Consider the following 72089-nt stretch of genomic DNA (forward strand, 5'->3'; position numbering starts at 1 on the left):
GTAGTTCCAAGTAGAGCGGCACAGAGTTGAGTGGAAAACAGTGCAGTGTTGCAGAGTAGAGTGGAGTGGCATAGAGTGCAGTTCTGTAGAGTGAATTGGCACAGAGTACAGTGTGAAGTAAGCTCCTTCACTTTGTAAATCCTTACACAAATAATCCAGTAGGACGAAGAAGTTCTTGATAAGACTTTATTATACATGCAGAAGGAACTCCAGCCACAGCTTCACTAAAGGCAACCTCTTTGGTAACTGCCCCTTCAGACTTCCATGCTTCAGCTAATAACACTCTAATGGAACAAGACAAGCAGGAAAAAGGGAAAACTAATGAAGGACATAGTAGAATATATACATACCACAACATTACTCCAAGGTGGTTAAGACTAGGGTAACTTAGAGAGAAGTGGGATAGATTGTTTCAAAGTAAAATGAAGTGGCCTAGAGTGAAGTAGTGCAGGGCAGAGTGCAGTTGCGTTGAGTGGGATAGAGTGTAATGGCGTAAAGTGGTGTAGAGTGCAGTGGTGCAGAGTAAATTAGATTGGCATACAGAGGATTGGTGTAGAGTACAGTTGCATAGCCAGTGTTACAGAGTAAAATGCATTTCTGTTGAGTTTATTGGCATACAGTGTCACACTCTACTATAGAGTGCCACACTCTACTCTGTGCCACTGCACTGTGCGCCACTTTACTCTGCGCCAATCCACTCTACACCACTCTACTGTACACCACTCTGTTCTAAGCCACTCCATTCTGTACCACTCTACACTGCACCACTCCACTCTGACCCACTCCACTCTGCGCCACTCCACTGTGCCACTCCACTTAGCACCATTCCACTCTGCACCACTCTACGCCACTCCACTGTACACCATTCTGTTCTACGCCGCTGCACTCTACACCACTGCACTCTGCCCCACTCTACTCTGTGCCACTCCACTCTGTGCCACTCCATTCTGCCCCACTGTATGCCACTCTATTGTACACCACTCTGTTCTGAGCCACTCTGCTTTATGCCACTGCACTCTGCGCCACTCTACTCTGGGCCACTCTACTCAGTGCCACTCCTCTCTGCACCACTCTACATCATTCTGCTGTACACCACTCTGTTCTGCGCCACTCTACTCTACGCCACTGCACTCTGGGCCACTCTACGTCATTCTACTGTACACCACTCTGTTCTGCGCCACTCTACTCTGCGCCACTGCACTCTGCGCCACTCTACTCTGGGCCACTCTACTCTGGGCCCTTCTACTCTGCGCCACTCTACTTTGTGCCACTCCTCTCTGCACCACTCCATGTCATTCTACTGTACAGCACTCTGTTCTAGGCCACTCTAGGCTACGCCACTGCATTCTGCGCCACTCTACTCTGGGCCACTCTACTCTGGGCCATTCTACTCTGCACCACTCCATTCTGCACCACTCAAAGCCACTCTACTGTATGCAAATCTGTTCTACGCCACTGCACTTTATGCCAGTGCTTAATTTGTAAACAAAAACGTGCTGGTGCTCAAAGCTCTCCTCTGAAACACACGGCTGCTGCAGTTAATTGTGCAAGCACAGAATGCTTGGGCAGCGTAATCCTGAACCGATCTCGGCCTCTTTAAACCATTTACAGACACTTCCGGTCACTTCAGATCAGGCTTGCAGCTTTCTTCCCATGTGAGGCTCTTTAATTTTTTTTTCTTCCTCTGCTTTCCCGTATATGTCTTTTGCTTGCAGTAAATGCTTGAGGCCGAAAACTTAGTGTCGACCCTCAAAAATAAGTGCTGGTATGCCGCAACGGAAACAAAAAGCACAAATTAAGCACTGTTCTACGCCACTCTACTCTGTGCCTCTCTACTCTGCAGCACTCAATGTCTATTTCGTAGGTTAAAAGCAGCCCCCATGCCTCCGTCCACAGGTGAGCAGCACTCATCGTGTTTCTGCATGTCTGTGTACAGGTGAATGTTGATTCACCTGTAACTGCTTGTGTAATATAGGTGAACATTAATCACGCAGCATTGCAAAGAAAATCTACCAAAGAGTGTTTTACCAAAGATAAGTAAAGGGTTTATACATGCCGTTAGAGTGTTTCTTCAGTGTCTAAGTGAAGCTCTGGCTTGTTTTCTTAAGAGGAGCTGTAGGTCAGCGTCAAGGTACATACTTTAGAACCAGGTGGCCAGAAGCTCACACTCCCCACTTCATCACAGTATGCAACCTGGACAATGCTCGCAGACCTCTGTGTAAACCATTGTTTCCGACCACCCTTCCAGGCGCCAATTATAGGCAGCGAGGGGGGCGTGGATGCCACCAACCGCATGACTATAGGATGCTATTCTTAGGGTCTGAATCTTTCTTGCTCGAAAGATTCCTTAGTTTTCCGGTACCTGTGAAAGGGAGGCGGTCCGCAGCTTTCCTCCCCCCTCTCTACCCCCACCCCCGGCGCGCGCGTCGATACTAACCCGCAGACATCCGATGGTTTCACCAACTTGTTGCCTGGAAAATCATGATGATTTTTATTTTCTTTATGTAGAAATTACTACTGGAGTTCCGTTGTTTCTACATGCTCAAATTAACAGCCATTGTTAATATCATGATACTCTGTCAGCCTCGGACGGATGAAAGTCTATACTGGTCCTGCGAACTGGTGTCCTGGGGATTTCCAGATACCCCACTGAGCCCTTGATACCAATACCCCGAGGCACGGGCTGAGAGTAAATATTTGGGGTTCTGTTCACAGTCACCGAGGGGCGCTGTGTAATGTAATCAACTCCAGGCTCGAATATAATCTGCCTTTCTTTTCACGCTGCTCTCTCGGGGTCTTCCCAATGCCCCTGGGCATGGGCAGGGACACTGTATAAAGGGGCTGAGCTGAGGATGGCGCTGGAGAGTGGCTCTAGAGATCTAACTTCTCATCCAGCATAAATCGACCTCTTCACACCCCGTCAAGTCCATTGCTGTCCCCGGACGCTGCCTGCACCATGCGCTCCCTGGCACTAGCGGTGCTGGCGCTCTGTGCTACAGGCTGGGCATTCCCAGCAAAGGTAGGTCTCACCGTGCCATCGCTACCCACTGTCTTGATTCTGTTGCAGCGCGGGACATGCATTGTCCTATTAATCAATGCGACGAGGCACTGTGAAAGCATGTGTGCCAAATATGCAATGGGCACCACGACTGCATGTGTGCCAATATATTCAATGGGGTGGCGTGACTCCACGTGTGCCATATATGCAGTGGGGCTGCATGTGTGCCAAATAGGTCATGGGTACCACGACTGCATGTGTGCCAATATATTCAATGGGGTGGCGTGACTCCACGTGTGCCATATATGCAGTGGGGCTATATGTGTGCCAATGTGTACAATGGGGCACCGCGACTACGTGTGTGCCAAATAGGCAATAGAGCATCGTGACTCCATGTGTGCCAATATATATAATGGAGCACCGCGACTGCGTGTGTGCCAATATATGCAATGGGGTGGCCTGATTCCGCGTGTGCCATATATGCAGTGGGACTGCATGTGTGCCAATGTATGCAATGGGGCACCATGACTGAATGTGTGCCAATCTGTGCAATAGGGCACCGTGACTGCAGCTGTGCCTTTCCGTGCAACGAGGTACCGTGGCTACATGAAAGTCAGCAGATCACCGAGGTATAGTGCCTAGACTGCACGCGATTCATCTGATGCAATAGGCACATTGACCATACCTGAGCCAGTATGTGCAGATAATGGCAGTGTTTTAAGGTGAACAGGTGTCTCGGCTTTTCACTAATTGTCCCGTCGGATTTTGGGGAAATTTAGCTAATATTCAGTTTTTTGACAGGGTCGACTGAAAACGACAGGAGGTGCCTTTTTATGTTTTCAAAAGCAGGGCAGTATCAACTGTTATACGAAAGCAAATTAATTACCAGACATAATACTGGCTTTCAAAAATCAATTGTATTTGTGTTCTTGGTGCCTCCTCTGCTCTGTCATTCTGTGCGCTCAGTTGAAGTAACACTGTAGTCCTTATACTTTTGTGAAATGTCCCGGTTTTTGGCTTTAAAATTATGGCCACCCTACAGCGATTGCACGTGCGTTATGTATAGTGTGTCGGCCTATGCAGAGGATAGAGTAATAATGATGTGATTCCTCCTGTGCGCGCGGACTCGTGCTTGTCTATGCAGAGGCAATCACGGACTATCAGTTCCTCATTCTATGCAGTGTGAGCTGTGATGGCACGAGCACCAGTGAGTGTGGGCGTGCCAGTCCTTGTGCAGGCTCAGCCGTTCATACACGGGCCACGAGTGCCATGTATGTGCTCTGAACAACAAAACAAGGGTCTTGCTTGAGCAATGACCAACCGATCCCAGGTGCACATCACGACCTCGGACCCGTGTGCAGAGGGGGCCTACATCCAGCCGCGGAGGTTCACCCAACACCACTGTGCATGCTGAGGGTTGTAAATCCCAGTGTATACCGGGGACATTGGAACTACAAGTCCCAGCTTGCTTAGCGCTAGTGGCATGAGGTCACCCTCAAGGCGTGGGGTCGGCCGTGGGGCGGTGTGACGTGAGGCCCGCACAGGTCGCCCTGGGATGGCATTGACTTGCACCTCTTCCTGTTCCCTAGAACAACGCTGTGTGTTATTTTATTTATTTATTTTTATTTAATGCGTTTTTATATAGCGCGGACTTTACCCGAAGGTGTCAGAGCGCTTCACAACAGGCAAAGTAAAGATACAAGAGGAGAAGAATTACAAGTGAGCCTGTTACAAAATCAAGCGTTACATTACAAGAGGCAATCGTGATAATTGTGCACGTATCAAGAGCAAAAAATAAACGAGGTAGCAAACGAGGAAAAAGTGACGTGTGCAGGTTACAAGAGCAAATAAAGTACGAATAGAGGTAAAAAAAAAGTTGCAATCAATGGTAGACACTCAAAACACTAAAACAATAGTTACGTTACATGAGGCAGTGGTGGCCGTTGTGCATGTATCAAAAGCAAACAAGATATAAGAGGTAGCAAATGATACGTTGAAAAGGAAAGGTGCCGTGTGCATGTTGCAAACGAGTACAAAATACAGGTAGAGGTAAAATACTGCACTAAATGGCAGACACTCAAAACACAAAAACACCCTGGGAAGGCACTTCTATAGGCATGGAGAACAGAATATCCTATAATGGAAGGACTTCCTTCTGAAAACAGAGGGCTTGAATTAACTTTGGAAGTGTCTTTGAAGGAGGAGAGCTTTGAGGTCGGTTTTGAAGGCCTGGGAAGAGGTGGTGTTAGCTCTGGAACACGCACTTTTAGAAATTCTCTTTTTCCTACTGATGAAAAGAGCATTTGGTTGAAGCATTAAAACTGCGGCGGGACCCGGCGCTGTTTTGTTGTCCCTGGTTGAAGTCCATAGCGTTGGGCAGGACGTTCTCATGTTACGTGTACAACACACATACACGTGTTCTCTTGTTACGTGCACTCCACACCCACAGCGTGTTCCCTCATGTCACCTGTACTCCACTCCCACAGCGTGTTCTCTCTTGTTACATGTAGTCCACTCCCACAGCGTGTTCTCTCTTGTTACGTGTAGTCCACACCCACAGCGTGTTCCCTCATGATACATGTAGTCCACTCTCACAGCGTGTTCTCTCTTGTTACATGTACACCCCACCTACGCGTGTTTTCTTGTTTCGTGTACTCCACACCCACAGCGTGTTCTCTCATGCTACGTGTACTCCACACCCAGAGCGTGTTTCCTCATGTCACGTGTACTCCATTCCCACAGCGTGTTCTCTCTTGTTACGTGTACTCCACTCCCACAGCGTGTTCTCATGTTAAGTGTAATCCACACCTACGCGTGTTCTCTTGTTACATGTACTGCACACCCACAGCGTGTTTTCTCATTTTACGTGTACTCCCCACCTACAGCTTGTTCTCTCTTGTTACGTGTACACCACACCTACACGTGTTTTCTTGTTAAATGTACTCCACACCTACAGTATGTTCTCTTGTTACATGTACTCCCCACCTGCAGCATTTTCTCTAGTTAAGTGTACTCCCCACCTACAGCATGTTCTCATGTTACGTGTACTCCACACCTACACGTGTTCTCTTGTAACATGTCCTCCACACCCACAGCATGTTCTCTCATGTTACGTGTACTCCATACCCACAGCGTGTTCTGTCTTATGTGTACACCCCACCTACGCGTGTATTCTTGTTTCGTGTACTCCACACCCACAGCGTGTTCTGTCATGGTACGTGTACTCCACACCCACAGCGTCTTCACTCTTGTTATGTGTAAACCCCACCTACGCATGTTTTCTTGTTTCGTGTACTCCATGCCCACCGTGTGTTCTCTGATGTTACGTGTACTCCACACCCACAGCGTGTTCTCTCTTGTTACATGTACTCCACACCCACAGCGTGTTCTCTCTTGTTACGTGTACTCACTCCCACAGCGTGATCTCTCTTGTTACGTGTACTCCACACCCACAGCGTGTTCCCTCATGTCACGTGTACTCCACTCCCACAGCGTGTTCTCTCTTGTTACGTGTACTCCACACCCACAGCGTGATCTTTCTTGTTACGTGTACACCACACCTACACGTGTTCTCTTGTTAAGTGTACTCCACTCCCACAGCGTGTACTCATGTTAAGTGTACTCCACTCCCACACCGTGTCCTCTCTTGTTACATGTACACCCCACCTACGATTGTTTTCTTGTTTCGTGTACTCCACACCCACAGCGTGTTCTCTCATGTTATGTGTACTCCACACCGACAGCGTCTTCCCTCATGATACGTGTACTTCACACCCACAGCGTGTTCCCTCATGTCACATGTACTCCACTCCCACAGCGTGTTCTCTCTTGTTATGTGTACTCCACACCCACAGCGTGTTCTCTCTTGTTATGTGTACACCACACCTACGCGTGTTCTCTTGTTAAGTGTACTCCACTCCCACAGCGTGTTCTCATGTTAAGTGTACTCCACCCTACGCGTGTTCTCTTGTTATGTGTACTGCACACCCACAGCGTATTCTCTCATGTTACGTGTACTCCCCACCTACAGCTTGTTCTCTCTTTTTAAGTGTACACCACACCTACGTGTGTTTTCTTGTTAAGTGTACTCCACACCTACAGTATGTTCTCTTGTTATGTGTACTCCACACCTACATCGTTTTCTCATGTTACATGTACTCCCCACCTACAGCATGTTCTTTTGTTACGTGTCCTCCACACTCACAGCATGTTCTCTCATGTTACGTGTACTCCACACCTACAGCGTGTTCTCTTTTGTTACATGTACTCCACACCTACAGCATGTTCGTGTTAAGTGTGCTCTACTCCCACAGCATGTTCTCTTGTTAAGTGTACTCCACACCTTCAGCGTGTTCCCTCATGATGCATGTACTCCACACCCACAGTGTGATCCCTCATGTCACGTGTACTCCACTCCTACAGCGTGTTCTCTATTGTTAAGTGTACTCCACACCCACAGCGTGATCTCTCTTGTTATGTGTACACCACACTTACGCGTGTTCTCTTGTTAAGTGTATTCCACTCCCACAGCATGTTCTCATGTTAAGTGTACTCCACTCCCACAGCGTGTTCTCTCTTGTTACGTGTACACCCCACCTACACGTGTATTCTTGTTTCGTGTACTCCACACCCACAGCATGTTCTCTCTTGTTACGTGTACACCCCCCCTAAGCGTTTTTTCTTGTTTTGTGTACTCCACACCCACAGTGTGTTCTCTTATGTTACGTGTACTCCACACCCACAGCATGTTCTCTCTTGTTACGTGTACTCCACACCCACAGCGAGATCTCTCTTGTTACGTGTACTCCACTCCCACAGCGTGTCCCCTCATGATACATGTACTCCACTCCCACAGCGTGTTCCCTCATGATACATGTACTCCACTCCCACAGCGTGTTCCCTCATGTCACGTGTACTCCACTCCCACAGCGTGTTCTCTCTTGTTACGTGTACTCCACACCCACTGCGTGATCTCTCTTGTTACGTGTACACCACACCTACACATGTTCTCTTGTTAAGTGTACTCCACTCCCACAGGGTGTTATCTCTTGTTACGTGTACACCCCACCTACGCGTGTTTTCTTGTTTCGTGTACTCCACACCCACAGCGTGTTCTCTCATGTTACGTGTACTCCACACCGAAAGCATCTTCCCTCATGATACGTGTACTCCACACCCACAGCATGTTCCCTCATGTCACATGTACTCCACTCCCACAGCGTGTTCTCTCTTGTTACGTGTACACCACACCTATGCGTGTTCTCTTGTTAAGTGTACTCCACTCCCACAGCGTGTTCTCATGTTAAGTGTACTCCACACCTACGCGTGTTCTCTTGTTACGTGTACTGCGCACCCACAGCGTGTTCTCTCATGTTACGTGTACTCCCCACCTACAGCTTGTTCTTTCTTGTTACGTGTACACCACACCTACGCGTGTTTTCTTGTTATGTGTGCTCCACACCTACAGTATGTTCTCTTGTTATGTATACTCCACACCTACAGCGTTTTCTCATGTTACATGTACTCCCCACCTACAGCATGTTCTCTTGTTAAGTGTACTCCCCACCTACAGCATGTTCTCATGTTAAGTGTACTCCACACCTACAGCATGTTCTCTTGTTACATATACTCCACAGCATGTTCTCTTTTTACATGTACTTCACACCCAAAGCATGTTTTCTTGTTACATATACTCCCTGCCTACAGCATGTTCCCTTGCAGGATGTTATCTTGTTTCATCCCTACATACAGCATGTTCCCTTGTTACATGTACTCCACAGCAACATCTTCTCTTGTTACATGTACTCCACACCTACAGAATGCTCTCTTGTTACATAAACTCCCCCACCCACAGCATGTTATCTTGTTATATTTACTTCCCACGTACGGCATCTCCTCTTGTTACATGTATTCTGCCCCTACAGCATGTTCCATTGTTACATGTACACCCCACCCCAGGCATATTCCCTTACTCCACGTTCTTTTGTTACATGTACTCCACACCGACAGCAAGTTATCTAGCAGCATGTTCTTGTTACACATACCCCACCCTACAGCATTTTCTCTTCTTACATGTACTCCACACCCACATCATGTTCTATTGTTGCGTGAACTACCCACCTACAGCATTTCCTCTTGTTATGTGTACTTCTAATCTACAGCATGTTCTCTTGTTACGTTTACTCTCCACCCACAAATGCTCTCTTGTTACATGTATTCCCCACTCACAGCATGTTTGTTTGTTACATGTACTCTCCTCCCACTGCATGGCCATTTATTACAAGTAATCCATGCCCAAAGCATGTTTCCTTGTTACATGTACTCCCCACCGAAAGCATGGGTTTTTGTTACATGTACTCCCAACCCACAGCATGGTCTCTTGTTACATTTACTTCCCACCTACAGCATGTGTTCTTGTTACCTGCACTTCCCGGCCACAGAATTAGTTTTGCTGCATGCACTTCCCACTTTCCGCATGTTCTTGTTACATGCACTCCTTGTCCACAGCACTTAATAATGTTAGATGCACTCCCTGCCCACAGCATGTTCTCTTGTAACATGTACTCTACAGCATTCCCCCCAACCTCTTTATAAATGTACACTTTTTTAGGTTTCGCCTATACACCGCATGCTCTGGGTAACATATTATTTTACAATTCAGTGAGCTTACAACCCACCCACAACATACCATTGGTTGTATTCATTGTCAGTCTCATTTGCAGTCTTTCGATTGCTTAGCTCCTGTAGTCTTCCCTTCCTTTCTTGTGTTAGCTCTTGCCTGGAACATGGACCAAGTACATGTGTTCTTTCTCATCTGTGTTCTTCCTCATATTTATGCAACACACTATTCTTTATATTTCATAAAACTTTCAATATTATTCCTCAATGTGCAATGTGCTTTAATACTTTCAACAGAGGCATATAGCTTTTTATTAATGTTGCTTTCACACAATCTGATATCTCTGGTGCAGCTTTTGTTACACACACAACTGTACTACTCAACACTACCCACTCTACGCCACTCTACTCCACTCTAAACCACTCTAAACCACTACATTCTACTGTATACCACTCCACTCTACGGCACTCCACTCTATGCCACCCCATGCCATTGGACTCTTTGCCAGGCCAACGTACGCCACTCTACTCTCCTCTGCTGCATGCCACTCTACTCTATGCCACTATACTTTAAGCCACTATCTTCTATGCCACTCCACTCTACCTTATGCCACTTCACTCCATATAATGAACCTCTTCAAAATTCTATGCCACTCTTCTCTACGTCATGCCACTAACTTTAAGCAATGCTGAACAGCAGCCTGCTGCTGTACAATATGGCTAAAAGACATTGACAAAGCCAAAAGATCTCTCATAGGATAGACCTATTGGCTTTGCCAATGCACTGTACTATTGTTTTCAGCTGCGAAGGGTTGCACACCTTTGTTCAGCTCTAGGTGGGAAGGGGACATGCACAGTGTGTACTTTATTACACCCAACCCCTGCACAGCATCTGCATGCCATGCCCCATTAGTGCAGCGCCCACTGCGCACCTGTTCCAGGGCTTGGAGGGGAAGGAGAGCTCAGGTATATACCAAGTGGTGATGTTTGCTATATTTTATTCACAGAGTCATTATTTGGAAAGAACACGAAGACAGGAGAGGAAGCTGGAAGGTGAGCATCTCTTTACTGAGACACGTGCTTTCAAGGTTTAGTATATTATCTGAAGCAGATTTATTTTCATTGATGAATACATAGTAACTGCTTCTCATCGATGAATCAAAACTAATACATTAAGCCTTGCAACCTTCAGGATGAATCCACTTGGCTGTGTACACAAAGGGGTGGATTCACAAAGGCATGGACCAGCACCATGAAGTAATACTACAGGAGTACTCTTTTATGTACCATTACATGCCTATTTGAAATATCTACCTCCCTGTTAGGAAAATGGTAAAGTTGGCACAGTCCTTTCTATTTGTATTAACTGTAGTTGAATATTTCCATTTTATTCCCATTTTAGAGATTTTGGGACCAGTTCACAAAGGCATGTAAGAGTAGGTACAACAAGTTCCTCCTGGAATATTAGTTCAGAGAGTTATAAATGCCTTTATGAATCAGCCCTGAAAAGTACAACTGTAATAGGAGTTAACTTGCAAAGTCTAGAAGGGACACTGTCACCGCTCTAGAGGTCACTCTACCCTGGGATGAATGTAACTTTTAACCACCCCTTGCTCCATAGCCTGACAGAGAGAAAGTGGTCCCATGTTGCGTATGATACCCTCTGCCTAGGCTCTCTTTTTAGTCAATAGCATACTGCCTTCTGGGCCTTGCAGTTTTGCTTTTAATATTGCATTTACAACTTAACACATCCTAGGAAGCAAACTGTGGTTGCCTAAAAAGCCAGGTCTAGTTGAAAGTGTGTGTGTCCTATACTTGGGGTTTGTGCACATCCCCCGGTCAACCTTGCTATTTCTGCCTGACTCAGTAATAACTGACCGATCACATTAGTTTCATACCTTTCATTTAGTTGTTTGCTAACTTTGTTCTGAGTTGTAGAGCAGAGGTGTGTGTGACTGTGTTAGAAATGCAGTCAGTTTTCACTCTGTCCAAGCAGGGACCCTCATTCTAGTCAGGGTAAGGGAGATACACAGCACAGATAACCCCTGCTCACCACCTTGGTAGCTTGGCACAAGCAGTCAGGCTTATCTCAGAGGCAATGTGTAAAGTATTTGTGCAAACATGCAGAGTAACACAGTGAAAACACAATAAAATGACTCAACACCCATTTAGAGAAATAGCCAATATTTATCTGAATCAAACAAGACCAAAACAGCAAAAATACAACATACACAAGCAAAGTTATTAATTTTTAAAGATGAAACTTGGATACAGTGCTTAGAAACACAAATGTTTCAATTTAGAGTTATCGCGGAGTGGTGACAGAGTCGTTTGCAACAATCTGATGCCAGTGGCGCCGGTCACGGAGTCACATGGACCCCCAGGTACAGTACCTTTGGTAACAAAGAAACAAGCTGGTGCAGGGAGTCGGGGAGGAGAGGCGTCGCTGAATCTGGTGTGGTGTTGGTTCCTTACTACGGAGCAGGGGAGGTGAGGCCGCTTCGGTGCGAAGAGTCCTTATGCTCCAGCAGGGTCGATGTCTGGCGTGTCGAGACACAGTGGGGTGACTCCATGGGGTCGTGGTCATGCCACAGGGCTGCGGGCGCCGCAGCAGAGTTGGGTGTGACAGATGTCCGTGACATGCACTCGGGACACACAAAGTCACGGGACATCAGCGGGGATGCAGTGGCGTCAGGCCTGTGATGTCGGCAGGGTCGTTGCACTCCAGTGGGGACCACGGCTTCGGTTGTAGGCAGTGTTGTGAGCTCAAGCAGCTGCGTCGGTCCGGGCATCATCCGGAGCCAGTGCAACAGTTTTTTCTTGTTTTTCAACCAGCTTTTACTCCCAGGGGCCCAGAGAATGGAGTAGGCACCACCAGGCGAGTTAGGATCCATAGCAAGTAGACCCAACGGCTGGCAAGTGAAGTCTTGCAGTCCCGGAGGCTTTGTCATAGGAGGCAAGCTCAGTCCAAGCCATTGGAGACACTTCATCAGCAGGATTGCAGAAAGCAGAGTCCAGCCTTTCCCCTCCTAGGCAGAAGCAGCAGCAGCAGGCCTGCACAGCAAAGCAATAGGCAGAGTGACTAAAAGTCTAGGGTTTTGGGTCCACTACTTATACCCATTTCTGCCTTTGAAGTAGGCAAACTTCAAAGGAAATTCTCTGTTGTTTACAAGATCCTGCCTTGCCCAGGCCTGGCCCCAGACACACACCAGGGGGTTGAAGACTGCATTGTGGGAGGACAGGCACAGCTCTTTCAGGTGCAGTTGTAAGCTCCTCCTTTTCCATTCTAGCCCAGGAGACTTATCAGGAGGTGCAGGAGACTCCCAGCTCCCTTTGTGTCACTGTCCACTGGGAATTCACAAACAGCCCAACTGTCAGTCCGACCTAGACGTGGATTCCGCAAGCATGCAGAGCCACAGAATGGGTAAGCAAGAAAATGCTTTCTAAAAGTGGCATTTTCAAACTGATTATTTCAAAACCGACTTTACCAAGAGATGTATTTAAAAATTGTGAGTTCAGAGACACCAAACTCCATATCTCTATCTGCTCCCAATGGGAAACTGCACTTAAAAGATATTTAAAGGCAATCCCCATGTTAACCTATGAGAGAGATAGGCCTTGCAATAGCAAACCCCAAATTTGGCAGTATTTCACCATCAGGACATAGAAAACACATCCATATATGTCCTACCTTATAAATACACTGCATCCTGCCCATGGGGCCACCTTGGGCCTACCTGAGGGGTGACTTACATATAGTCAAAGGGAAGGTTTCGGCCTGGCAAGTGGGTACACTTGCCCGAACGAATTGACAGTGCAAGACTGCACACACAGACACTGCAGTGGCAGGTCTCAGACATGTTACAGGGCTAATCATGTGGGAGGCACAATCAGTGCTGCAGGACCACTAGTAGTATTTAATGTACAGGCCTTGGGCACCTATAGTGCACTTTACTAGGGACTTACCAGTAAATCAAATATAACAATCATGGGTAACCAATCACCAATACAATTTAGACAGAGAGCACTTGCACTTTAGCACTGGTTAGCAGTGGTAAAGTGTCCAGATTGTCGAAACCAGCCAAAATGAATTACAGCACAGGGTCCAAAAACAGGAGGTCAGAAGCAAAAAGTACAGGAAAACCATGTCAAGAGCTGCCAGGTCTAACAGACTATGACATACAAAGCTTTCTAGTTACCGAGGTTCATGCATTAGTCACTCATATGGTACAGGTTGTTTTTCTTAGCATGGTGGCATTTTTAGTCCTTTACCAGTCCTTATGAAAATAAGGCTTCAGTCCCCACTAGAATTCAGAGAAATTTCCTAACCTGCATGAACTCCTTATGCATCATGCATTGAACTGGGAAATTTGAGAGCTCTGGCACACTCCAGAGCTCTCGGGTTTTCCTGAAACTCTCTCTCTCACTCTCTCTCTCTCTCTCTCTCTCTATATATATATATATATATAAATATATATACATATATATATATATATATATATATATATATATATATATATATAATATACATACAAACGCACACACAAACACATACATATATATATCAAACTTTCTAAGGAACTGGAGAGATGTAAGCATTTGAACAAAACATACAATAAATTCTGTATGTGCCTGGTGATAAAATGTATTTTTTGAGTATTGTGACTGTACAACAAACCTGTCAATGTTTGATAGCACAACAATGTGTCTTCTCCCTTCATAGACACTGCAGCACTGGAGAGCGCCTTCAATCTGATGTATAGTGCAAATCAAAATGGTGAGTGATGCGACGGTCATCTTCCAGTACAAATTGTTTCTGATGCTGATATTCTTATGTCCTAATTTAAGAGCCTCACATGTACAGCAGGCAAAACAATACATTAATCTGTTGATGGATGTTGTGCGGCCCACGAACAGCACTTCCTGGGTAGGGCAAACAGAGGAAGTGATGTATGGAGGGTGGGCATTCTCAGGCTGAGCAGGAACCAAGTATGATGATGAGATGCAGGCCCTCCTCGTCTTGTATGTAACTGGGAGAGGGCCAATACAGACTACATTTAACTGAGCGTTTGTATAGCTGCTGCATAAGGGCAGAGGACAAACTGAATATATACAAATGTGAGTGATGAGAACAGAATCTTGTATAACACCTGGTTTGGCCAAGGACCTTGTGATTCTGTGCATTACACTGTCCTATTCAATGTGCACACAAGTGTTTCATGAACAGGGCTACTTGAATTATGCTATTCTGCGGTCTTGGCTTTTTCCACATAATTATGGATTTACCATGTTGGTCACACAATCCATCATCTGCTGAAATCTGCAAAAACCAAACAAATCAAGCAAAAACATGATTTCTAGCTCAAACAGATGAAACGTTACTAAAATATGGTGACACGGGTTCCGCACAGTAGAAGGCTCTTCTCAAAGTTTGACCGGTCATGTTTCAATTGCTTATTGCTGTATTTGGATGCTAAACTGGTACTAATAATGTGAAATATTTGCCCATACAGAGTTACCATGTGTAAAGCTGATAAAATAATAAAGTAATACTATCAAAACATGCGCCACATTGTGCGGAATAATTTGTATTTTCTAGCCCCTTAACTTAGTCAATCCTGCTGCATAATTTGTTTCTCTACTGCTACATAATTCCAGTGGCCTTGGTCATGAGACACCTTTCAGTAACCTCAGTATTCAGAGGCCCGCCTGACGGAACATTCAGATCCCACTAAGCCTGCCCTGCCGGAGGGGGTCACTGTGTGGTGCAAAAGTACCTAAAAAAGAAGCAGGCGAGACAGAACGGATGCCTAGAGGATGAGTGTGTCACTTGGGATTGTATCAGAGCTCCGATTAGTTAGTTAGTCAGGTCTCCTTGAAAGGACCGGAGGACCTCATTGGCCGTAGTCTGAACATGCGTTCCTGAGTCGTGGCCACTGCAAGTGCACATATTTGTTTTATCTGAGGACGCTTAGAGGTCAGCACACTCACTATGCATCTTTAGAGCTGGACAAAATAGTCCATGTTAAAAGACTTGGCTTTGGGAAAGACACCCCTAAGGGGTGGATCCAACTATAGCGGAATGTGGAAGTGGAGATGAGATGTGTTTCTCATTGAACCTCAACCCTGCTGGATCTGCAGTGGTTACACAATGCCATCTGTGTCCGCTGATAGACAACATTGGAACTCTGCGGGACCTCACTACAGTCTCCTCAGGTAGGTCACCACTCTGTGATTATAACTTTACTCTTTCTTACTTGCACTCTAAGTTTTACATTCAAAAGTGAGTGGAAGTGCTTCTTAAGCGCATGATCTACAGACCTGAAACTCATTCCATCCAGACCATAGATGTGCACCACGTATCTCATCACTTCAGTCCAGCTAGAATCTATTTTTCCATGTGTATCCCCTTTGTGATTATATTTAGTGTGTATCTAAAATTAATTTTTCTTGTAAGTAAATTTTTACCTAAAATGATTTAACAAAGGTAAGGAGATTACGGTTTCTAGATTTCAAGGTCATCACGCTAATGACCCCACCAAAAAGATGAAGTAGGTTCATAATTGTTGAAGATGAACACACTCAGTTTTCCCTGGCAATCACATTCACCAGCAGCAAATCCCCATTGTCTAATTACTTAAGTGAGGCCAATGAGAGCCCATCAAAGCCTAGTGATCTACTGTGCTTTAAGGCACGGTGCTGTGAAGGAAAAATGACTAAACTTTGGAAAAACAGGAAAGAGAATAATTCTAAGAAACTGGAAGTTGTCACAGATTCTAAAATAAATTGAAGTGTAGGTTAATGAAAAGCGTAATCATGAACTTATGAAAGAGATTATGTTCAAACTAAGGAACAGAGAGGATTCCTCCAAGGTTATTTTGATTTTCTTAAGTCATATGGTCAATACTACGCATAATTCAACTTTTGGTTCCTGGAGTTTTAGTCTATATCCTCTTTTGATTTACAGTAGAGAGATTAAGAGGATGGTGTAATTATTATACAGGGTATGTTGTATAGTCAATTTTCACCTGTTATGGTGAATATATTTCTTGAAATTGATTTATTAACTGTGATAGGGCTACAGTTGCCATGCTGGGATACGTTATTGTTCTTTATATATATTTCTTGAATTGTGGCTTAATAAACTGTGTTTTTTCCTCGTGATTATAAACATTGACAGTAATGTGCTCTTTTGAGACTACTTCAGCTGGTGCCATTGGGGATGCAGCATCTGCGGGTCATGTACTTCCTGCTCGGTGACCCTTCCACTTTGTTGGGAGGGTCAACTGCCAAACATGCCCACAGCCACATTCAGTGCCACTTGACTGTTTCTGCCAACAAGCCAGCCTCTCATCTCGTTTTGTCTTGTTTAAAGTAGGTCAACACGCCGGGAGCTACTTTAATATGAATCTTGATGTTGCAAGAAGAGAACAAAGGAGCGCAAGGGAATGCTCCAGTGGGATCTGTACGTGGCCCAAACATCAAGACGGCCACGTGTATGTTCCCTACATGAAGACTGATGTCTACAGTAAGTATAGATCTGGCGGTCAATGTGAGCTGGGTTTGGTGGTACATCTGGGTGGGTCATGCCAGATTACATTTGTGGTCCCTCTGGACCTCTTACTGTGAACGATAAAAAAGATACCGATGGGGAGGGACCTATGATCACTGCAGGTCAGATCCCTTAAACAAGGCAAGCAGCATCTAATTTAATAGATAAGGTCATGATAGCTCAGGTTTGACCCAAGGTCCCATACTCTGAAATATGACAGACCCATGTAGGCTATTGACCTTATCACCATTAGATCACACGATTTCTGAGACACATATCATCCTCTACTGTTTCTGAAAGTGTAGGAGGATGGCTTTCCTAAATCTGAGTCCGCGTAATTGGGAATGGTTCAACCACAATGGATTCCTTCAAGCTATTCCCCTCTATTAATTGACAATATCATATTCTTTCCTTTTTCCCCTGAAATCCATTAATATCTGCCTTTCTGCTCTGGTTAGGCCACTGCTTTATCGTCTCAGGGAGACATTGAACAACCATTCCCAAAGGACAAACTCTCCATCTGACTGGTGGAAGATCTTTGATGCACGTAGATGAGCTACAAGGTAGTCTGAAGACTGATTAAGCCTTAACTTGTTTTTTGTCAGCTTTCTGCGTTCTCGCTCAGTTGTACTCGTCAAACCCTACATTATGGACCATCAAACATGCCTGTTTGAGGTTGATGCTTTGCACTTTATGCAGCAATATTCTCCCTTTTCATCCTTGGGGGCTGCAGTAACTTCCATGGTACCACTGCGCCAGTCAGGCACCCCTGCAATATCTTAGCACACCTCCATCCATGGGTTAAGACCGTTTTCAATTACGTGCTGATGTTGTCTGGAAGTAGGTCACGCTGGGCCATAGCAGGTAGATGTTGAAGCTGTTCTGTTCTTATTCTCATTGGTTCACTGCCTTTGTTTTAATCCCTGTAGGCAACTCTGATCACAAGGTCTTTCTCAGCACATTCAAAGAATATGCCGATAGAACATGCATTCGATTTGTACCACGAACCAGCGAAACAGACTACATCATCTTCGAGTCACTAAGCGGGTAAGAATTCAGAGGTTGTTTTGCTTTTGATCTGGCCCTAAGTATGAAACCCTAAAAAAGACCCCACTCCATATAAACCTTTCCAGCTATCAACGAGGTTAGCTCCCAGTGTCCAAACAGCCAAAGAAAGGGTCGCCAATGCACTGCGATTAGACTGATGGCCAAACCAGTTCCTTTGGTCACAGTGAACTCTTACGTGTTGCAAAGGGTTGACACATCTGGTTGCTAATCTATTTGTGGTATATCTTCCTTCTAGAAGGAGACTTTATATCACTATCACTCAGTGAATTTTGTGGCATCAAGTGATTACACACAACACCCACATGCATGTGCATACACACACATGTGTTGACACATATAATGAACTATCTTCAACCAGCTCAGAGTTGGCACCTACAGATGGAGAAAGACACAGGCAGCTCAGGCAGAGGAAGTCTGCCTTAACACTGAACACATACCAGTCTTCTCTGCATAAGATCTACCTGCTTCATGTGTGTGAAGCATGCCCATATGCTAACCGCGTACCTACCTGGATGCTAACAATTTGCCAAAAAACATACGGAATGTGAAATTGTCGTTGCACACCTCTAGAGGCCTGTGCTGGCATCACTGGAAGTGACATCACACAAAGATTGAGTCAAAGGACTGGTCACTGTCATTTCTTTACACAATGTTTGTTCGTGGCTGCAGCGTTTTAATAACCAGTAGATGGATTGGGACCTGAAACGTAAAATCAAAAACAGAGCTTCATATATGTACTGGTAAAGGTTTAGTTGCCAGATTCAATGAATGACTGGTGTTGAAAATCAGTCCTTGTCATATACAAGCAGCAAAGTTGCTTAGCAGTCCCAGCTCCAACTGAATGGTGCCCATGTCCGTGCACAAGCCTCTTCTCTTCCAGAGGAGGCAATGTTGCTTTCCATGATGCATCCGATTTGTGCCCTTTTTTTGCAAAACAGTCTTTGTCTTGTTCCACATATAAGTCCCTCCAGAAGTACCAGACCAAGTCCTCCCTAAAGGCAAACAAAGAAGGTGTAGGTGTAGCTTTAGAGGGCGCTAACTTGGCACTTTGGTCCAAACTATACCTGAAGTTGTCTGGCACAAACTAATTTGCTGTCTACATTGAGACAGGTAAAATCTAAACAATGGACAATAGCCAACATGTTTTCAACTAGTCCCTCTGTCACTCTTTGCTGTAGCCAATCACGAATGGCAGATCAGAATCTCTACTTGCTTCTTTGTGCCAGTGTTCCACACAATGGTGGAGAGTTTTCTTAAGATGGGGCAGGACCACAGCGTGGGATAGATTAGTGGCTTCACAGTTGAGATATAGTTGGGAAGAGGTTGTTTCTCTGGACGGAGTTCGGGCGGGAACTCTTGACAAGGTCAATGGGCACCATAGGCACTTGGTTGTTATTGTTGATAATAGACACCAGTCTTTAGTTAATTGCACTTAGGTGCGCCACAAGACGCCTGTTTGAGGTAGGAAATGACAACACAATAAAAGGTGCAGACACCATATTTGATTGGGAACTCCAGGCATCAAACAGTGAGAGGTGTCCATTTTGGATTGGTAAAGCTATACGGCTAGCTATGTCCACTCTTCCAAAGAGAATGGTGTTTCCCTGAAATGACAGGTGGAGAAAGCAGAACCCCATCCCACAAATCTTCTCATTCTGCCAACTTTCTCTGACACCTAACACTCTCAAATGCCTTTGGAACATCCTGTGGAGCACCCATAGACATGCCAACTCCAGTCGAACTGAGCACGGACAGCACTTCCACGACAAGAGGGCTGCGAGAAGCAAAGACATGCTGACTTCTTATTTCTTGACCCAAGGCCAGAGAAACAGACTCCTGCGAGTGAGTCCTGTCCTGAGATGTACCAGTTCCCTTGGGTGCATTCAGAAAAGGCCCAGTGCTGCACAATGTATATAGAGCAAGGGCTCCAGTACTCCTCTAGGGTGCATAAAAGAAGGGGACAAATGTACACATGTGAGCATTAAAGACGGTGAACTAAGGATACCAACACCTAGAGGTCCCCTGGGAACACAAGTAAAAAGATCTAGACATACCTGGGTACGTACAATAATGGCTGCAGTGCTTCTGTAAGGTACACGAAGGAAAAATATTAGATATTCCCAGTATTTTACTCTTAAAAGAATCAGTGCTGGAGCTCAAAGTTTTGACGAGGGGGGCCTTGGCTGGTGTTATCGAATTTTGAGGTGCCAAATAAAAAGACTGCATGGTCTTGATGCCACCTCACACCTTGTTCTTTCACCACCAGATACTCCCTGCCACTTTATCTCCTTCTTTCAGGATTGTTTTCTTTCGTTGTTACTTTTCCATCTTTCTCTTCCTCCTCCTTTCCGACTTTTGTGTTTTTCTTTCTCTGAGTCGGACAAGGAAAAGAAAGTGCTGGTCCCCAAAAATGAGTGCCCGTGGGCCACACCTGTAAACACCACCTCTAGTTAGGCACCGGATGCCCGAGACACATCCAGGAAAGGATGCAGTGATTGATGCCTTGGGTGCCTGCTGCATGGTTCCCATTTCTCCTCTGAGTGAATGATGGATGGGCATCTGTGCTCCACTGGGTGAATGAGGGACAGTTCTATCTCATCCCATTGCTGCATCCAATCAATCAACCAATCAGGAATTTGTAAAGCGCACTACTCACCTGTGAGGGTCTCAAGGCGCTGAGGTGGGGGGAGGGTGAATGGGAAATGGGAAATCCAGAATGGGTTGTAAGGCTTCTATGGGTTGATACTGTGTGGCTCATGGCACTTCTTTGAGTGCACGAAGGCTATTTTCTTGTAAAATCCTTGGTGAATGAAAGGTAGGGATGTGAACAATGTGCACAATTTGATTTTGTGTAATTAATCGAAATTCCACAAAAAATATGCAGGATTGGGTGCGTGGGTGCATGAAGGGTCCTCTGTAGTGCCCCAGACAGTTTCTTAGTACCCCCTTGGTGCATGAAGTGTGGCCCCTTACTGTTAGCCAGGGAGAACATAAAAACCTTGCAGAGCCTACTAGTGAGGCAGAGAAACGTTCAAGTATCAATACGTGATTGCACCTGCAGAAAGAACAACACTGACAGCCGCCTGTTTCTTTGCTCCAGGTGCTGGTCACCCATCGGTCGCCTTGGAAACGAGCAGTCCATTTCTATCAACAAAGACATCTGCATGGTGAAGGGCACCGTCGCTCACGAGCTGATGCACAGCCTTGGCTTCCACCACGAGCACGTGCGGAAGGACAGAGACAATTACGTGGCGGTGCAGTGGGACAACATTTTAACTGGTACGATCTTCAGAGCATTGCCTTCTCATGTGTATTGCAATCAGTGCTCTTTCAGTGCGGCTAATCATTTTACTAGACACAAAGGTATTCAATGAAGAATGGAAAACAAAGGATGGATAAGCAGGCTAGAAAAAGGCAGGCTGTTTGTTTACACTGCGTTTAATGTGCGAGCCTCCCAGATTTAAGGAGACAATAAAGTTAGAAGCAGTCTAGCTTGCATCTGTCCATAGACAGCTGACCTGAATGTTTAGGTGTCAGTGATGCATATAGGTCTATAACGTTTCAAATACTTGGGCTCGGTCTACACTTAACACAAAGGGCCAGATGTACGAACCGTTTTGCATGGCGCAAACTGCGATTTTCTCAGTTTGTGCCATGAAAAACGGCCGTCGCGATGCACATTCCCATTTTGCGAGTCGGTACCGACTCGCAAAATGGGAATGCGACTCGCAAATAGGAAGGGCTGTTCCCTTCCTATTTGCGACTCGCACCGCGCTGCAGAATTGCTTTGTGACCGCGAAAGTGGTCACAAAGCAATTCGCAGTTAGCACCCATGTGAAGTGGGTGCTAACTCATTCGCAAAAGGGCAGGGGTCCCCATGGGACCCTTTCCCCTTTGTGAATGTCGCCAAAAATATTTTTTCAGAGTAGGCAGTGGTCCATTATTTTTTTTGTGTTGCAACTCGTTTTCCTTTAAGGAAAACGGGCTGCAATACAAAAAATATATATTTTATTGAAAAAGCAGTCACAGACATGGAGGTCTGCTGTCTCCAGCAGGCCACCATCCCTGTGAGTGCAGGGAATCTCAAGGGGGTCGCAAATTGCGACCCACCTCATTAATATCAATGAGGTGGGTCTTTGCGACCCCCTTGAGATTCGCAGAAGGTGTCTGACACCATTCTGCATCCGATTTTGTGAATCGGAAATTGCGAGTCGCACCGACTCGCAATTTCCGATTCGCAAAATCGCATTTTGCTACATCTGGCCCAAAGTCTCAAGTTAAGCTAACTGCTTCACTTTTCAGATTCGAACCCAACGTGCCTCCCAGAATCCTATATGTTTGGTGATGTCATAAGTGATAGCATCAGTGATGTAGCCAAGATGTGGTTTGAGGTGTCACAAATGGCGTCATCAGTGATGTCATGTGTGACATCATGACCAGGGGATAGAGCAAAACGTGAATGAGTAGAAACATTTTCTTGCAGAAATGTTAGGATTTGGGGTTGTGGCTTGTAAACCTTCGAGCTAAGATTATTTCAGGGACCATATTTCAGAGCCAGCGGTAAAGATTTTAGTTATGGGTGACTAGGTGTATTTTTAGGAAATCCACTTTATGTTCTGCTAATAACTTTGCCAGCATTTGATGGGTCTTCATGAAATTAGCCTTTAGCTAGGTATGTCCAACTCAATCTTTTCTCTCAAATTTCACCCAGATTGGCAAATGAAAGGGGGACAGGTATTGGGTGGCAGTCGAAATGTAGCATTTTCCATTGTAAATCTCATAGGAATGTGTTCCCCATTGTAATAAAAACTGCTGAACAGAATTACACCAAACATGGCATAAAGATAACACATTACTCAGTATAGAAATTCCAATAGTTTAGTGTAATGCTTTGATCCATTTTGTGCATAACGGCACACATAGGTTTCCAGACCATGTGCAGATGAGAATGGACATGGAACCTGATTGGTTGGTCATAAACATTTTGCTGCATCTGACGTTTTATGGTGCTGCGTCATGACTTCCATGAATATTGTTCTAAAATAAATTCTAGGGCACGTAGGGCACATTCCTGCTCCTCCCCAGATAGATCAGAGTGATTCTAACGGAGGGGGGAGGGAATATTATGTTCCTCTGAAAACTCGACTATATAACAATAAGTAGTATGTGCTCAGCCCAAGGGTGACATGCACATTGTTTTGTTTCACTAAAAGCTTAGGGTGAGTTGGCATGAACCCATTTTGAAATGGTGGTAAGTTTACCCCAACTCAACAAATTTGTACTAGACTTATGAAGATCACAGAACAAAACACAGGTTTGTCAAAACAGTTCATATTAGGCAGTTTCAGGCAGTGAGATTAACATGCATCAAGTGACAATGATTGTGAATTGAATGATTTAGAGCACATGTTTGAGAGTAGAGGGCAAGACTGTATCAGTTGCAGAGAGTGAATCTTTAATACCACCTCATACTATCAAAGATTCTTCTCTTGTTCACACTGTATAACTTTGTAAATCTGGGAGTTGCCGTACAGGGGTGAAGATGTATTGTATCTGAAAGACATTGATCAACGCATTTTCTTCTAGATTACATCAGCGCCTTCCAAATGACTGACACCAATAACATGAAATATACTCCCTATGACTACAGCTCCATTATGCACTATGGAAAGTAAGTCTGTCTCACCCCTTATATGTATCAAGTCTTTAAATGGAGCATGAGTTGGTTGACTCTGATGTCATGGTTGAGCATTGTAAATTGTTTAGTGACAAGCAGTGTTTACGTAGTCTAGAATCAACTTCATGCTTCTTTAATCCACGACAAACATTCTCCGCACTTTTATCTCACTCTCCCCAGCACCTACTTTCTACCTTTCTGATGTTTTCTCCATTTACTGTTCCCTCTTCTTTCTCTTTTGTGTTTTTTTCTCTCTTGCCCCTTTGAACTATCCAATGAGAAAAAATAAATACCGGTCTCCGAAAATGAATGCCAGTGATCCTCGCCGGCCGTCACCAGCTGTAATTAAGCACTGGTGGCAAATCTTTAAATGGCACTTGATTGTTAACTTTGGTAATATGGTAGAGCATTATTAATTGTTTAATTGTTAAATGGAACATGAGCTGGTTTAGTTTGATATAATGGTCTTTAGATGGAGCATGAGTTGGGGAAGTTCAATCTGATGATCAACCACAGGGCTTCATTCGGGTCCCTAGTGTGTCATTGGGCAGGCCTTAGTCCTGGACCAGTAGTTTACCCCGTCCGTTCACACAGCGCCATCATTTGGCTATTCGCATTTTGCTCACCTGTTGGAGAAACTCTGCAACCCAGTGTTGCTCATCAGAGTGTAATGTTTATAGGATTGCGAATAGTGCTTTAAGTGAGGCGGTACTGTCCGGCACTGAGTACTTGCACTTCTATATTTCTATTTAAAGCACTGGTCGTGGGCAACAATTTGTGATTAAGCAAATTGCAATACACATTTAAGGTAGTTGTCTAAAAGAGGTCAACACTTGAAAGCAAATAATTGATTTATGATATATCTTAATTATGCATCAAAAAAAGAGAAAAATTGCTTCACTTGCTAAACGACTTTATTAGAAGTATACAAAGAGAGATAGAGGGAAACAAATACAGAGAGGAAGACAGGAAACAACAGAAAGAAGAGTGACATAAAGGGGAAAGAGTATGAAATAGAGATGAGGAAGGCCTAAGGAAGAGAGAGCGAGAGAAGAAAAGTGTGAGAGAGGGAAATGAAAGAGAAAGAAAAGAGGACAGATGGACTGGTGAAAGAGTAGAGAAGGAGGGCAGAGCTAAAAAAGTGAGATGAAAAGAGGAACAGAGATGGGCAAAGGAGAAAAAGAATGAGAAGAGAAAGTAGAATTTGAAACAGAGGTGTCTGAAAAGAAGAGTAAAGAATTTGAGAACAAAACATTAAGAGGAAGGTGGGAAGAGGCAAAGGCAGAAGCTGGAAACAAAATAAAAAGAGAGGAAAGATAACAAAGGGGAGATTTGTATATTTTTACTAGACCCAGTGGTGATAGGTCACACACGTTACTCCCTCAATAGATAGATTCGTGGTTTACTGTAAGCTGCAGGATTACTTATTTGGACAGAAACTGGATCCTTCGATATCTAACCAGAAGGACCAAATATTTAAGCTGGTGACCATTGTTGGAGCCCGTGTACTTATAAAGAGTTTTTTGTTGAATGAGACAGACAAATAAGGTCCTGATGAGACCCGACAACTAATTTCGGGTCTAAACCCCGACAAGCCATCCCCTTGGTATTGCTTGATTTCTTTCACACGGATAAAGTGTATGCATACTGATGCGTGTCCACTTTAGACTGTTGGTCCAATACTTTATTAACCTGGTGTTTCTGTACAGTGCCTATTTACACAGGTTTGTGACCATATAAGTGCATTGCAATGCACTATTGGAATATGGAACACAAAGGGAAGACGTGGAGTATAAATTGTCTCATGAACAGATATATTGACTAAAACTAAATTCTCTCTTTATAGGTAGACAATGTGCTGCCAACAAGGCAGCCGTAATATAAGCACACACTTTGCCCAGAAAGCATTCGTACAACAGCATTAATTGGTCAGTGATCTTGATTAAGTATCTGAAAACATTAGCATGGTAGCATAAAACATGCACAACTACAGCTGTTTAAGGTTCATTAAGAAATCTCATGCCTTTAAAAACTCCCTGTGCTTTTAATCTGCACAGCCATTAGCCTATCAGCCAATAATGCTATAACCTGTGGGTCTCTCAAGAGAAGACTTGAATTCCATATTTTTTTCTGTATTTAGTAATTAACACATATTGGGAACCAGATTGTTGTATCCCTGTGTTTAAGTATAACAATTTGCATACATTGGAAACATTGTTTTCATTCCACTTTTGGAACAAACATATTTGAGAAATACTTACTATCAGTGCAATCATGTTTGAGTCTACTTCCCTGGACCACTCAGTGTCTTTTGTGCTTGTATTAGGAAGGCATATTCCAAAGACGGCATCTCTCAGACTATGGTCCCTATTCCAGATGGAAGCGTCAACATTGGCCAAATGCTTGCGTTGAGCGAAAAAGATATCTTGAAGATCAACCTGCTGTATCAATGCGGTAAGGGCATCAGTTCTGTTCTCTTGATTCAAGTTCTTCTCAATAGATGCAACTTGGCTCCAGGCCTGTTCTCTCCCTGATGGTCGAGTTGATTTACCGGCCAAGCTAGAGAGAAGCAAAGGGATGTTTGGCATGTTTTGTCATGAGGGCCCCGGCAATCCTCATAAGAATTTACACAATTCCAAATAGTGTACAAAGTTCACATTGACCTTGCTTTTTCCCTGCCCAATGGTTAACATGTAACATTTGCCAAAATGTGTGCTGAGAAACAAAAAGCAGGAATCCTTGTTTTGCTGTTGTGGAAGGGTTAAAAGTGTGGTATTGCTGTGTGATCCTCCCTTCCCACACATGAAACGTAGACACGGATAGAAAACCACACTGGGGCAAAGCTGAACCTTGCAATAAACCCTACAGTATCCATATTTCCCAAGGTGATTTTACCTTCTTTGTATAGCTCTGCACTCACAATAGGGACAAAACCATCATCGCAACCTCTCTCCACAAGAATTCTGGCAAACAATGTTACAAACCAAAACTATCATTAGGCCTTCTTCATGAAGAACATTTTCTAAGACAAATAAAATATACATGCTGGGTCTGTTTATGGGGTTCTTAGAGATTGCACACATATGCATCCTTAAGGTTCCTCCTAGGTATGGGTCTCACTGGTAGCAAAGATTTACTTCAAAACTGCCTGTAAAGTCTGTAGATTGTTGCTACCAAATTCAGAAAATTGTTCTATAAATTATTTCTTTGGTCACTTTTTCAAATAGAATGTCTTGTAGGAAAACTGCCCAGAACCAAAAGGAGAAGGTCAGCTACTTGCTACAAGTCCTTTTTTATTGCAACATTGTAGTGCTATTAAAACGGTGTTACAGAACTGCTTGTAGCTCTGATCCAAGCCCTGCCAATAATTTCTCATTTGTATCATCACAGGAAATTTAGACGCTACTCCAAGAGTCTAGCCAATGAACTCTGCCAACCATCACAAACATGTCATACAGCATCCAACGCATTCTTTTTGAGGTCATAGTGTGGCACTGCCAGGATTCACACAAGTCAGCAGGGGTAGAATCCCCCAGTTCATTCTCCCTTACTGCAGCAGCTTCTAAGCTTCTTTAGTTTGTCCTCAGCATCACAGGTTGGGCTCTATGAGGCAGGATTCAATATTTCCTCCTTTGCTGCAGATACGTCATGTTAGACAGATCAGATGAGTCTTGTAAAGTGTCCAAAAGGGCTATGCTGTACTTCCCACCCCATCTTCCTCTAAAATGAGGGAGAATTTTGGAAAAGCACTCTGCAATCCTGTTGCAGGAGTTCAATCTTCTTCTCTCCTAGGATGGCATGGAGTGTATACTGTACTCTGAGAGAGGTAAGAGATGCTACTCAACTACTTTCTTATTTGGGAAGGGAGAGGAACCACAGGCCATTTCTAGATCTTCAGCCATTGAATGTCTTTCTGTGAAAGGGCTAATTCAAAATGATCATGGTGACACAAATTATCTTGGCTATGGACCCAGGAGATTGTATTATATGCATTGACTTAGTGGACGTATATTTCCATATATCCATTCAGCATTCCCACAGACGTAATCCACCGATCAAGGTAGGCTAAGAACACTCCCAATATTCCATACCTCTCTTTGGCTTTACCTCGGCTCCTCAGGTGCTCACAAAAATGATATTAGTGGTGTCTTTCTATCTTCAGAGGATAGGGTACATGTATTTCTCTACCACGACAACTGATTGAGCTGCACTCCTGAAATTGTTGGGATTCACTATCAATGAGCCAAAGTTGCATCTGAGCCACCCACACAAAGGTTCCCACTCATCGGTGCAGCTTGGACAAAAGTCTGGCAAAAACTTTACTGGGAGGCTGAAACATAGACAGGGGCCTATAATTACAAGTCTCCAAACTGCCAAACGTTTTACAAACAGGACACAGAGCTATTCCTAGCAGACATGTGACATTGGAAAGTCTGCCCTACTAGATTTAAATACCGCGTCCAGCACTAATACCGGCCAAACCTGATACCACTGAAAAGTGATCAGTTTAGGACAATGTTTTTAAGTTTGAGATGATTAAAGGCTCACCAAAACTCCATACCAGTATTGACCACTTACATCAGGCTCCAATTTTGGGTAATCAATATTAATTGTAGAGTTGGATTAAATTCTTTCTGAGCAGTTATATCTTTCACCACCATGGATAATCCTTTTACACCCTGGGGAATTGTGTTTACCGCTGAGCTATTGTATTCAACAAGCTGTTGCTTTACCAGCAGCTCCAACGTCATATTTCATACCCTATTATTTGATGTCAAACCATTAAAACTGCAGTATGTTAAGGCACCATGTGTCAGTAAAGTGCAAATTTACAATCATCTGTATTACGTCTGTAAATGTCCCATTGGATGTGGTATTTTTTGTAAATCTCCAGCAGTAATTTGTTGTAAGTGAAATGAAGAGTCTGCTTTCAAATGCTTTCTCTGGCAATGGGCTGATCACCTTGTGAGTTCCAAGTTCTGAATGTTAGGCTAAAAGAATTAGAACTTTTTACCAAGAAACAACAAATATTGCTAAAGCCAATAATTTTGGTCTCGTCAACATGGTCTGATGGTTATTTTTTCTTGCACGTGCATGGCACAAAACATTATGGGGGTCATTCTGACCCTGGCAGCCGGTGACCGCCAGGGTCACCGACCACGGGAGCACCGCCAACAGGCTGGCGGTGCTCCCGAGGGCATTCTGACCGCGGCGGTTCAGCCGCGGCCAGAAAGGGTAAACTGGCGGTCTCCCGCCGGTTTACCACTGCCCTTGTGAATCCTCCATGGCTGCGGAGCGCGCTCCGCAGCCATGGGGATTCTGACACCCCCTACCGCCATCCTGTTCCTGGCGGGTCTCCCGCCAGGAACAGGATGGCGGTAGGGGGTGCCGCGGGGCCCCTGGGGGCCCCTGCAGTGCCCATGCCCATGGCATGGGCACTGCAGGGGCCCCCGTAAGAGGGCCCCGCAAAGTATTTCAGTGTCTGCTAAGCAGACACTGAAATACGCGACGGGTGCAACTGCACCCGTCGCACCCCTGCAACTACGCCGGCTCAATTCTGAGCCGGCGTCCTCGTTGCAGGGGCATTTCCTCTGGGCCGGCGGGCGCTCTTTTGGAGAGCGCCCGCCGGCCCAGAGGAAATGTCTGAATGGCCGCCGCGGTCTTTTGACCACGGTGCGGTCATTCAGTGGCGGTACCTTGGCGGACGGCCTCCGCCGTCCGCCAAGGTCAAAATGACCCCCTATATTGCTACCTAAATGGTACTGCCACGTGCCTATGATAAAAATGTAACATTTTGAAAAAATCACTAATGTGGCTGTGCTACAAGTGAAGTTCTTTTAAAATACCACATCTTTAATTTTATTATTATTATTATAACTATTTGCCAAGGAGACAAAAAGGTGAGGAGCATTTATACATGCACTCAATCAGACTCAATGTCACCTTTTAATGCCAGCTCTTGTAACTGAGTACCTGAATTGCAGTTTTAAAAGTTAGTATTAAAGCAAATACAATAAAAATGCACTCGCTGTACCAGGTTTGACACTGAAGAGAAAGGAATCATTTTAGTTTCGTTAAACAATTTGTCCATGCTTTTTGCTGGATCTTAGGTAGCCCATTGGTAAAGTAAGCTGGCCAGTTGCTCCATGATACATTATGGGGTGGGCGGAGCAACATGTGAGTGACATTTAAATAGACCAAGGAATGGCACCTGCTGAGCAAAAGCCCCTCTTTGAAAGTATATCATGTATGATTTTTTGGGAAAATCAGTAGTATGGTGACACATCTAAAGCAGTCTTAAAGCCATACCTAAAAATGACTTATGAATGATGATAAACATAATAATACCAGGTTGCGTCCTGCAGTTTCCAGGGTTGCAGCCTGTACTGTAATTGTTGGCCCCTCCAGGGTCCATGATGCCCAACAGAAATATGAAGAGGGTCCTCCTTAAGGGTGGGCGAGATCATGGTCCTCTATCCAGGTTGTTCCCCTGAACATTCATATTCCCTTTATTTTCTAAAGCTTCAAAAGCCACATGTGAATTGTATAGCCTGCCTTACTGAATGGCAAAATATGTATTGCTAATAAGTCACTTTGTGCAATTTGTGTGGTTACCTGTTAGGAGTTGAATTTCTATGGCAATAATGTTGGCGAGCAGGCAGAGAAAAGACATACCCACATACGTACACTCACCTCGGTCAGCAATGCCCCTTAAATCGTGCCGTTTGATACTAATCTAGAACAGAGGGCCAGATGTAGCAAAATCCCTTTTTGCGACTTGCAAATTGTGAGTCTGAGCGACTCGCAATTAACAAGTCGCAAAAATGGATGCAGAATGGTGTCTCAGACATCTTCTGCGACTCGCTATGGGGCGCAAAGACCCACCTCATCAATATTCATGAGGTGGGTCGCATTTTGCGACCCCATAGCGAGTCCCTGCACTCACAGGGAGGGTGGCCTGCTGTAGTCAGCAGACCTCCATGTCTGTGACTGCTTTGTAAATAAAGCAGTTTTTTTTTTCATTTTGCAGCCCGTTTTCCTTAAAGGAAAACGAGTTGCAAAATGAAAATAATACCAAAACCATTTGGTTTCGTTTTTTTCAGAGTAGGCAGTGGTCCATAGGACCACTGCCTGCTCTGAAAAAATATTTTTGTCGACATTCACAAAGGGGAAGGGGTCCCATGGAGACCCCTTCCCTTTTGCGAATTAGTTACCACCAGTGTGACACTGGTGGTAACTGCGAGTTGGTTTGTGACCGCATTCGCGGTCACAAAGCAACTCTGAATTGCGATGCAAGTCGCAAATAGGAAGGGAACACCCCTTCCTATTTGCGAGTCGCATTCACAAATTGCGAGTCGGTACCAACTCACAATTTGTTTATGAGCATCGCAAAAGGCTTTTTGCATGGTGCAAACTGCGATTTTCGCAGTTTGCGTCATGCAAAAAGCTTTCTACATCTGGCCCATAGTTCCTTTTTTTGGTTATGTCAATACCCCTTACAAAGATACCTTAAAATCTTTTCCAGTGTTTTACATTAGTTTTGCTATAATGACCATTTGCCGCAGACTTTTGGGGCAAGCCCTGTTCAAGTACCACCAAAACGTATATTGCCAAAAAAAGCGATCTGTGAATGTGGGCTACTTGTTTTTGGTGTCAGTCTTTTTTTCCCATTGAAGACACGTGTTTTGAGTATTGACCACATTTTGCTGTCGTTATTTGCTTTCCTTACAGATAAATCATTGGGAATAGGAAGTTCAGCTGAGCCCCGCACTTCAGCACCATATACCATGGAACTACCAGATGGAGGAACTACCACGACCACTGAGACTCTCATGCCAATGTCAAATATAACAGCAGGTACTTCCACCGCCAGTCTGGATAAGTCCACCAACCTGGGGATCACCAAATCAATCCCTACCAGCATCACTCAGTTGGCAGCTACCAATGTTACTCCATGGTCAACCAAGACCGCTAGAACCAACATTCTGATGACTAACACTACTACTATCACAACAACGACTACAAAGACCATCATCTCTCCAACAACAACTACTTCCATTCCATGGACAACCAGCACCACCAGTCCACGGACAACCACCACCACTCCGCGGATGACAACCACAAGGACTCCTCCTAGTCTCAATGGTAAGTCTGAAGCCATAATTCTTTCAACAGGGCTAGGAGACCAGCAGTTGGAGGGAGCTGGGGGTTCCTTTAACTTATTGTGAAGCTCCCACTCACCCAAACATTATAGGAGATATTCATCCTGTCCTATTTTCCTACTCTTTGTTTTGTTATCTTCCTTAACCAGGGTTAGAATGATAGTGTTTGTTGCAGTTGTGTTTGTGTTTTATTCAAGTGGATGTTGCTCTTAGTGCTCTGTGTGCTATAATCACTGCACTGCAATCCCACAGGGAGCTTTTCTTGCTGCACTGTTTTAACTCTGCAGTCTGGTAGTGCTGGACTGATATCACACATGGAGTTTTCCTTGCTGCACTGTTGTCACTGCAGGAGCTTGCATTGCTGCACTGATGTTACTCAAGGAGGTGCCCTCGCTGCACTGATATCACACAGGGAGCTGCTGTTGCCGCACTGTTTACATGCTGGGAATTGGAATCACTGCACTGATATCACTCAGAGGGGTGCCCTTGAAGCACGAACATTCTGCATAGAGCTGTCCTTGCTGCACTGATATCACAGAGGGAGCTGCCCTTGTTGCACTCTTTTCACTCTAGGAGTTTACATTGTTGCACTGATATCACTCAAGGAGGTGCCCTCACTTCACTGATATCACACAGGTAGCTGCTCTTGCTGCACTGTTTTCTTGCTACGACCTGTCATTGCTGCACTGTTTTCTAACTAGGCGCTGCACTGATACCATACAGGGCGCTGCCACTGCTGCACGGTTTCATACTGGGAACTGGCATCACTGCACTGATATCATACAGGAAGCTGCCTTGCTGCACAGTTTCACACTGTCAGCTGGCATATCGGTACTGATTTCACACAGGGAGCTACACTTCCTGCAGTGTTAACACGCTAGGAGCTGGCATCGCTGTACTGATATCACACAGGGAGCTGCCCTGGCTGCACTAATATCAGACAGGGAGCTGTCCTTGCGGCACTGTATTAACTCCAGGAGCTTGCATTGCTCACTCATATCAGTCAAGGAGGTGCCCTCACTGCACTATCCCACATGGAGCTGCCCATGCTGCAGTGCTTTCACGCTAGGTGCTGGCATCACTACACTGATATCACACAGGGAGGTGCTCCTTGCTGCAATGTTAACACACTGGGATCTGGCATCACTGCACTGATATCACACAGGGAGCTGCACTCGCTGCACTGATACCAGACAGGGAGCTGTCCTTGCTGCACTGTTTTCACTGCAGGAGCTTGCACTGCTGCACTGATGTTACTCAAGGAGGTGCCCTGGCTGCACTGAAATCACACAGGGAACTCTCCCTGGCTGCACTAATATCAGACAGGGAGCTGTCCTTGCTGCACTGTTTTTACTCTAAGAGCTTGCATTGCTGCACTGACCTCACTCAAGGAGGTGCCCTCGCTGCACTGATATCACACAGGGAGCTGCTGCTGTTGCACTGTTTTCACACTGGAAGCTGGCATCCCTGTACTGATATCATACGGGGAGGTGCTCCTTGCTGCAGGGTTAACACACTGGGATCTAGCATGACTGCACTGATATCACACAGGGATCGGCCCTCGCTGCACTGATACCAGACAGGAAGCTGTCCTTGCAGCACTGTTTTCACTGCAGGAGCTTGCATTGCTGCACTGAGGTTACTCAAGGAGGTGCCCTGGCTGCACTGATATCACACAGGGAACTCTCCCTGGCTGCACTAATATCAGACAGGGAGCTGTCCTCGCTGCACTGTTTCCACTCCAGGAGCTTGCATCGCTGCACTTATATCACTCAAGGAGGTGCCCTCGCTGCACTGATATCACACAGGGAGCTGCTCTTGCCGCACTGTTTTCACGCTAGAAGCTGGCATCCCTGTACTGATATCACACAGGGAGGCGCTCCTTGCTGCAGTGTTAACACACTGGGATCTGGCATCGCTGCACTGACATCACACAGGGAGCTGCTCTGGCTGCAGTGATATCTCGCTGGGAGTTACTTATATCACTTGTGAAGTTGCCGTTGCTGCTTTGGCAGCTGATAATAATGTGTTGATCTCTACTTTACTTGCATGATATCAAACAGGACCCTTTAATAGCACCACGTCAGCTGCCATCGCACATCTGGGACTGTATTACAGAAGTGCCCCAGGAGCACAATGGGATCAAGAGGCCGTTCCCTCATTTGCATGGGGTGTGGCATCATGCAAATGGGGAATCAAGAGCTTTTTGCCTGCGCCGTATTATGGATGTGGGCGCAGACGTAAAGAAGCAGTCAGGTGCACTAACAGTGCGCCACAAGGTGTCGCATCGTCGGTGCGCCGCTTGATGGCAGCCCTCTAGAGGAGGTCAAGGGAATCCAGTGGGCCCCCTAGACATCCTCTAACAGGCGAGTGTAGTCAATCACTGCACCAGCCGGAAAAGGGGTCCCTCTCTCCTCCTTCAAGGGCATATGTGTTGACGCCTGCACAGTGAAACATTTAGGGGGTTATTCTAACTTTGGAGGAGGTGTTAATCCGTCCCAAAAGTGACGGTAAAGTGACGGATATACCACCAGCCGTATTACGAGTTCCATAGGATATAATGGACTCGTAATACGGCTGGTGGTAAATCCGTCACTTTTCCGTCACTTTTGGGACGGATTAACACCTCCTCCAAAGTTAGAATAACCCCCTTAGTTGCTGCTTCAAAGCCGCTCCGTATTTCACTTGAATGCACGGCCCCCAGGGCAACACAAGTTTGTGGCTGCCCTAGGGGCAGCACCTTTAATCTAACAGGGTGCACTTTCCCTGTTTGCACACTGCGCACCTGTTTGGAAGCGCGCCATGGCGCAAACAGGAAAAAGTGTGCCCTTTATGCTTAGGGCCCCAGATAGTCTTTCTTCTATGCTGTTGTTGCACTGGCTCCCGTATTTCAAGTCAATCTCTGGCGCAGACTCTACTGATCCACTGTTTCGAGGGCATATAATTGTGCCAGTTGAGCAGAATTTGTAAATGTACCCATGTATCCAAGTATCCATGCGCGTGGTATAAGTTTTAATGGGGAGTAAAACATTAAATGTCCTTCTAGCTTGCGGTGGAACGGTGACGGCTCGATCTGGAGAAATAACTTCGCCAAACTACCCCGAACAGTACCCAAAATCAACATACTGCCTGTGGACGATCCCTGCTACTAGAATGGTAAGGTTGATGTACACACACTGTGTGTGGACAATATGCTATGATATCAGCACTTGCTTAGTATATTTCTAACATTTGCAGCTTCCGGAATCTAAGCCTCTTTTTCATGTATTTCTTGGGTTTTCATTGAGTGGTTTTTGATGGTGTTCAGTATCAAAAGATTAGCCAAAAGTATTTCTTTTTTTAACACTTTTGTTTTATTGGCATTTCAAGAGATATGATATTTCATACATTATGACCAGTAACAAATATCTTGTGGGAGTACACAATCATCAATTTAAGATGGGGGGCATATTTCATGCATTTTCATCATGTCTTATTAGCCTGAGTAAGGCCTCCCCACCCGTCACAATGAAATGTTTTAGTTAGTATCACAGGTTAGTCCCATTAATTGAAGTAATAATCAGGCATACCAGGTCCATCAACAGGGATGGGACGTTGTGGCCCCTAATTGCCATACAAAACCGTATATTCAAAGAAGAAGGAAACAAGTGTGTTATGTTTTTGTAACAACAACCAACAACTAATTGAAGTCCTTGCCCAAACATACGCCTACTGCTTCCTATGGGTGTAGGTAGGGTTCACAACCCAGAGGGAGGGAACAGTGGGAAGGAAGGTAGCAGCGTCCCCGACAACACACTTGTGCGTAATGCACTTGATTGACCCTCCTGAAAACAGTCCCCCAGAGTCAACAAGCCTGCATTTGTCCAGGGCTCCATTTGCCCAGTTGTAAAACAGGAGTAAGGATCTCTGTGCGGTAGACCAAGCAGCGGAATTCCTGGGGCATATGTTGTAGTTATGGGTGCTTTCTTAAGGGCCTTGCGCCAGTCTGACAGGGCGGTCTTCACCAGTACGTTTGGTCCGGGGTCTCCACATCTTGGTCTAAGCAACCATGCCATGAGGGTATCACTGTGTCGGGTCCCATTGTCTGAACCCACTTCCGTCAAGCCCTGCCCATGGAGCCACCGAGTTGGCCATTGTAATTGAGCCACTGTGTAGTAAATCTCAAAATTGGGAACCCCCAGCTCCCCTCTCTCCAGAGGGAGGTGGAGGGTAGACAGCACCACCTTGTGTCACTCTCCATCCCACAGTAGCTCCCATAGGAGCACATCCAGTTCCCAAACCACAAACCCGGTAGGACCACTGTTACATTAGTAAAATAATACAAAACCCTAGGGAGCATCACCATTTTAGAAAGGGATATCCATGCCATTAAGGGCAGTTTAGGGCGCGCCAAAAGGCGCCACCTTCAACAAGCGGCATGCTCCCCCCAGATTACCCTCCTGTAGATCCCCCCGCGCATGGTAAACCTAAATACTTAGGTAACGGAATGTGCGCGGAGCCCAGGACAGGTCATCTGGGCAAGAAAGTGGGCAGGGGGCACCCTCCAGCATCGGGAAGTCACAGGTTTTCCTTCGATTCAGACGGAGTCCAGAATAACTCCCAAATTCCTCCAGTAATTGGAGTGCCCAAGGCAACGCATCCTCCCAATCTCTCAGGTGAATGAGGAGGTCGTCCACGTACAGGGAGATAACGTGTGGTGTCCCCCCTTTCAGCACCCCACATGCATGACCCTGTGCCCTGAACCTCGCTGCTAGTGGCTCCATGGATAAGGCGAACAACAAGGGAGACAATGGACAACCCTGTCTGGTTCCACCGTGAATTTCGTAGCTGTTAGAGATTGTACGGCTGGTTTTCACTCTGGCCATAGGGTTAGTGTAGATCAGGTCTATCCATCTCGTCCACTGGTGACCAAGCCATTTGCAACATTGTGGCCTTCAAATAATCCTAACGGATTGTGTCGAAGGCCTTTTCTAAATCTACAGACACTATCATTGCACTGCGGGTGGGCGGGTGCACATCATCATAGTAGAGGGAGTATAGTCTCCACAGGTTTTGGAATGTGGTGCAGGAGGGAATAAATCCATTCTGGTCATCATGGACTGGTGTTTGCATGTGCAGCAACAGTCTGGTGGCCAGTGCCTTACTGAGTATTTTAAAGTCAGTATTTAGCAAAGAAAGCAGCCTAAAATCGTAGACCGTAGTATTGGGGCCCTTGCCGTTAGGGAGCGACACTTCCAATGCCTCCCTGGTTGAAGAAGGCAAATCCCCCTTCTCGTATGCCTCAGCGTATATCTCAGTAAGCTTCGGTGACAATTCTCCTATAAACCATTTATAACACTCCAGTGGAAGTCCATCCATCTCTGGTGTCATCCCGGCTGCCAGGGACCTAACAGCAACTCTGACCTGCTGGATTGTTATCAGTGCACCCAGGGCCCCCGGTCTGCCTCAGCCAGAGTCGGCAGTTGTAGGGCCTCCAAAAAGTTGTCCAGTGTTTGGAGGCTCCGCCCATGGAGGAGAGTACAGAGTCATATAATAGGTTCTAAACTCATCATTAATCCTTGCAGGTAAGAACACTCTTGGGATGTCAAACGAGTGATGGGTGAATCAGCCTGGCCAGTAGTTTACCCACCCTACCCTCTTCTTCATGTGCCTTTTCATGTATATGTCTTAAAATCATGGTGATGGAGGCTTTCCATTGCCTCGGTATGGCTATCACGGGTCTCCAGCAGGTGTTTTTGGGCCTACCATCTGTGCCCAGGGCTGTACCCCATTTATGTAAATCAGCTCCAAGGCGTGTAAAGTTTAAGACTAGGTCTCTTCTAAAACCCACTGTTTGTCCCAGACATTGCCCCCGAACCACCACCTTGAAGGCTTCCCACTCAGTGCTCCTGTCTGAAGCCGTTCCATGATTAGAAGTGAGACACTCAGCTACCCTAGGCGCCAATGCATCAGATAGACCTCATCTTCTACCGCCGTCGAATATAAACGCCATGTAGGAATGGGAGGGCGTTGTTCAGTCCTTAGCAGCGTCGCTGTTAAGGGGCTGTGGTCAGACACTATGCTGCCCAAGTATTCAGGATGTATAGACAAGCCACAGAATGTCCTAGAGCATACAATACCATATATTCTAGTGTGCACTTGGTACAGGGGGGAGTAGAAGGAATAGTCCTTGGTATGTGGGTGCTGGATACGCCAAATGTCCTCCATATCCCATCGAGACAACCAAGTCATCAGTCCTGCCGCAACCCTAGCGGTTGCAGCACACCGTAGCGGGGGGTCGAGTGGTCCAATCCCCGGTTCCAGAACACTATTAAAGTCCCCCCAACCCCAGCAAAGAGGGTCCGTCTTGGAAATGAGCAAGCCGTGTCGATAGGGAATGAAGGAATGAAAGTTAGTCCTGCTTCGGGGCATAGACACTACCCAGTACTATAAGTCTGCCGCCCCTCCTCCAACATGTATCGTCTTTCCCTATCCACCTCCACCACGGTGGGCTCAAATGGTACTCCCACCCTCACCCATATTAGTGCCCCCCTCGCATATGCAGAGTTTGTCATGGTGAACACTTGTCCCTGCCAGCGTCTATGAAGACTATCCGCTTTGGACTTTGTAAGGTGGGATTCTTGCAGCATAGCGATCTGCACCCCTCATCTCTTCATGAATTGCAGGATTTTGTGACATTTACCTGGTAAACCAGCCCTCGAACATTCCAGGTCTTAAGCTTAAGGGATACATATGTGCTCGTCATGATTCCTCAGTAGAAACCACTCCCCCACCTGGGTCCCCCTGGCCTCCCACCCACCACAACAACACAGAAGCAGTGCATCAATGAACCAACGGCAAACGTGGGCATAACCAACATTAACAACAAGCAAACCACAACTCCCTTTCCCCAGGACAGCACAGCAACGGCTGGACTCCCAAACCATCAAAAGCAATAATTGTGAATTTAGTTCCATCATCTCACCGGTTGGCCGGTGAATGATTGGAAGGTAAGTTCTCCGTGTGGCTACTGTGTACCAGTCAGAGTCATCCAGACTGGCCTGAACGGGTACCCCCGAGCCTCTTCTAGCTCAGAATCAGTCTACTGGCTCTTATGTGGTGGTATTTATATAAGGTCTCCCGCCGTTTAGGGCATCACATGTGGTTCCCCCTCATCCTAGGGCACTAAACACGGAATCTGGTTCGGACATGTCATCAGATTCAGGGACATCTGAGATGTCGCCCTTCTCCCCACCAGAATGACCGGATTCTGTCAGGGATGCCACGGCCTGAAGGGCCACCCTCTTTTCCTGAGACATTTGTTGAGGTGTAGGTTTTGTAGCTCCCTCTTCGCTGCTCCAATCTTTCGAGTGTCTTCTCTTCTTTTGGTGTTGGGATGTCTTCGACCTGTGGAGTCGAGGTCCAGCAGCCCCCGATATATGTAATTCTAGCCTGGTCTAAGCTTCGTCAGGGTTCTGGCAGAAGTGTGTATGGCCATTGAGCATAATTCTGAGTTTCAAAGGAAACAGAAGGGGGTAGCTAATCCCCTCTGCGCGCAGTGCCTTCTTCACCTCCATGTATGACACCCTCTTGGCTTGCACTGCCACCGTAAAGTCAGGGAACATGTTGACCCTCCCATTGTCTAACTCGAATGGGCCTACCTCTAGCGCTTTCTGCAACAACTTGTCTGTCTTGGTAGTGCAGAAGGCTGGCCACCACCGACCTGGGTGGTCTCCCGGGTGCTGGGGGCTGGGATGGAACCCTATGTGCCCTTTCCAGGATAAAGAACTGTGAGAGTTGCTGTGTTCCCATAAGTGGCTACAGCCAGGGATTGAGAAAGGCCACCATGTCTGTGCCCTCCCCTCCCTCGGGGAGTCCAATAAGCCTTATGTTGTTGCGTCGACTGCGGCCTTCAACATCTTCAGGGCACTGTTCAATCACTGTACCCGGTCCACAAGGTGGGTCCGGTGGGACTTCAGGGTCGGGTGCAAGGGTTCCAGATCTGCCAGAGTACCTTCATTAGTTTTCACTCTGTCAGAGAGTTTTTTGGTGGTCCATTCTTAGGAGGCTGAGCTCTACAGACACCTTCCCCTCAGGCTCCAGGGGGTGGGTGGGAGAGGGTGCTCCCCCAGGGTGTCAGAGCCCCCATCATCCAGTGTCCACTCACTTGGGGCCCACAGTCAGCAGGCACCACGTCGAAGTGAGCAGCTCCATGAGGGCTGCGGCTGCCGCGCAGCTCAGTGCAAATGAGACAAACTCTATGGCCTACCTATGCACTCCTGAACCGCACCCCCTCTTCTCCCCGCAGCACCATCACTCAGGGAGGTGTGATCTTCTATGCTCCTGAATGTCAAGCACCCCGCAGGGGGGGCTCGCACCTCCTCAAGGCCGCTCCGGCACCCCTTCCAATGATGCCTGTCTCGGCCTGCTACCGCCACTTAGGCCAGCTGCGAGGCCCACATACCACCAGGCCTGGCCCTGTTGCGGCCCGGCCGCTCCTCCAAGATGCACCCGGCACGAGGCGCTCACCACTGCACCCGGGGCAGCACTTCGTTCTCAGCCGTGCAAGCTCCCCGTGACCGGTCAAAAGACCAGGGTTCCACACACTAGGCCAAGGATAAATGCGGGCCGGTCAGGAGCTCTGGGATCACTCTGCCGCCATCTTTGATGGCTAGCTCCGCCCCTTGCCAAAGGTATGCTTAATTATGGTTTCTGTTGTAAAAGTAAGCCTTGCAATTATGATTGCAGATATGTGGATCACTGTGCAGTCATTTAGTTAGGATGAAACACGAAATAAGTTAGAGGACTGTTTGGGAGTTCGTTTTTGAAAAGCCAAAAATGTCAAACGTTTGGTGTATGGCCACCAGAAAAGAAGTCAGTCATACTCAAAATGCTTAGGGGCAGATTTACAAGAAAGTGGTGCATCTGTCCCAATGCCCCACTTTTCTTGCGTCCCCCTAACAACACCATGGTTGTGCCGTATTAATAATACGGCACACCATGGCGGTCATTAGCACAATAGATTTGACGATATTATGGCGCTTTGCTGCACTAGTGTCAAAAAGTTTGAAGCTAGTGTAGCAAAGCACAGGGAGGCCCATAGGTTACTATGGGTGCGCATTTTAATGCCTGCCTTTGGCAGGTGTTAAAAAAAATGGAAAAAATGGCGTAATGAAATGTTGTAAATTTCAGTGTGCCATTTTCTGAGCCTCCCAGTCTGGGAAACACCCCCTTTCATATGTTATGCCTGGCGCAGGCATTATGTGGCACAAGGGGGTACAAAGTGGCGCAATGCATGCATTGCGCCACTTTATAAATATGGCTTGGGGAAATGGCCTCCTTAATGCCACATTAGTTTAAAATAATTACGCTAGTGTGGCACATGGGGCGCAAGGGGCTTGTAAGTATGCCCCTTAGTACATTGTACAGAGATGACTGCAGAGCAGGCAGTAATATCTGAATGTGGCAGGCGAAGTGCTACTACGAGACACTATTATGTGTGCCAAACACGAAGTCAGACCCACAGTTCAAAGTATGGACTGAGAAACATTGACTAAATGAAGGACACTTGGACATCATCTCAGTGGGTGAAGTACAACTTTATTTTTAATATGGATATTTTATATTTAGTAATATTTGGAAATTTAGGGATGGATCACATTGATGAAATGTATAGGGGCAGTAATATCTATTAATTTAAATAATCCAGAACATTTACATTTAGAAATATAATACAAAATAGCCAATAAATATAGTACATTCGGTAAATGATGTGAATAGCTCAAAATTCAAAAGTTGGTGCCACTTGTTGTTTATTGATTATATCTTGAGACTACACTGTGCTCCATTTATTTACTTCAGACAAATTTACACAACTCTTCAGCAGGTGGAGGATCCGAGATTTTATTGATGGATTATTTTAATAATACAAAACTGAACAAAGCATAATGGATTACAGAAAGATTTGTCTTCCGCCTTCATAATAATATATTTTTCCTCTCTTACTCAAAGGTTCACGTGTTATGAACACCATATTAGACATACACTAAAATACATTTATCAAAATTTATTGGGGAGTGACCTATGCTTGCTTAGATTATCAACATAAAAAGTGTATAATCCTGCACATGATATTACAATAGAGATGTTGTGTAATATCTCATGCTCACAAATTGCCTAGTATTTATCCAAAATGTTAAATTGTAAGATCTGTTGCTCATTATTCATACTATGCTAACATGTCCCCACAACAAAGCATATTTATGCTAGCTCTGGGCTTTGACTGTCTTCAACTTGTGTTTCATAAAGAAATTGCTCTGCACCACCCTCTCCTGTTTGGTGAGAATAGAAAGACTGCTTTAATTCGACAAGCTCATGGCTTCACTGCACCTCTCCTAATAGTTGACGTGCTTTTGCCTTTTTCTGTAGGTGACCATCACATTTGTCGACTTTGAATTGGAAAGGAGTCAGCGCTGCATGTTTGACTATTTAAAGTTTGATGATCTAGCAGAATTTGAAACTTATGTGTCTAATAGCAAATACTGCGGTGCTATCGTACCAAATACTCAGATAACCTATGGAGGGTCTATCCAGATTATCTTTGTCAGCGACACCTCGGTTCAGATGAAGGGGTTCAGACTACGGTACATGGCAGGTAAGACTAGAGTAGGATGGACATTGAAGTGTCTCATTTTTGTAGGATGGCTATTCGGCAAGTCTTATAAATACGTCACAGGAAGACCTTTCTTTCTTATGTTAGAAATGAGTGTACTCTTGAATGGCAGTGAAAACATCAGAAATTATTCTCTGTCTCCTTCGATAAAGTGGCAAAGGTTTCTAGGCCCAAGCCATAGGCACTTGGACTTAGGTAAGGGGTAACTGTAAGACATGAAAGATTCGAAGAAATGGGGACTGGGTAGCTGGATAGTTTTTTTGGAATTTTATGTGATTGACAGGAAAAGAAACTTTGAAAGAGTTGGGAAGGTCTCCCAACCTTCAAATATTTACGCTGAAAGCTATTGGAGTCACCATATTTTCTTTAAAACAAAAATGTTTCCAAGACAAAAAGTCAAAAAAAACAAATAACCTTTTTTGAACAAAGTATGTATGCATCTGTGCAATGAAAAGCATCCTTACCATAGCATTTAGTTGAAACAGGATGAAGGTAAAGGCACATTTGGACATTTTGCATAAATATTGGGTTTTTAAACAAAAAATATGGTTGTGTCTTTCTAAAAATCTAGAAGTTTCAGGAATTTCTGAAGTGGAGTGCTCAGCGAAACGACAAACAGGCATTATCCAAAACTGATTTTTTTTTTCTTCAATATTAAATCAAATCAATCAGGCAATTTAATATAACAGAAAAAAATAAACAGTTTGAACTGAGAAGGAAAGGAATACAATTCAATTTAAAATAAAATAGAGAAAAAGGAAACAATAAAAGGAATCTAACCCAAAAGGTTTGGCACTATTTCTGCATTTTTTGTCAAATAATTTATAATCATGAAAAATAATCGCAAATGGGGTTCGGAAATCTGGAAAAGGAAGCCTTACAGCAGTTGAAGAAAATGCCTCACTAATAACACACATTTCCTTTAGCAGTAGTGGTACCACAAATTTCTTAAATACATTGGATATTCTCATAAAATGCTGTGGCAGTGCAGCATGAATTTGTTCCTGTATAAGGCTTCAAACGACCCCAGAATACATGTAATTATTTTAACTTTGATCCATCAATTTCTAATATATATACATTAATCCCTGGTCTTTTCCATCACCCAAGCACCTCCCTTCAGTCTGTTTTTGGGTCTGATTTGCAGACATCGCGTGAGACCTGACCGGCTGAACTCCACCATGAAAGGGTTAAGACCTCAATCGTCTTCCTTTGTGGCTTGGTGCAAGAAAGCAGATTTAGACCTGCATGCCCGTGATACAAAGTGGATGTTATAATTTTTGCTATGTGATTTCAATATCGAATTGGCATTTGCCACTCTCAAGGTCAAATCAGCACCAAATGAGGGCATTTGCCCTCCTTGGAGAGGGAGGTGGGGAATTTTTGAAAATTGGGAAATTGGAAGATATACATCACAAGAGTTTTTTTAGGAGGCCTCCTTCTATGTTTTCGGTTCCAGCATGGGATTTTCCTTTGGCTCCAATGGTCTTACAATTCCTACCCTTTGGACTTTTGGTAGAGATAGGTTTAAAGTCTTTTTTATACACACTTACTTTATTTTCCTTTATTCAAGAATTGTACAAAATAACATAAATAGTCATATAAATACCATACATCATAAAATACAAGTAAAAACCACAATGATATACATACATATCGTCACAAGGCAGATAAAGCCTAACTATTCGACACCATAAAAAGGCATTATAGATCATATATTTGAATCAAGAGTACTAGAGCAAATTGACAGTAAGCAAAAAAACAACATATTTTAAGAGCCTCAGACAAAAAACTAACAACAGACTGACACACAAAGTCATCTTCCGATAATTGCCAAAACATTAAAGTCTGGAGTACTTGTTTAAAAGGATGACAGTTCTTAAAAAGAGGGAGAATAAAAACTATATGTGTATTTACACACATTTTACAGAAGATGATGAAATGAAGTGTGTTTTGCTCATGTGGCAGATCACAGCCATGAGGTCTAGAATTAATTACTTTTCTCATTTACTCGACAAAGGCTAAGAACCAATGCAGTTGATTCAATCTGAACCTCGTCAGCAAAAATTAATGATTAGATACACTAACCCTAATAAGATAAGGTTCAATCAATGGGACTGTTTTTAACAAATATTAAGCTTGAACTGAGGGTTTTAGTAATTCAGAACTTTCTCTGTAAATGCCTTCTGTGCCCATTCCAGGTCCGCTTATAGTATTTGCTCAAGTCTTTTAAACGGCGACCCAGGCTAGAAAATGAAGATCTTGGGTATTTAATCCATGGAATTCTCTGAGCATAATCAAGGGTTAAGCAATCCCTTGAAATAACCCTGTTTAACTGGGTCTCTTCTCGTGATCAAACTGACATCCTACTCACTAGCTGGGCCGTGGGAGGGGGACAGAGAAGCGGGAGGAGGAGAGAATGCACCTAAGTGTGCATGTGTGTTTGGATGTCCGTCACAGCAGGCCAAACACACATGCGTTCTTAGGTTTCTCCAGCCCGGCTGTGTTGAACAGCTGGGCTGGAGAAACTGTGCACACCCCAGGATTGTGTCTGAGCAGCAGTCCAATATGCTCAGACCAATTCTGACGCTGCTTTCATGCTAAATTTAGCATGAAAGCCGCTCCATGATTGCTGGGGAACCTGTGCTGGTGTCCCAGTGAATGCTGGGACACCAGACGAAGAGGAGAGGAGTGACACGTCTGAATCGGAACAGGTACGTTTTTATTTTATTATTTTTTTATTCCTGCCCCTCCCCTTGAGAATTGCGGAGCCGCAGCTGATTTGTTGTATTATATATTTTATTCCTGTTATGCTTTATCATGTGATTTCCATCTGTACGAGGCTGCTTCTAGCAGAAAATGGCCTGTGATACCTGTACAAATTATGTGTGCCCCACTCGCAAGATATTGTCTGCTCTAACAATCTTCCCTCCACTATCTTGAGTGATTTTTTGTACACAAGTATGCCCTTGAATACAATCTGCAAATGGACAACTGTTCATATGTATTTCACGTAGTAAATGGAGATAACACAATAAATACACATATTGCATAAGCCACACGTCACACTTACACACCACTCCTTAGGAGCTAATATGTTCTTGAGTTTCCTGTGAATTGTGTTTATTGAATTCCTCCATTTACTATGGGAAAGGAAAAACGACAAGTACCTGAATGCAAAGCAAAACAAGAATTGGCAATGCCAATGGGTCTGGCTTTGAATTAATGTTATGTGGTAAAATGAAGAAAGGAGAAGTATATATATTTGTGTGGAAGCAAAGAACTGTAGCTTAAAATGTTAGTGACAGTTGCACCTTTAAGCCAGACCTAAAAATCCATGTAGCAAAATAATGACTGCCCTTCTCCCAGCTGTGCTGCTGCCAGAGAAAGACAAACACCATAAATTACCTAGTTATCTTAGGACACTTTAATAGCATTACAGTATTGTTAGAAATTGGGTCTCTAGTTGGCAGTGGTACCCTGACTCTAGTCAGGGGAAGAGAGCCACACAGCTAATATAACCCCTGCTCACCCCGTTGGTAGCTTGGATCAAGCAGTTAGGCTTATCTCAGAGGCAATGTGCAAAGTAATTGTACACACACACACACACACACACACACACAATAACAAAGTGAAAACACGTACGAAAGGACTCCACGCCAGTTTAGAAAAATAACCAATATTTATCTGCCTATAATAAGACCATGATGACAAGAATCCAACAACCACAATTCAAAATATCTCTTTTAAAAGTTTAAACAAGAATTGATCCATAGGAATCAATGAATGTACCTCTTTAGCGCAAAGTACCTCTGATGCGTCAAAAACAAAGATGATGCAGGCCACAGGCAGCAGAAAAGCAAAGAGATGCGTCAATTCCTTACTGCGCAGGGGAATTATGCGTTGATTCTTTCCTCGCAGGTGACACAATGCCTCAGTTCTTTACTGGCAGGGGAGGTGATGTGCCAATTCTTTCCTCACAGGTGAGAAAATGCCTTGGTTCCCTACTGGCATTGGAGATGAAGCGTCTATTATTCCTTTTAGGAAAGGTGATGCGTTGATTTCTGGACACACAGCCTCAGTGTCGATTTTTCAGCTGCATGACCGATGCTGCATCGATTCTTCCACTGCGGTGCATTGATGCATGGATTTTCTCCTTCAGATCACTAGCTTGCATTTCCAATGGCCCAGGGACTAGAGTTGGTACCACTGGGCAAGTTAGGACTCTCAGCAGAAGAACCCAGGCACTGGCAGATGAAGTCTTTGATATCCCTGAGAATTCTTAACAGGAGGCAAGCTCAGTCCAAGCCCTTGGACAACCTTTGGCAGCAGGATGTAGAAAGCCAACCCCCGTCCTTTCACTCCCAAGACCAGAGCAGCAAACAGCAGGCCAGCAGGCCAGCAGAACAGAGCAACAGGCAGAGTGGCTGTCCCTCCTACCGCATCCTGCTCTTCTTCCTGGCAGAATTTCCCCAGTCCAGAAGGATTCTAACTCTGTGGTGTCAATGGTCCAGTATTTCTACCCATTTCTGTCTTTGAAGTAGGCAAACTTAAAAGAGAAGTCTTTGTAGTGTACAAACCCCTGTCTTTTCTTCCCCTGGTCCCAGACACACTCCAGTGGGATTGGAGACTGCTCTTTGTGAGGACAGGCATAGCCCTATCCAGGGGCAAGTGTCAGCTCCTCCCACCACTGTAGCCCAGGAAGACCCATCAGGATTTGCAGGACACACCTCAGCTCCTTTGTGTGACTGTCTAATGTGAATTCACAAACAGCCCAACTGTCATCCTGACCCAGACGTGTATTCAGCAGACAGGCAGAGGCATAGAATGGTTAAGCAAGAAAATACCCACTTTCTAAAAGTGGCATTTTCAAACTTAGAATTCAAAAAACAATTTCACTAAAATATGTATTTTTAAATTGTGAGTTCAGAGACCCCAAACTCAAAATCTCTATCTGCTCCCCATGGGAAATTACACTTAAAAGATGTTTCAAGGCAATCCTCTAGTTACCCTCTCCCTGGGAGAGACAGGCCTTGCTATAGTGAATACCGAATTTAGCAGTATTTCACTATCAGGATTTGTAAAATACACCAGTACTTGCCCTACCTTTTAAATACAGTGCACCTTGCCCATGGGGCTGCCTTGGGCTTACTTTAGGTGACATATGTAGTAAAAGGAAAGGTTTGGGTCGACATGACAGTGTAAAACTGTACACACAGGCCTAAGACATGTTTGTACGGTTACTCATGTGGGTGGCACAATCAGTGCTGCAGGCCCATTGGTAGCATTTGATTTACAGACCCTGGGCACACCTGGTGCACTTATAATTGGGACTTACTAGTAAATCAAATATGCCAATCATGGATAAATCAATCACCAATACAGTTAAGACAGAGAGTATATGCACTTTAGCACTGGTTAGCAGTGGTACAGTGCCCAGATTCCTACAGTCAACCAAATCAAGTGAGAAGAAATAGGGGAAAGAAGGCAAAAGGTTCAGAGATAACCCTACAAAAAGGGCCAGGCCCACTAAATATCATGTGTGTGCCCCTGAAAGTTCAGCCTGTGGCAGTTGAGTAAATAAACCAAATTATTACAGCTGAAAGGAGGGTAAGCTCTTTTTTGTTGAAGCACACAACTTCCGCGCAGTCAAAACATGTACTCCTAGCTTCCAAAATGTGGGTGGAGCCAGTGCCCCTATATAATGATGTTCACATAATTCACTGTCGACAGCTGAGCAGTCAAGCCAGACCATAAACATGCATTGGCAAAGTCAAAAGGTCTGGTTTTAAAAGAATGTTATATAGTTATGTGAAGTATTACAATTAGATAGCGTATTTGTGTAGAAGTACTATAGGATAATATTGGTGTAGGTAAAAAGAGCGGGTGACGTTTACTCTGTCGAGCCAGACTTAAAAATACATGTAGGTTAATGACTGCTCTCCTCCCCTATGTGCTCCTGCCAGAAAAAAAACACACCATAAATTATCTAGTTATCTAAGACAATTTAATACCATGTGTGTGGCCTGAAAATTCAACATGAGGTACGTGGAAGTAAACAAAGTGATCACAGCTGCGTTAAGGGCAAGCTCTTTATGTATGGAAACATACAACTTCTAACCAATCAAAACATGTTACACTAGATAGTTGACAAGAGACAATTCTAGATGCTGTAATGTACCGTTTTAAGTTACCGATTTAGGCTGGATGTGTCAGAATGACCGATTTTATGACACTGACCAAGTTTCATTTTTGCATTCCAGAGTAAAATGCAATAATGGCGCCGAGCGAAGGATGCAGGCCGCTGAGATTGGACCAAGACTTTGTACAAGCCGCATCATGTGATGGACTTAGTTTCAAAGTACAGCACATATATGCATGTGTATTGATTAATTTGAGCTTTTACGATATTTTCAAAGTTTTTGCTATGTTAAAGTAGGTTTTTATGTAAATATGTTTTTCTCATACAATGTATGTAATCTAAAGAATTATTATGATTCATTTTCCATGAAAGGATGTGCTTAATAATATTCAACAACTCTGGATATGGAGTGATCTAGTTTCGGGAAAAAATGATGTTTCAGTCTGTTTATCCTGGATGTATGTGACATTGTGTTTGATACTGTTTTTTGATGAATACACAATTGTACTTACACCGAAGATATTTTTCAGAGAAAGGTGTATGAGACCTGTATCAGTGTGGGTGAACGGATGTCACTCTAGTGGATTGAAGGAGACACAAAAAATAAAAGATACAGAAATCAATTTAAAATAAAAAACAAGCATTGGCAAAGCCAGTAGATCTGGTGTTGGCTGTTTTTGGCTTGACAGTGCTTGCTTTGTAATACATTTTGCATAACCCGGTTGTTGAGGAAGCTCTCAGGATACCCGGGGAAAGTGCGGGAGAGCGGGGGTATAATTTCTGACCCCAGCAGGTATCCCCAAACCAAATAACAGACATTGCAAATGTGTGACCCTGGAGTGGGGAATAACATGCAGACCTGTGAGTCCAAGGTCCATTTCTGCACGCACGTCCTGATTCCGGGCCCTGTAACAAGCACTTTACTACTGCTAGTATCCAATTCTATGAACAGGTGGTAAACTGCACTTTGGGAGCTGCACAGACTGAAGTTGGAGGAAAGGCGGGCAGTGTTGATGGGAGCACCCATGCGCCAACCATGGTACAGGAGAGGGGTGTGTCTGCAACCGCGGCCCAGAGTCACCACCAGGTGCAGAATCACACCTGGGAAAAGTGCTTCCAATCTTTATGAACCCAGAATTACCACTCCAAAAACCCCCTATAGTCACCCACAGTAGTACCAGAGGATACCCCCTCCCCCCCCAAACAACATGTAATGAGGCCCATGGAATACATCATAACCTGCATGGTTTCAATTCCTGTATAGTGGCCCTTGGAGGTGGGTGGTGTTGTTCATGATGTGGCTATGTCAATTATGGCTCTTCATTATTGTGTGTGTTTGTAAGGGAGTCTTGAAGAGGGTGGGGAAGTGATTGGCTGGAGCTCATCAGGCATTGAGTTCCAATGCACAGTAGCAACACTCCAAACTTAGATACAGCTTGGGGTGGTTAGTTGATTACAGTTGGCAGAGCACAAACTGCATTCAGGTACTTAACAAGAGTGTTTGTGGCTGATACATTTTCTTGAATATGACTGACTTGGTTTTCTATAAAGCAATGTTTTTATGTGGATGCCAACCACTCTGGTGTCAGCAGTGGGAGTTTTGAGTTAGTCTATTATAGACTGAGCACATATCTTACGGTAATCGATTTTGCTCATTTTGACAGAATTGACAAGACCCTTCACTGCATGGTGGGGACATGAGCTCAGAGTCCTTCAAATAAACCACCCCAATTGCTGTACCCACCGGCATATATATATATTTATACGTTCTTTGTGTTTTGTAAAACAAAATGTCTGTAACTTCTGCAACCATTTGCCTAATATATTTATTTATTTACTTAATTATTTCTATACAGTCCTCAGACTACAACATGGCAATTTCTGTGTGCCTACATTAATAAGGTTGTCAAGTTTGCCTGTATCAGATGTGACATGTTGAGCCAGACCTAGCATTGTGGCTCACATTCATTTACATCCTAGCAGGATGTCCAACTTAACCAAGTGAAGCCAAGAGTAGGGAGGAGTGGTTTGAATTAAGTAGTTAAACAATAATATGGGCGGAGCTGTCAGAAGATAGAGAAATTAAAAGAAGGGTTGCCAAACTAGTAGTCCCTTTAGGAATGAGAAATAGTCTGAATTCTTTGCAGGTTTGCAGAGGGATGTCTGATGTGAAGAAGAAAACAAACACCAAGGAATACGAAACCAATGTATGTCTGCTGGTGTGAAGAGGAAAGCACGGGATGACTTTTGCTGGCCTGGCTTACACTGGAGATTGAGAGGTTTAGCAGGAGTTGTGTGATTTGTAATGCCAGGGGTAAGTCTCATATAGTAAGGGAGACATTGTGTCTTTCCCCTCACTGGAGCCAGTAGAGACTAAGGTGTGTGTCCTTTCCATTGTTGAGGACTGAATAGAAGATATGCCACTGTAGCTAGTGATTATTTTTCCAAATAGGCAAGATAACGTTGGTTGATGACACCGAATCAGAAGTGATGACAGTTTCTGGAGATCTTTTCTTACAAAGGGTTTCTGGAAGCATTAGTGTCCGACAGTAGTCTGCAATTTGCATGAAGAGTGTTTGAGGAGTTGCTAAAGACAAATAGGTTAAAACATAATAAGACTGCATCATACCACCCTCATGTAAATTGGCTGGTGGAGCAATTTAATTGTGTCTTAGGCAACTGGATACAGATGATTAGATGTAAAGATCTAGGGTGGCTAACACAATTCGAGAGATGCTGTGGAATTAACCACTCCGCAATCCACCATGGAAAAGTGACCTGTAAAATAGCTGAGTGGTGGGATTCCTTGCACAAAGTTGTGCCTTTCATAGATGGAAAAGTGAGGTGCTGCCCAGCAAGGGAAACATTTAGTGAAAAGAATGGTGAGGTGGAAAACAATATGGAAAGAGGCACATAGAGAGATCTAGTAGTGTTAAAAGGGATTTTAAGGTGGGTGATTAGGTTTGCATCAAGCTGCGTAAATGGAGCCGAAAAGTAGGGTTCCAGTTGTATCACTGTAAGAATGTTGTCAAGGCCTATAACAGAACCATAGTGTTGGAAGGGTTGATCTGAGACAGGTAAAGAGAGTGACCAAATAAAATCTGTCGGAAAGGTAGCATGAGGAATGGTCAAAGGTAGTAAAGGTTTGGTGGAAGAGCAATGCATGATGTTCATTAAATTGATGAGTGTAAGAGCGGGTAAAAAAACAGAAGAGGAGTCCCTCACATATCCAAAGGCTATGCATCATTAGGCCCCTCCTCTGTCTTGGGTATGTGGACGGGATTAAGATAATGGGTTGAGTGGTGTATTGCTGTTGGTGCATCTGTTAAAGGGGATGTGTTACATCTAGATATGGAATGTACCATCTCGTGCTGAAACTGGCTTGGTCCAAGCTAGTGGACCGCAGTGCTTAATTTGTAAATACAAAATAAGTTCCAGGACCCTTGTCAGGATGTGGTGCAGTTTACACCATCCATTGCCCCTGCAAGCGCTGCCAATGACAGCAGCTACACAAATAGTAATCATCACATGCCTGCAGGTGTGACAATTCTGACTATTCCAGGCCCCCAAAGGTGTAAGAGTGGCCAGGATGCCAGATATTAGTTTTTTTAGTGTACGTTGATCTAATAAACAACTATTGCTGTGGTCATCTCCATAGTACACTACCAGCGCCACCATGTGCTAGACTGTCATAAGTGCCGGTGTTGACAATTATGTGCCAAGGCCGAGCATCGGAAACCACTGGCTGAAATTAAGCACTGGCAGACCGGGTTCTGGTGAATGGCCGTTGCTGCCATCCCTTGGTTCTGTTAAATTCGACATCTTATACTGAGCAATAAAATTATTTGCAATGTGTCTTTTTCCTGGCATCCACCTGTTCTGCGTAGTCCATTGAATTAAAATGTAAAACTGAAAAAACAAGTACCAGAATATAGAGCGAACTGATCTAGGTCTGGCTGAACATCTGACACCTGACAACTCAATGTTTGCAGGCAGGTAAATCTTTTCCTTCAAGCACCGCAGGCTGTTGTGTGCTTAATTCATTTTGAAAATAATTTTGAATGAGGGTGTTTTAATTACATTGTGCCTTGATATCAAAATACAAAGAGGTGGTTATAACGAAGAAATTTAATGTACTTCATGTAAATACTTTATAGGGGAAGGGACACTGAATACATTTTTGGATATTGACTGGACCACAGTACATTATCCCAGAATCACTCTGTCCTTTTATGTTTTCCAATATTAACTTCTATCACTTTTTCCCAACTTTGACAGCTAAAGGCTAACACTTGGCAAAGAACATCTCTGCAACATCAGACATTTTTTTCTGTGGCGGCTGCTAGCAGGGAAAAGTGATGGGATAGTGTGGGGTACAATAATCATTAAAAAAAAAAAAAAACATAAGGCTGTCTGCCACCTCGGTGCTCTTTAGCTCCTGATGCACGGGTTCCCAGAATCCCCTGCGCCAATCCAGACGCTGCTCTCATGCTGGTATTACCCAGCATGAGTGAAGCACCTGGATGGGACAGAGGGTACTGGTTTTATGCTCCAGGGACTGGGAAACTGTGCCTTCTGTTCTCCATTCAACATCCTGGAGATATCTAAGTGTGCATGTCAGTTTGGCCGTCCTAAAACAACCACCCAAACCGATTATTGGGATTACCGGTCCACTCATAATGAGGCCCACAGTATCTGTAATCTACAGATTTCTAGGCATGTAGGCTCCATCAATCATGTAAAATAGAATTATAATAAAGCAGTTTTGATAATTGCTTTATTATCATTTTATTTTACATGTTTTCATCTGTTGGCTCATGCAGTCGGGTGACGTTCCTCTGCCATAACCGAGGAACCACCGCTGCTTTTTTTGCTGGTCCGAGGCAGAAAACTCATAACATATGGAATCGTTAACTGGTAATAGCCATGTTAGATGCCTCAACATTATTAAATAGAACAGATTTGCTTTAAAATCTAGAAATAATTGTTGCAGAGAGAGACCTGAAAAAGAATAAGGCCTGGGGAAAAATCAGCACCCCCACCCCCACCCACCACCCCAAGATCCTGTTCTGAAAGGCCTGGGGCATCTTCCCCCATCCTCTTTGTGCTCTGGCTTTTTTAAAGTGGAAAACAGACATTTTACTGTGTTACTTTTTATGCATACTCATTTCAGTACTTCCACATTTAGGGTCTCATTAAGAGTGACCTAGCATAAGGCCCAAAGTTTCACCCGCAACCCTGGAGTTACCACTAAAAGGTGCATCTGTAACTTTGAAGGGGTGGAAATACTCCTGATAGCTGGGTTTTGGAGACTAACCTGTGAATCTGTCTTTGTGCAGTAATTCCTGCATGTTTTTGACAAGTATTTCACCCTGAGATTTCTGTTGCAATTTATGGTTGAAACACTATTTATCTGCAGAGTTAGAGCAGGTTTTGTAATTAAAGTTACCAGTCCTATTAGGATTACTGGGCCACTCATAATGAGGCTTAAAGTATCTGTAATATGCAGTTCTCTAGGCATGACTGCATTTTTGTGGAAGATTCATTCCTCATCTTGGGGTCAAAAGGACATCTGCAGTGGCAAAAATTGGTGGACACCAAAAATCTGATTTGAATCATTGAGGCTCTCTTCAGATCCTTCTAGGATATTCAGGATTTCGGGTATCTTAACTGATGAAAAACCATCTTTTGCCAATCAACTGGATTCCATGCAAATGACTGCCACCATTACCACTGGATCTGCAAGTGAGTGCTGTCATTTTGTACTCGACTCAAAGCACAGTGTGGTGTCTGTGGGCATAATTCTTACATGCTGCATGACTGTCCTACTGTCTTTGCAGTAGACCATGCATGAAGTAATAACAGCATTTTTGTGTTCCCTCAATTCACATTGATATTAATACCATGTGGCAGTCTGTGTTGTCACAAGCACCAGTTGTCGTGGATCCCTGACCTTGGTATTGTGTTATCTACACTAGATACAAGTTGTTAGGTGCATTAAACATATTTTGTCTAGTTTATACTGCTCTTGAACTGGTAGAGCTTGTTTGACTGCTATTTTCTAGTACTAAGCCTGTGTCGAATTTTCTGCTCCACAAATATGACGTTAATGAGAATAAGTCCCTTCTATGAAGCCAAAGCTGGCAAAAAAGGATTTTGGAGTCAATAAAGCCTCTCTTTGGAACTAACTACCTAATGATCTTCACCACCAAGGTGATGTCCTCTTTCAAACACAACTAAAGATGAAGACTTGGCTGGTTCTAGTTACACATTATTATTTTTAGCCAAGCTTTTTGTGTCAGTCAGGCAGGACCATGAAGCCTCTTTTGGTATAAATTATCTTTTGTCTTAAAATGTAGGCAGCTCAGAGGAAAATGTTCCTAGAAGTGATAAGTATTTTGTGGCTGTGCCCTCTCTAATGTATATTGTCACTGAGAACCAGACAAAGATGTCAGCCCCGACGGCTTGGGGAAAGCTTCTTGCAAAGCTCCAAAAATGAAGACTGGACCTTTGTATAGTCCTTTGACGTTTTCACCACCCAGTAGTAATGTTATACTTTGGACGAGAGTGGGTCGCAGCAACCCCAATATGAGTGTATATTTTGCATTTGTCCCTTATGTCTAACTATGCTCAGTAGCAACAGAGTGCTCTGTCACTGATCTCCCTATTCAGGTGGCCAGCACCAGCCCTCACATCAAAAGTGAATCCTCTAACTCCAAACCATATAGTTCTAAGTCAATTCAATGCCAGGGGCAGTTAATCTGAAAAATGTCTTCTATAAGAACCCTTGAGAAGTGACTGCAGAAGAGTTCATAAAGCAGACCTATTAGCTTTGTGGTTGATCATGTCACGTAGATAGTCTGGCAGTGTAGCAAGGGGGGTGGGAGCACACTGCCTCTTATCCCAGCACAGTTCACCCCATTGCATCCTGGTAAATGCAGTATGCTTACTTCAAAGTTGATGTACTTTTTCACCAAAGTTGGTGCAGGTAGTGCTGTTATCTCTAGACATGTGTTTCTGGGTTTAGCCCTTCATCAGTAGAGAGCAGAAGTAACAGAGAAAAGTAATATTGGGTAGCTGAAATTCTTCCCAAGTCTTCACAGGTCACAGTACTACTCCACAGGCAAATGTACCTCCTAAAATACTTCAGAAGGGGTATCTGCAAAGCTTGACCTAACCAAAAGACTTCAAAAGAGCTTGGAGTCCTCCTTATGTTATATGACTTCATTTCTGATCTTGTGAATTAGAATATATATATTATAGAATTATATACACACATATCTACCAGTGAGTTATTTCATCTTCATCAAAGAGACCTTATAAGTATCCTTGAGTTGGCTTGTATGTATTTATGTAATGCATGTGGTATTTGTATAGCACAAATCTAGCCAAAAGGCAGCTGTGCAGTGTGTAGGATCACACGCAAGCAGACAGCCAACATGCAATAGGAGAGGTATTTCGGTTATAGGAAAATAAGTGAGTGGTTATTGCACTATGATGCACTGTTCTTTAAAGAGGTGTCTTTTCAACTTTTTCTAAATTGGAGCAGCATTTGGGCTGTCCTGATGGAAAGGCCTGCTGTTGTTCCACATCCTTGGTGCACAAATGGAAAAGGCATGATGTTGTTTTTTTTTTACACTTCTTACGTACTCATTACGAATAGTGAGATATATCAGCAAAAGACTAGCCAATCACTTGGAACATAACAACTTACTAGAGAGTGGACAAATGTGTTTTAGGCCAGCCCATATCACAGCATCATCACTCATCTTGTCATTAGAACAACTAAGGTTGGCGGTGGACTGTGGACAAACTTCAGTTCTGATACTGTTAGATCTATCGGCTGCGTTTGACACTATCAACCACCACATACTGCTGAGTAGACTGGAAGAAATAGGAGTTAAAGGATTGCCCCGGAAAGTTAATTTAACCTTACCTAGAAGACAGGTCCCAAGCAATTTCCCAGCCACTCTTTTGATCGGAGTACAAAAGAAAAGAGCAGGGGTCCAGCAGGGACCAGCTTTAAGCCCAATTCTTTTTAACAATTATCTACGCCCACTGCTGGCACTTATTAGACCTCACAGGATTTGCTTTCATGAATTATGCAGATGATGCACAATTTATTCTGGCACTGGATAAAATAAAAATAACCATACCTTAGTAGAAGACCTACACATATGTTTAAAGGAGATGGCCAGTTGGCTGAAACAAAATGCCCTTAAATTTAAAAGAGGAAAGAAAATGTTTTTATGTTGCATATCCCTCACTGGACTGCAAGGTCTACCAAGAAACATCTGGCCTTGGATTGGTCCGGCTAACTTGGAGACGGCAAAGGTAGTAAGAAATGTAAGTGTTTAAATAGGTGACAAATTATGAATGGAAGCACAGATTAATAAAATGGCAAACACATTTTTGGCCTGCTCTGGAATATCTGGAAAATTGTGCCTCTGCTACCTCAGTCAACAAGAAAAACCTAGTTGTCCAAAGTACTATTTTGAGCAGAATTGATTAATGCCCTGCTGATAGGTTTGCCTGATTACCTAATTAAAAGGATGCATTGGTACAATCAATTGCTGGTAAACTTGCATTATATAAATCCAGATATGACTCCACACGTGATGCCTTAAGAGAGCTACATTGGCTCCCAGTGAAGGCAAGGATAATGTTTAATGCAGTGGTGATAGTCTACAGAGCTGCCAATGGAAAAGGCCCACTACAGCTCCAAAGTCTCTTCCGACGACATGGACTGCAAAGAAACCTGCGATCTGCCTCTTCTAATTTAGTGTGTATTCCAAAATTTCAATGAGTGAGGACAGGGGGAAGACCTTTTCAGGTAAAGGCAGCCAAACTGTAGATTACACTACCAGCACCTCACAGAGGCAGTGAGAATCTAGGAGGATTTAGGAAACAAGTGAAAATGTGGCCTTTTCCCAAATAGGCAAAGGGGAGGCGGCAGGAAATAGTTGCGCCAAGATACCTGTTAGGTAAAAGGTGCACTTTAACATATGTCTGTTACTTACTTACTAATGGCCTGTTGTTCTCTGATCTCTGTGCAAAGTACTGTTTGCACAGGAATAGGAATTCCTCATTTTGTTTAAGTTACCACATGCCTTGCAATTTTCCTGAGTACAACTTCAGCTGGTAAAAACTGCTGAATTTTACTGGGGGGAAACTCTCAGAAAAATGCTGGTATATGCAAATTTTGGTGCCCAAAGCACCAAATTTGGCATGTCATTCCACATTTTAAAAGTTGCAACTTGTAATAGGCCCCTCTTTAAAAGGTACAATAAAAATCGCCTTCCGGGGTAACATGGCAGCCAGCTGAGAAGTTGTGGCCGCAAGATCTCCGGACAGAGGTGAGCAAAGAATTGTGTTGGGTGACGCCGGTTATGTTTCGAGGGTACTAACCTCAGGCAATTGAGGTGCCGAAGCGCTGTGCTTCTGCGGTTGGGCTTTCCTGTTGCGAAACTGGCATGGGCTCCAGCAAGCGAGACGGAGGAGGATCGGTGCTGGAGATGCGCGTCGGGTCCCGGCGTGTGGGCGAAGGCTGTTAGGAGCGTGCGTCGCGGGAGATGGTGCTCATTCTGCTGCAGCCTCCGCGGGATGACTGGTACAGGACCTGGGCTTCCTCCGGAGGGGAAGCTCCTTTGGAGCCGAGTCGAGGTGTTTGGCGAAAGCACGGAAAATAAATTGTGCATGACGCCGGTCAGACGCCGCCCCAGAGGCCCCCAGGCTGCTATTAATATACCGGGGGGTATATCAAAAGGTAAGCCCGGCTCTTCGGGGTCGGAGCTCACTATTTCCCCTTTACTAACAGCTAATAAAAGAAAAGGGGGAGAAAATAGCGTGAAGGGTCGTATTAAGGGGACAGAGAGGTTGATGTCTTTGATAAAAAGAACTCTTTTGGAGACAGATGATTTCACTGAGGAACACAAGCGCAGAATAAAGTTTAAAAAAGAATTGCCCTGCAATGGAGAATCCTTATATGCTCCGACAAAGGGCGCTTCAATCGTAAAATATCTTTGAGCAGGGGTGAGAGTGGTATTGCCCCCGCAGGACGTAGTTGATACCTCCTTGGCTTTAGGGGGTCTCGGACTGAAGACCCAAGAGTTGGGGAAGGGCGACAAAACCTTGCCTTCAGGGCTAATGGAGGCTTCACCCCCTTTATCAATCTCTGTCTCACCTGAACCTAGCCCCTCGGTTTCCCCCATGCCTCATGGCCTGGAAGTACAGGAACTTTTTGTCTCCCTAACACAGGAGTTCAGAGAGAAGTTTGAGATGTTCGAACATAACCAAACCAAAATCAGAGAAGTTTGTGAGGCCCTGGAAGGCAAGATTAATTTGTTAGCGGAAAGGTTGGGTAGATTGGAAGTTGCGGTTGAAGAACAGGACAAACGGGTGCTTGCAAACAGCCAGGATATCTCACAGATGAAAATTGGAGAGAAGATACTTCAAGATAAGTCAGAAATTTTGGAAAATAACATGAGGGGGAACAACATTAGGCTGCTGAGTGTCCCTCGGGGCATGGAAGGAGAAGATATTAAGGGGTATGTGATATTGCTGATTAGGGATGCTATTCCAAATTTAGCTCACTTAAATTTGGAAGAGGACATTCAAAGAATCCATCGAGATCCCTTCAAGAGGAACCCCGGATGAAAGATCCCCAGGAAGATATTAATAAATTTTGCCACGCACTCAACTAAGGAAAACATTTTGTCTGAAGCTCTCAAAGCCGGGAGCTTCCCTAAGGTCCTTCCTTATACGATCAGATCTGTCTAAAGTGACTGTGGACAGGCAGTGTGAGCTGGGGAACTATATGCAAGAACTTAGGTCCCTAGGTGCCACAGTCTATCTGTGGTTCCCAGCAGCCCTAAGGATTATGTGGAGAAATAAAATGCATAACATCAGATACCCCATGGAGGTGCAGGCTTTTATAGAGCAGATTAAGGTGTCACAATAGTATATGCCACATTCTGTCCAGTGGATTGCTCAATGGGGGTAACTGTATGGTTCTCCTAGAGAGAGATTGGAGGGTTCCCCTGGGGGAGGGGGTGGGTTTGGGGTTGGTTCTTTCAGAGGTGATTGGGGTTTGGTTTTGCACTAGGTGTGGGACCATGGGGGGGGAGAAACAAATATGATTGTCCTCAGAATTTGTGTATCCAGGCTGGGTAGGGGGATGGGGGTTGGACTTTCTTCTTGATAATGGTTAATTACAAGGTATCTCAGCTGAAGATTCTTTCATGGAATGTTAATGGTTTGAGGGTCAAGGGGAGGAGGAGTAAGATTTTTGAGTTTTTGAGAACAATTGACGAGGAGGTAGTTATTCTTCAGGAGACCCATCTGTTGCAAGATGAGTGGGATACTTTTATTAAGCAAATGAAATGGGCGGGTTACTAATCAATACTGTGCAGTTAAAGGGGTCACAATTTGTTTTTAAAAATCTTTAAAGGTAAAGGTGGGTGATGCGCGAGTAGATTCAAGGGGTAGATGGTTGGTTGTGGAAGTGGGCCTTCTTGGACGTTGGTTTACGATGGCAGGATATTATGGCCCTAACACGGACGATCCGGAACCATTTCAAGGGCTGTTTAACCACCTACTTTTAGCTAAGTATTCAGTGGTGTTGGGAGGTGATTTTAATGTATTGTTGGATCCTATCTTGGATATATCTACCCCCTGAGGAATGGTTAACTCTCCTAGAACACGGTCATGGGTGAGGCAGGCTATGATAGATCTTGGTCTTGTGGATATTTAGCATTGGAAGGGGGGTGAAGGTTCTAGATTTACACTTAATAACAAAAAATATGGCCATAGATCGAGAATAGATTTTTTTAGTACACAGAAGTTTGTGTGGAAGTGTCAATTATGTGGGGCATGCCCCCACGCATCTTTCAGATCATTCAGCGGTAAAACTACATCTTGGCTTTACGGCACAGCTTTCTAATTTTAGGTGGACGGTAAATCGGGCGCTATTTTTAGATGACCTGATAATTGAGGCTCTAAAGAAGAATACGAGAGAGTATTTTGCCTTAAACTATGGGTCAGCCACCTTACAGAATGTGTGGGATGAGTACAAGGCATAAATTAGAGGCAGACTTGTTAGTTTTGCTGCTTGTATGCGTCGAGAGGAAAAGGCAAAAATAAAAAGCCATGAATCATCCTTAGCTACTTTACAAGTGTTAATACACAATGCCTACTGCAATGAGAAAAAGTGTCAGTTGGAGCTCCAATATGAAAAAGCGTATTTAGATTTGGATTTATTTCTAGAGAAACAAAATAGGAAAAATAGGATAGTAGTCGGTATGTGCATTATGAGTATGGGGAAGGGTGCAGTAAGCTCTTAGCCTGGAAAACCAAGTCAGACCAATCAAATAACTACATTTCATCGATTAGGTCAGGAGTGACAGGTCATCTTTGCACAGAGGCAACAGAGATAGAAGCAGCTTTTTTTTCATTTTTTCAAGCACTCTATACGGATGATCTGGGGGTGTCGGTAGAGCAGGTCAGAAAGTTTTTGAAGGGAATTCATCTCCCTGCTCTGGATGATCTGGCACAGTGGGAGTTAGGTGGTGAAATAGATGAGACAGAATTGCTCGAAGCAGTAAAGGGTTTGAAGAAAGGAAAGGCAACTGGCCCCGATAATATTCCAAATGAGTTATATAAGATACTCAGGGAGGAGTTAGCCCCAATTCTGTTGGAATTGTTTAATTATGTGTTCCCCGAAGGTGTGCAGGTGCCAAAATCATGGTATGAAGCTATAACTTGTCTACTGTTGAAACCTCGTAAGAACCCAACTCAGTGCATGTTGTACCGACCCATCTCGCTACTTAATTCTGACTATAAGCTTTACACAGTGATTCTATCTAGAAGACTTGGGAGAGCGGTGGGTAGCTTGGTAAATGCAGACCAGAAGGGATTCATTAATGGTAGACAACTCCCAGAATTAACTGATGACTTGCTGGGAGCAGTAGATCTGGCATGGCAGGAGGGGGCCCCTTTAGCGGTTCTGACCTTCGATGCAGCCAAAGCTTTTGACTGGGTTCATTGGTCTTTTATGCAGATTGCGATGGAATTTTTTGGATTGGGGAAAGTTTTTATTAGAGCAAGTAAGGCACTGTATAGACACCCGACAGCCAAAATATTGATTAATGATAAGTTGTCACAAGAGTTTAGGATTGGGCGAGGGACTCGTCAGGGGTGTCCATTATCCCCTCTTCTTTTCAATTTGTATATCGAGCCTCTGGCAATATTGCTTAGGGCCAATATTAATATCCTTCCCTTCCAAAGTAATGTGTGGGAAAAGAAAGTTGCGTTTTATGCAGATGATCTGATGATCTACACTAGAGATGTGACTGCTTCCCTTCCTATCATTAACCTGCTGATGAAAGACTTTGGTAGGATGTAAATGCCGAGAAGACAGAGATTATGTGTTGGAATATGGTCTATGATTCCCCACTAGTTAAGCGAGAGATAAGATATCTGGGAGTCCAGCTTACGGCTAACTTTAGCGAAGTGGCAAGGGTTAATTTCGACAGAGCCTATTTCGAAACTAAAAAACTCCTTAAGACATGGGCTGCTCTTCCCCTTTCTTTGATTGGTAGGTCTAACATTTTAAAGATGATTATTATCCCAAAATACACATTTTTATTTAACTCCATTCCATTAGAATTTAAAGCATGTTGGTTTAAAAAATTACAGGGGGACCTATCTGCATTTATTTCAGCATCTAAGGGAATAAGGATAGCATGGAAAACGTTCTGTAAGAATAAGGAGTGGGGGGATTGCATTGCCAGATTTTTACAAATACTATCTCGCTTTTCAATTGAGAACATATAGAATGCTTCTGAATAAAAGGTAAGATTATACTTTTCTTTGGAAAGTTAGGACTGCACATCTCGCAGACGAGGGTGACTATTTCCTATATAAATCTGGCCATCCGAAGTTTTTCAAGAAGGTCAGACTCAAAATCCCTGAACAAGCATGTAAATTTGGTCACGGATTCAGGGTGTTTTAGGGATAGTTTACTACTGCAGTTCAGCACCTTTCTGGGATTCACCAGGTACTCTGCTGTGTCTTTTGGATGAGCTATCAGTTCCGTTGAAAGTTAATGGGGTGATTGAATAGGGGCAAATTATAGAAGACTCTGAATTGATATCTTGGCCTACATTTTTGGAACGAGCAAGCGAGACAATTTCAAAGTTTAAGTATTATCAATTATCTAGCTGGGTCAAGACTCTTCAGAAAGGAGAAACTGGGAAGAGTCCCTGGGAGGAGAAACTAAGGCGGAAATCTATCAGCAGAGAAGTTGCTTTATGGTACCATGCACTGTTGGATGCGGTGGAAGAGGATCCGCCCCTTCTGGTGTCGAAGTGGGGGAAGGTCTTTCCAACCTTAGACGTTGTTAATCTATGGCAAACATCATGTTCTAGATTATGGTTTACCATCAAATCTGCAGCTATGAAGAAAAATCATCTGTTCACTTTGCACAGGGTATACTGGTCACCGGCAAAGGTGATGGCCATAGGAAAGACTAAAAAAACTGCCCTCGTTGTGGCGATGGCAGTGTAGATGATCTTCACATGTTCTGGCAGTGCTTAAAGTTGTCAAAGTTTTGGGAAGATATTGAAAAAACTCTTAAGGAAATATTTAGTTGTGATCTGGAGATAAGTTCTTCGATGGTTGTTTTTGGGTTATGTAATCAAGAGCTTCAAGGCAAGAAAGTCACCGTGCAGCAAGAATATTTGTTGTTTGTATTGATACTCTTGGCCCGACGTGAAATCTGTCATAAATGGGTCTGGCCATTACCCCCCACAGTTCAGAAGTGGGAAACGTCGGTAAATTGGCTATGTAATTTGGAACGGGCTGGTCCCGTCAGTAAGAGAGATGAGTTTTGGCGGATCTGGGAAAATGCCTATCAAGCATTGAACCCGATTGGGTCAAGTGTTTTTTCTCCTTGATTAACCAAGTCCGATGATTAAAACTCCCCTATACCTATCAGGTGGTGCTCTGGTATGACCATTATGTGGGCAAATAAGGCTGGTGGGCCATGCAGTGAGTGGTCAATGGTTATGTGGGAAGAGCCGGAGCGTGTCGAACAGGTGGTGTGGCCCGTTGATATTGAGGGGTCTGCGCTTGGAAGATACTAACCAAAGGTCTCTCCTGCTGGAGCGGAGTAGCGAGATGAGGACAAGAAAAAAAAATTTATAATAATAATAATAATCGCCTTCCCAGCATGCCCACTCGGAATGAGGGCCCTAGTCTAATGGTGTCCTGACTTTGGCTGTGCCGAAAGCTACCGAAGATGGTGAGCTTTCCTGCAAGACAGGCGGGTGTACTGGTCAGGATGGCTTTGACTTGTCAGCACAGAGATAAGCAATGTAATATGGCAAAATAGACATAGTGTGATCAAACATTCAAATATTGAAATAGATATCAGCTTCAGCTGGAAAAATGGAGTTGATGGTAACTCGACTCATTAAGGTGATAAGTGGAATGCATGAATAGGTGTCAGCCACTGGCAATCTCTTGAGGTCCTATTCCAGTCCACCATTTTTCACCTTCTATGCTACTTCAAACAGTGGCTGCCATTTGCAAAATAATCCTGGTCCCACTGCTTTAAGAACAGTCCAGCCTTAAATGCCAGCAAGAATACCACTGCTGACATCCAAGAGGGGCAAAGATTAAACAATGGAACAAAAGTCTGAGGAGGACAATAAAGGCTCGCTTTTTATCAGTAAAGAGGATAGCCTAAATACCATAAGGTGTGGTTATATTCTGTGATGCCAAAAACAAGACTGTGTAGGTTCTACTACCGAATACCGAGCCCAAGAATATCAATATACAAGAATATTGTGGACCAAAGACCTGGGGACATAATATCAAAAAGTATGTGCATAGACTGATGCATGGATTTACTATTCCTAATGCCACATCTACGTACCCTAAAGATATATATATATATATATATTTCAGCAAGGTGTATATATGGTGAGTTAGACATAGAAAATCTATATTTATAGTTTGATATTTTGATTCACTATTTTGACCTCAATATTTGCATGCCTCAATACTCTGGATTTGATATTCAAGATGAACCTCTCAAACCAAGTACAAATGTCGGTGCATTAATGATACCAGCTGTTAGGGGTGATGCGGAAGAAGGTCAGTGTGGTGACAGTGGGGTATACTTCACTAATAACCGAAACCTGTATGGTCTGGGGCAATGTCTCCAGACGTGTGGTGTCTGGTGTCCTTAAATCTGCTTGGTTTAGTCATTTGTAATTTGGCAGGTTGATTTCAATGTCAACCTGGTTAAAAAGGATAGCACTCAGTTCTTTCCATGGGTCTCAAAAGATAATATGTCAAACGCTGGCTTCAAGGCATAGCAACTCTAAGATTTTGAAGGCAAATGAGTGGTTATCTTGGTATATTCAGTGACTTTTGCAGAAGCATTGGCATGATAGAAACTTGCAGTCCAGCATTTAGCCAAAGGATGAATCAGAATGGCTGTTCTGTTCTTTACCAGAGTAAACCCAACAAAATCCTTGAAACAGAATATTTTATATACAGTAACTTAGCCTGAAGTATACAATGGGCAGTTCCATTCTGCCAGAAAGCATACACCCTTAAATGCATCCTCTGGCAAAGCCATGGAGTTCATTAAAGACCCTAAGATAAACTTCACTAATCTGTAGTGGTTCAGCTTCTGCAGATTCCAGAAGATTACTTCAGAGCTTCAAATACCATGCTATATCTCTTGTAGGAAATTGTTACTTTCTTCTGCATTCACAACTCTAAAAACCTTGTTTCAGAAGTAGCAAGTGATAGCTAAAATCAAATGGAGAGCAACTGCTGATAGATTTAGAAATAATATTTACTGGCTGATCACGTTGAAATCTTTCAGATGACATGACCATGAGCTCCCATGGTCCCCAAGCAGAGCTTCAGGCACTTTAGCCCTTGCATTGAACATGGTCCTCATAGCGCTAGGAGGAATTCCCAGAGTGACTCAGAGAGCAGCATATCTTCATGTTAAACTTTGGGTGTCAGAACTGCAGGACTTCAACCATAATGTTTGGCTGTACAATCTTGTCCGATGGCAGTAGGATTCTGAATAACTGTTTTGATCACTTTGGATTGGTATTGATTTTTGTCATTCCAAAACACTGTTTTGGCCTTGGTTGTTGCAGTATATCACATTTTCAGCTGTCCTATAGTCTTGTGATTGCATTCATATAGTGCCTACTACATCTTACAAGGCATTGAAGTGCTTTACGGCAAGTAGCACGCTACTCCAGAACTCTGGGTTAGTTGTCTACACAAGTAGGTCATAAAGCCCTGGTTAATATCTGTTAGGTGGGGGTACAGTCGCAGTGATTTTGCTTGAAGCGGACGATAGAAGCAAGGAGTTGATAAGCCATATTCACATACTCACCACTTCTGGCCCTTCTACGCAAGAGTGTTCCTGGTGGTATGCGCGATGCAGAATAGTAGAACGACTTATTAAAGGAGATGCAAATACTTTGCAATGCTGGATTGGAATGAACTGCTCATGAAAGTATGGTGCTGTTCTTGATGCTCCAGCCTCTGTCAATGAATGGCATTTAGGGGTCACCAGGGGTCACACCTGTGACCCCTAGCTTGCACATGGAGACCCTGGCACTGTTTTTGCAACACCTGCCCTCAGAGTTGTCAAAATCGATGCCTGGAACATAGGGGCAGCTTGGTCTAATGGACACCAGTTGGGGATCCACTTTCCTGTTTTTCTCTCAAATTGTTTTACTACTGAAACAGTGAATAATGTTATTTACTATTAGTGTAATAAAAAAGGGAGTACAATAAGCTGGACTAGGACCCTATCTTTCATTGAGGTAGGTAAAAGTTAGTTTTAAATGTATGTATGCTTGCGGGTGAGAGTGTGTTTATGCGAGAGAGGCTGTGTGAATGTGTGTATGTGTAGGCATATCTGTAAGCGTGTGTGTGTGAGTGAAAGTAAAGGTCAAATGGCATGTGATGTCACTTCCAGTTCAGCCTCTAATTAACTCCTGTGCACGCTCCCCGTCACCTTCTTGTCACCAAGTGTGTGCATAGGTTAACTACACATGTTTGTGTTGTAAAGTAACAGCTACGTTGATCTTCACATTCTGTTGCTGTGGCTCTTACAGTGATGTCTTGTGTGGAAATGTAATGGTTTTAAGTAATTGATTCTGTAATGACTGTTTTATTAAACACAGTTTTATATTCCAACCGTTACACAAATGTATTCAGAGATTGGTAGTTCAACACTGGAAATCGAGATATTCTGTCACAGGTGGACTTGCACAATCAATAAACCAGAAAGAGTCATTGTAGGTAATTGTCGAAGCAATCACAGGCAAGATTATGGGTTGTGCATGTTTGTGGCTAGAGATATCAACTTGCAGTGGAAGACTTGCACTTTTGTGGTCATTACTGTACATGTTCTGTGTGTAAGGGAAGCTTGCACTGCTGCTGCTGTCCTGTCTCTGCTGAGTGTGTTTGTATGGAAGTGTAGATTTTGCTGATGCGTGTCCTGTACCTGTACTCTTCTGGGCTCTGAGTGTGCTTCAGTGCGATCATGCACTGCTGGTGTTGTGTACACATTCTCTGTGTGAGAGAAGCTTGCATTGCTGTTGCTGTGCTGCCTCTTCTGAGTGTGTTTGTGTGTAGGGGAAATGTTACTGATGAGTGTCCTGTACCTGTACTCTTCTGGGCTGTGAGTGTGCTTCAGTGCAATTGTGTTCTGCTGGTGTAGTGTATATGTTCTGTGTGTGAGGGAAGCTTTCTCTACTTGTCTTGTGATCTCAGGGGCGTAGCCTGGTCAGTGTGCCTGGTGGGGTGTGAGCTTCAGATTTCCAAACAACCATGCTGGGACATCTTGTTACAATGCATAATATGAGAAGCCGGACATGAGGATGGAAGGAGAGAGGAGGGCGGATTGTTAGGGGTACTTAAATGACAATAGTTTTTAAACTAATCAACATTTTGAAGGCCTTTAAAACACAGGCAAGTGTGCGTGTTTTTGTCAGTGTGAGCACGGAAGAATCCCACTTGAAATTTCACATTCACTGACTGAAGCACTTGTACCCAACTATTCACTACAGAATACATAAAGGAGGGGTGTAACATTCCAAACACCCCCGTGCCCCGAAGCTATGCCCCTGGTTGCTGTCCCTGGGATGGAGGGGGAGAAAAAGAGAGAGGGACACCCCCTGGAGCTCAGTTCATAAGTTACAATACTAATATAGCACAGTGAGCTATGAACTGTCATCAAGTAGCTTTATGTTTTTTTCCCCAATCTTTCATTATCCTAATGTTGCTAAAAGGGTTATTTTGGGTACATTCTTATTAGTAAAGGCAACCACTGTGGTATGTTTTAAATCCTAAGTTCGTGCTTCTCCAGACCATACACTCTTAAAACATACTGCCTACTGGTATCAGTGACATATGACTCCTACACCGTGCAATCATCATTGCACCATTGTGCAAGGGTACCAGTGTTACAGGCAGGATTTTTTTTGTGCAGGAAGGGACACCTTACTTCCAGCCACTCTTCTGTTGATTCATTTCACAAGGATGAAATGCTGAGTCCATTTCAAAATTGTGTACAGCGGGATGACCAATCTACAGAGCTATCTTCCTGCAACGTTTAATGTGCTGTGGTCTATTCCTTATACATTTGCAGCTGGAGGGATGCATGGCAAAGTGAGAGAAATGTCAGATCATCTGTATTTCTTTGGGTGTCCTAGACAGTAGACCTATGAATATAGAGCTGTAATAATCTCACCAGGACACAAGAATGGCCCTTGAGAGGACATTCCCCTGTTCCATGTCCACATGTGGTCTGATTTGCTTGCCTTATATTACATAGTGATTCTACAATTAGACCTCTGAATGAACATGGGGGTCAGTTCATGTTTTGTCATATGTTGTAATTATTGGTGTGCAAGATTGTAATATCCTACTGTCAGAACCCCTTCCAGAGGGCTAGTGGGCAAGCGGGCGTTATTGGGCCCAGCCGTGGGGGGTGAGGCCTTTTAATCCGGATGTACCTGGCCAGACCTGCTATATGTCCTGACTAGCCTGGACAATTACTACCCATTTCAGCACTTGACTCTCAGTGGTAGCGAGGCTCCAACAGTCCAAGGCTCCTCGGGGGAGGCAGGTGTGAGGCATACACAGGATCAATACTCAACGAATACACAGTATCTTAAGGTCAGTGTGCTTGCACCTTCCCGGGCAGAATCCCCCAGTCCCTCTGTTCAGTCTAGTGGGGATAGGTATTTCCTACTATATACTAGAGGCGATTTCTAGATATGGCCCATGCTAGTCCCATGCAACAAAGTCTACAGCTCAGCTTAAGAGTCAATGCTAGCAACTTTTAAGTGCTACGTTTGTGCAAGTCCCAAGCAAGTCCTATGGCCTGGAACAGTCTTACCCAACCCGATGGCAGCCAGCAATGCCAGGTGGACTGGGGCACTTCTGTGCAAGCTCCCATCTCCTGATGCTGAGGGCCTGTGACCTCTTCCGTTCTTTCCCGGATGACGCGTCAGCCTCCTCAGTCACAGGACATCCAGCATTGCTGTCGGACATCCTCTCCTACCTCCTGTGACAATCGGTAACTGTTCCTCCTGGCTTCCTCAGCACAATGAACCAGACTAACAGCCCTGGCTCACTGTACCCCGAACACGGGCACCAGCCTTGTCTTCACAGCGGCCCCAATAATAGTGACATGGGAGTTGGTGGCCTTGGCACCTACAGAGATGGCCAGCATTCATGGTGGACACCTTCCTGGTCACTCTGAGATCCCCAGCTTTGACATACATATGAGCAATGGCCCACATTTCACTGTGGCCCCACTCCACGTTGCACTGGGGTCATCAACATTGGGTGCAGACAGGTGAGGACCTTCATGTGTCTCCACCTCTTGGTCACCCAGGGGTCACTTCTGACCATGGTGTACACAAGGGCAACAACCAGCACTTCATGGTGGCTCCTCTTCTGGTCACTCAGTGATCTCAAACATTGGCACACACATGGGTGATAGTTCTCACTTCACAGTAGCTCCACTCCCGGTCATACGAGTGTCGCCGACTCTGGACGCATACACAGTTGACAGCCAGCACTTCATGGTTTTCCCCCGCCTGGTCACACAGGCGACACTAACTTTGGAGCACACAATAGCGACTACCTGCACTTCACGGTGGCCTCTCCTGGTCACATGGGGCTCAATGATTTTGATGATCACACAGGTAATGTCCTGCATTTTGTAGTTCTCCCTCCACCCGGTCACACAGAGATTGTCGTCTTTGGCAAGATCAGACTCACACTCCTGCAGCGGTCCCAACTGGATCAGACATCACACATTTTGCTCATTGGGAAACATTCACAGGGATCCCCACTGAGCCTCGCCCCTTCCAGGGGCTCTCCTACTCCTCACAGGGTCGACTAGCCTTGGGGGGCAGGCAGAAGGCTGGTGCTCCAGGCACAGAGCAAGTGGTTTTGACTTCCTGAGCGATGACCCCTCATCCAGCAGGGAGACTAGCAGTCCCTAGTCCTAGTTCCAGCAGCTAGACATCTTGGTGATCTTCTTTCTCCTGATGGACTGTGCTGTTGAACAACATGTGGGTCTCATGCGCCCATCTTTATAGTCCAGCTCCGGAAACAAATGTGATTCAGGGCCTGATTTAGAGTTTGATGGACAGGTTACTCTGTCATAAACATGACAGAGGATGTGTCCGCCCTATTACGGTCTCCATAGCCTATAATGATATTGTAATAGGGTGGACAGTATGTCAACCGTCACAGTCTAAATCAGGCGCCTATGTCTGATCCTTTTGAAATCGGGTTATGAGTGTCAGCACTTTTGAAGGGCTCTCTTTCCTCAGGACTGTCCTCTGTCAAAAGGACAGTCTGCCACAGCAGGAGTGGCTCCAATTCTAAGTGACCCACAACACACACAAAGGGAATAACAAGGGATCACACCTGACTGTCAGCCTCTACTGAAATATGCCTCATAAAGGTTCAAATGCCTGAGCCTTTCTTCTATCAAGATCCCCTGGTCCACAGTGCAAAGTCCCTTCATCTCTCTGACAATGAGGCAAGGCCCACAGACCAGTATCTCTTCCTGGAACCAAAGAGACCTTTGGTGTGCACAGAGGATCCTCTGCTCCACCCGTCAGGAATGTCATCAATACACATCATCGGACTTGGGATCTCTCGCTTGGATTGGCATCTCTCAACTCCCCTAGCCGCTCCAGGGCCTGTGTTTCCTAAATGGAACCCACAGGCCTCCACATTGTGCACCATAAACAGGCGCACACAGAATCCAGCAAGCACACACAAGGACAATGCACTGTCTGGTGCTACACACGATCCATGCAGGCCAATGGTGAGTCTAGTATCCAGCCATAAAACTTTATATGAGAGGCCAATAAGCACCACTCCTGTGATACAGGTAAAAAGTCCTGTTCACACTACTGATCACCATAAAATACAAACAGAATATGCTGCCACCACCATGCTCTGGCCACTTAATTCCTGTTAAAGGCAGGAGTCCTCTACCATCACAAGGGTAGCTCTTGGTGCACCCCATCCCGGTTTAACAAGACTGCATTAATATTAGACTGACCCAGGTCACAGGGCACCTCATGATCTGTGTCCGCCAATAACCAAAAATCATTACTAGGTGTCCTGATATCCAAGTAGCTGTGGCACTCACGGCAGGGATGCACATCCATCACCGTGCAAGGGGCTTTTCCGTCCCAACACCTACGCTTTGTGAGGGCGACAACATTTGCATCTTCATGAAGCTACAAATTTGTCACATTCAAGAAACGTGGATTATGGTGGAAACTCCAAGCAAATAAATACAGGATCCACAAAAGATTATGATTGAAACTTTTTATTTCCTCACACAAACTGTATAGTTTGCAGGGTTTTCTTTAGCTTTTTTTAAAGATTTCAACGTTCATAACGCTCGTGAAGTTTCAAAACATCACAAAGTTGATAGAAGCAAACTTGACATGCAGCTAAAGACAGTGAATATGTTGCGAGGCCTTGATAGTGACTATCTCTCTATCAGTGCCATAGGAATCATGCATCAGCGAGGTCCAAGATATGAAGCAGGGTTGGCTGAATTATATGGCAAAAAAACACAAATTATAATTCATAAACAGGCACATGTTTTGCAGTGCTTAATTTGTGC

General features: G+C 44.5%; 1 protein-coding gene across 5 annotated transcripts; it reads left to right on the forward strand.

Annotated features, from left to right (window-relative positions):
• Window positions 1-2782: 2782 nt before the first annotated feature.
• Window positions 2783-49519, forward strand: LOC138261108 (low choriolytic enzyme-like). Of its 5 annotated transcripts, none has more exons than XM_069209758.1 (12): window positions 2783-3019; window positions 10624-10669; window positions 14340-14393; window positions 16992-17144; window positions 18098-18215; window positions 21337-21515; window positions 23823-23907; window positions 26240-26367; window positions 31645-32058; window positions 35122-35231; window positions 42483-42708; window positions 48990-49519. In XM_069209758.1, the coding sequence occupies exons 1-12, from the start codon at window positions 2957-2959 to the stop codon at window positions 48992-48994; spliced, it is 1581 nt and encodes a 526-aa protein (XP_069065859.1). In that variant the 5' UTR covers window positions 2783-2956; the 3' UTR covers window positions 48995-49519. The 5 variants fall into 5 exon arrangements, with proteins under 5 accessions (XP_069065859.1, XP_069065860.1, XP_069065862.1 ...); XM_069209759.1 differs by having other exon boundaries at window positions 16995-17144; XM_069209761.1 differs by lacking the exon at window positions 42483-42708 and having other exon boundaries at window positions 2784-3019.
• The last annotated feature ends 22570 nt before the right edge of the window (window positions 49520-72089 follow it).

The sequence above is a fragment of the Pleurodeles waltl genome, chromosome 10 (genome assembly GCF_031143425.1).
Source record: "Pleurodeles waltl isolate 20211129_DDA chromosome 10, aPleWal1.hap1.20221129, whole genome shotgun sequence".
Taxonomy (NCBI): Eukaryota; Metazoa; Chordata; class Amphibia; order Caudata; family Salamandridae; genus Pleurodeles; species Pleurodeles waltl.

Bases quoted from the DNA above. Each gene is read 5' to 3' on its own strand.
- LOC138261108 (XM_069209758.1), top strand. From the start codon at position 2,957: ATGCGCTCCCTGGCACTAGCGGTGCTGGCGCTCTGTGCTACAGGCTGG. The intron at 3,020-10,623 runs GTAGGTCTCACC...TTTTATTCACAG, and splicing joins GCTGGGCATTCCCAGCAAAG to AGTCATTATTTGGAAAGAAC. The intron at 26,368-31,644 runs GTAAGGGCATCA...CTTTCCTTACAG, and splicing joins CAACCTGCTGTATCAATGCG to ATAAATCATTGGGAATAGGA.